Source organism: Pinus tabuliformis, chromosome 5_2, assembly GCF_031772625.1.
Source record: "Pinus tabuliformis cultivar Carrire ecotype Pingquan chromosome 5_2, CPIR1, whole genome shotgun sequence".
Lineage (NCBI taxonomy): Eukaryota > Viridiplantae > Streptophyta > Pinopsida > Pinales > Pinaceae > Pinus > Pinus tabuliformis.
In genome coordinates, this window is record NC_142306.1 from 874,965,568 (window position 1) to 875,037,656 (window position 72,089).

Here is a 72,089-nt window from a genome sequence, read left to right on the forward strand (position 1 = left end):
CTCTTCACCGTGTTGGGACCAGGACACGTCCATGAAGAATCCGAAGCACACTGCCTATCTAACCGAGCTTATCCACGGATTCCATCGTGATATTACCAGGGCCCACCACCTTTGTTCGGCATTCCGAGGATTCATCCACTTGGTTAACTTCGGAACTTGGCTCTGATACCACCTGTCAGAACTCTGGACACCATAGGTAGGTTCGCCCAACCTAATATGTATTAGTCATGGGTTAGTCATGGAAAGAATATAACACAACCCAACATATGTCGTCAAGAAAGTCCTCTTGAAAGGGGCATATGAACTTCAGGACTGGGAAGGAATTCCGCTCGCTGAGCCTAGAAATGGGCTCTATCTAAACAAGTATTATGCCTACTATTGCATTGGGCATGTGCTTTGTAATTTTATGTATTGAGAAGTTTTTCTTCCTTTTTTGGTGTGATTGGATTGTTTTGGTATTTATTGGAGTATTTGTCTCATACATCCTTCTCGCAATGCAAATGTCTTCATTACCCCTAACATATGTAGGATATGCGGATGGTGCCAGTCATCACACACGAAACATTGCATTAGCTACTTGGGTCATCTACACACCTAAGTTAGAACTGTTGAAAATGCAACAAGATGATGGAACTTAGTGGAAAGGAGTCACCTTCACTAAGTGGGCCCGCAGGCTATTTTTGGCGCAAAGTCTATTTTTAGACTATGTCTATTTTTAGACATATGGACCATGGTCTATGAGTTGCAGGATGTTGTTTATGGATGATTGGTCATGTTGGTAAAAATAGATGGACTTCTATTTTTAGACATATGGGCAGAGTCTATTTTTAGACTGCCAAATCTAAATATAGAACAGTCAAATATTATTAGCTCATAATAATATTTGGACTACAAACATTATCTTATCCTCTTGGAGCACTTCAGTTCGAGCTACGGATGTGGCACATGCAGCTGAAAAAAGGAAATACACTTTTCTTATGTGTTATTTGAGCTATTGCATGCATGACTTCAGTTAGAACTCATGTGAGTTATATGGAGTTGGATGTGGAGTTGATGGAGTTGTGTTCAGTTGAACTAGTTGTATTTAGTCTAACTAAAGAATACACTAGTGATGAGTTGTGTGAATTGATTTTTAATTAATTCACTCATTATTAACTCATAAATAAACTAAAGAATACATCAGTTAACTCAGTGCATGGACAGTTCAACAGAGACAGGTGTTAGAGTTGAGTGAAAGGGTGAGTTATGACTATCAGTTGTGCATGAGATTTGCACAATCAATGGGATTGAGTTATGCCAATGAGGATTGCGTAGTGTGGGCCAATCAAAAGTCAATTTTAGCTTGTGCTCACGTGATTTTGGATCAGCCAAGGCAAAAACGAGTTTGGTTCAGCCATTCGTCATATTCTCAGTAGGTATTGTGCAGTGGAGGCAGGCAAGCAGCAGAGGAGATTTGGAGATCAGATCTGAGCTGTATTGTGTGTAACAGGTGGAGATAGTACTGAGTACTTGTGACGAGTAGTGTACTATGTTTGTTACATGTTCTCAATCAATATAATATACAGATAGTTGGGGGTTTTAGCGAGATGCTTTCTCCGGGAAAATATTGTGTTGATATGTGTGATTGATGCTTCTATGTGCGCATGTTATTGTTTCTGCTTCTGTAAATTGATGATCAATGTAGAGGAGGTTGTGCATTATGCATGTATTCTGCAATAGTGTATAATCGGGATAATCTCTGTGAATAAGTGTCATATTATTCAAAATTTCTACATGGTATAAGAGTAGTTGATCATCAGATCTATTATTCAGAAAGTGTTTACATTTTATTTCTTCAGGCAGAGTTTGTAATTGGGCCAGGTAGCCTCTAGATTCATCCTTCTTTTGGAAGGTGAGATATCTGGTGAATGCCCATACAGTCGATCTCTGTACGAGAAATAATTTGTTCTCATCAATCTTAGATCAGAGGCGGTTGAGTTTTGAGCTGGTAAAATTTGAATTTGCAGCAGTGTTTTCTTGGTGTCAAAGTTGAAATTTCTTTCAACGGATTGCGATTGGAGTATGCCCTTGAAGGCAACTCAAACTATATTGCATGGAAGGACAAGATGGAGGCAGTGTTAGATGATAATGGGTTGAAGGAGTTCATCGATGCAGATGTCCCAAAACCTACTGATGTTGCTCAAGTCGGGGATTGGCAAAAGAAGGCAACAAAGTGTCGAAGGATTCTGTTGGAGGGCATGAGGGATCACATTGTGTCCAGCCTCCATGGAAAGGCTTCTCCATATTTGATGTGGAAAATGTTGAAAAAATTATTCCAAAGCAAGAGCGACCAGAGGAATTTGGCACTCAAGGATAAACTCAGAAACATTAGGTGTGAGAATGGAGACAGTATGCCCCAGTATCTCACGAAGTTCACCCAATGTTGGGATGATTTGGGAAGTGTGGGGGTAACTTTTGAGGATGAGGATATGGTGAGTCTAGCACTCCTTGGCCTTCCTAAGAGTTGGCATAGCTACCAGGACTCAGTGAATGGAAGGGAGAAATTTCCAGGATGGGAGATACTTTGGTCAGATCTTGTGCAAGAGGAGATTAGACGGCACACCAAAGACAGTTCTTCATCTATGCATGATGAAGAGAACTGTTCCTTAGCAAGTAAGGCAAAGAAGGGGAAGGGGAAGGTTTCTCTTTCTGAATCCAGTTCTTCCAATGATGGGAAGAAGGTTGAAAAGTCGAAGGTGAGATGCTTTCGTTGTCATGAGTTGGGCCATTATGCTACTAATTGCCCAAAGAAGAAGTCCAAGAAGGGATCCGGGAAAGGATCTGAAGGTGAGGCACTTGCTTCACAGTTTAAGTTGGATTTCACACTCTTCGCATGCATGGTTTCACCCATGATGGGAAGTGGTTGGTTTCTTGACAGTGGAGCTTCTTTCCACATGACCGGTGACAAAAATTTGTTAAGTACTTTGGAGGAGAAAGATCTCCAGATACTCATAGGGATGGGTAATGATGAGAAGTATAGTGTCTCAGGTGTAGGAACGGTTATTTTTTAGAGGGAGCATGGAGCTCGCCTTACCTTGACTAATGTCAAGTATGTACTAGGGCTGAAGAGAAACTTGGTGTCGATCGCGATGCTGGAAGACAGAGGCTATGATGTAGTCTTCAGTAAGGGAAAGGTTTTCCTTAGACACATCATCACTAGACAGGTGAAACAGATTGGTTCACGGGTCAAGAACCTGTATGCTCTTGAGGTTCAAGATGCATGCAAAGCCTTGAGCAGTGAGGCAACTGATGGAGACTTGGTGGTTGAGAGGGAGCATATATTACCTCTCAACATGCAGAACCAGAAGAAGTCTCAGACGATTGTGGAGGAGCCACGATTGGTGCAGCAGCTTTAGGAGGTTGTGGAGAAGCCACAACAAGGGAAGCTAAGAGGAAATCGAGTAGAGACATCTACTCATGCAGAGACCTCCAGTAGGGGGAAACTTCAAGCCAGGTGGGCTGAGGGATCGCATGCAGCCATACCTCCAGGTAGGAGGTGGGGTGATGTGGATTGATTGTCCCAAGGAGGAGGGGTAGGATCCTTGAGGTACCCAACCTCTTGGATGAAACCTTGCTACGGGAGCCCCGATGTGGAGTAGCAGGAACTGACTGATTGGGTAGACACAAATGCGGATGGAGCAGCAGAGAGAGCGACAGTGTAGGGAATCCCATGACAACGCATAGTTAGCAGGCTGCAGCAATGTGAGAAGAACAAGTTTTTTGCACAGTGCTAGGTGGCACAGAGAGGTGTACAATGGTGCAAGATGCATGGAGATGTTGCAGTAGCACAGGTTTTAGAGAGGGAGAACTTGTCAGCAACAGGTAGAGCTTCAGCATCAGAGTATGTTCCTAGCCCAATAGAGTGGTCAGTTGGGGGTGTTTTTGTTCCAAGTGTTGTTGGAGCAAGTGGACTAGGTAGATGTGTTGCATGCAGAACATTCCAGAGTTGCAGGATAGGGGTTGTAGAGAATCCATATCTTGTTGAGAGGGAGTGTTGAAAATGCAACAAGATGATGGAGCTTAGTGGAAAGGAGTCGCCTTCACTAAGTGGGCCTGCAAGCTATTTTTGGCGCAGAGTCTATTTTTAGACTATGTCTATTTTTAGACATATGGATCATGGTCTATGAGTTGCAGGACGCTGTTTATGGATGATTGGTCATGTTGGTAAAATAGATGGACTTCTATTTTTAGACATATGGGCAGAGTCTATTTTTAGACTGCCAAGTCTAAATATAGAACAGTTGAATATTATTAGCTCATAATAATATTTCGACTACAAACATTACCTTATCCTCTTGGAGCACTTCAGTTCAAGCTACGGATGTGGAACATGCAGCTGACAGAAGGAAATACACTTTTCTTATGTGTTAGTTGAGCTATTGCATGCATGACTTCAGTTAGAACTCATGTGAGTTCTGTGGAGTTGGATGTGGAGTTCATGGAGTTGTGTTCAGTTGAACTAGTTGTATTTAGTCTAACTAAACAATACACTAGTGATGAGTTGTGTGAATTGATTATTAATTAATTCACTAATTATTAACTCATAAAGAAACTAAATAATACATCAGTTAACTCAGTTCATGGACAGTTCAACGGAGACAAGTGTTAGAGGTGAGTGAAAGGGTGCGTTGTGACTATCAATTGTGCATGAGATTTGCACAATCAATGGGATTGAGTTATGCCAATGAGGATTGCGCAGTGTGGGCCAATCACAAGTCAATTGTAGCTTGTTCTCATGTGATTTTTCATCAACCAAGGTAAAAACGAGTTTGGTTCAGCCATTCATCATCATTCTCAGCAGGTATTGTGCAGTGGAGGCAGGCAAGCAGCGGAGGAGATTTGGAGATCAGATCTGAGCTATATTGTGTGTAAAAGGTGGAGATAGTACTGAGTACTTGTGAGGAGTATTGTACTATGTTTTTTACATGTTATCAATCAATATAATATACAGATAGTTGGGGTTTTTAGCAAGATGCTTTCCCCGGGAAAATATTGTGTTGATATGTGTGATCGATGCTTCTATGTGCGCATGTTATTGTTTCTGCTTCTGTAAATTGATGATCAACGTAGAAGAAGTTATGTATTATGCATGTATTCCACAATAGTGTATAATCGGGATAATCTCTGTGAATAAGTGTCATACTATTCAAAATTTCTACAGGAATTGTTTTGTTCTGGAGGAGTCTTTCTTGGTACTACCACCAACAATATTGTTGAGTACATGTCTATAATTTCACTTCTCACTGAAGCGTCATCAAGGGACATCTCCAATCTGGTGGTCAAGTTAGACTCTCAGCTAGTTGCTATGCAATTAACAAATCGTTATCACATTCCTAATCCAGCCTTGTTAGATCATTATTTAAGGGTACAAATCTTGGAACGTCAATTTGAAGTTATCACATATGAACACATTCCTATAGAATTTAATATAGTCACTGATTCATTGGCAAACTATGTGTTAGACTGGCATCTGTCTCATTCACTATAGAAGCATACATGAAAGGTAAAAATTTGCAGAGTTAATTTTGTTTTACAAAAATATTTACGCCATCAAAATACCAAAATGTCTGTATATATATATATATATATATATATATATATATATATATATATATATATATATATATATATATATATATATATATATATATATATATATATATATATATATCTATATCTATATATATATATATATATATATATATATATATAGGTAGGTAGGTAGGTAGAATCCATTCATTTACATCGAAATATTCCAAAACTTGGATGTTTTAAGTACAAAATGGATACTAATCCTAGCTACAAACACCCATTGGCTATGCCAAAACACCTTCTAAAAAGAGCTTGCTACTCCTGAAAAGCTAAAACTACTCTAGCTATCCTCCGAAGAGGAACCAGAAACCGGACAGGTACACCGACTATATGCCACTGCATATGAGCAGGAATCTCCCTCATAGGAAGGGGGGGCACACCCATGCTCAGGCCCTCCAGGTTCCTCATAACCTCACGTAGACTGTCAGCATCACCCTCCCTAGCAGGTAGTTGGCCTCCTCGTCTCATATGGCGGGGTTCGCCTGCAGGTTGTAATGGCACCACATCTGTGTTAAACATAAAGCATCATGTCAGTACTTGTTCACCCTTAATAAAAATCACATAAAAATTCAAAAGCTAAAAAATACTTGAAGTACTCTAAAAAATCATTCTCACCTTGAGGACCCCAATTGGTCCCGGGCAGCAACATCAAGTCAGGGTCGCTGGTGAAGTCCATGCCCTCATAGGCACAATCATCAATCATCATGATCTGGCCATGAAGCCAGTGGAATAAATCATCCTCGAAGAAATGTTGAATCGATCCTCCTCCTATATGAGGATCGAGTGATGACCATCGCCTCTGTCTCGGCTCCCTCGGATCAAAGGGACCTTAGCTCATCCTTGGGCACATAATAGGTACCCTCTCAAGAAGGAATGAGACTATGAGAGTACCATACCCAAAATTTTGTTGGGTTCGAGTCTTGCATGTAGTTAACTCTTCCTTCAACTGGCAAAGCACTACTTCACACCAATTGAACATCTGCGGCTGGACACAGTCAACTACAAGAAATAGTTGGGCCTTTGCTGCAATGTGGGGACTATTTGACCCCGCCAACCGCACAATCAACCATAAAATGGCCTTCATAGACCTGGACCTAATCCTCTCTATGGGGAATCTGTTGTTAACAAGTCCACTCTCAGGGATGCAGTAGGATTGCACTAGCTCTAGGGTAGGTCGAGGATCAGGCCTACGCCCGGTGAGGTTTTCTTGTGCTCCACAACATAACAAATTAGTTAACAAGTATATGTCATCACGGTCAATGGCCAGCTCATGATCTACAACCTGAAAACCTGCTCATGTTCATCCCAGCGCTAGATAATCCATCTCAATAAATCCTCCTGCCCTTTCATCAGCTCGAACTTTTCATACTTTAGTAAATCACAGCGGCGCAATGCAAGTATTCATGCTGGATCATTTCACATCAGTAATTCCTAGCTATCATGGACTCGTTCTCTCAATAGGCTAGTCATTATGGCGTGAAACCTGTGTAAAAAAACCCAAAAATCAGTGAAAATGGGGCCATACAACTTCAAGAATCACTGCATGGGCTTTTAAACTACACCCTCAAGCTCTAACGCTCCCCCCAGTGGTACACAAGGAGGATGAATGCCCTCCAGCAGGTTCTATAGGGCGTCTAATGCTCCTTATAGGCCAGCTAGAGGGCGATATTGTGTAATCACTGCTTTAGGGGTCCCTAAATCTACAAGAATCCACCCCTGAAACTGATAAGAGAAAGTTTTTGGCCTTTACCTAGGACTAACAGCATGTTGAATGGTTGCTCGGATCTCCTGCAATGGTCCACAGAAAATCTGCTCCTCTTTGACTCCAAAGTGCTCTCACAATTCTCAAATAGTGAAAATGGTGAATGTGAAATCTCAAAGAACTTCATTATATTTATTTTTGTAGACATTATTTTTTGAAATCATTAACGAGGAAGTAGTCCATTCCCCATGATTTTTTATCATGCATGAACCCATATGGATACGAATTGTTGCTATTTTATACTTTTTCCGCTTTTTGATGAAAGTATTTTTAGGAATTCCCACGGGGCTTTGGATTGACGATGAATGGGTGCATTGTTAAGGCACTCCTTGCAATCGGCCGCTGGTTCAAATCCCCCATGGGTGCTTACCTACCAAAAAAAAAGTACTTTTAGGAATGAAAAGCAGTAATCACTGCATGCAATTCTCAAATGAGTGCTTTCTTTTACGGGAAGTTTTCTCGCTCTAAAACTGAAAATACCCGAGTTTTTCATCATTGGGCTCGTTAAACACATACGCCAATGGTCCCAACAACTCTTTTTCGCTCTTTTTCTAGCTCATTAAACTAAAAAATATTATAAGAGCATTCTTTTTAGGTGCTTTTTTCTCGCTCATAAAACTGAAAAATCTTGAGTTTTTTCTTTAAGCTCATTAAAAATTTATAAAGATGACTGGAGCATTCTTTTAGGTACTTTTCTTGCTCATTAAACTAAAAAATCCTAAACTTTTTTCACTAGGCTCGTTAAAAATATATGGCAGCAACCAAAGGACTTGATGTTTTGGGACCATTTCTTGCTCTTAAATCGAAAAAATCCCCAAGTTTTTCCCCTTCTTCGGGCTCGTTAAATCTACAAAGAAGGAATGAGTAGTTTTTTTACCTCTTTTTCCTTGCTCAATAAACTGAAAAAGATACCTAGAGTTTTCTTCATTTGACTCGTTAAAATTTGATGAAGGTATTGAGTTTGTCATCGCGTGACTCATTAAAAATTCACGATGAAAATCGAGTTTAGTCTGTCTCCTTGTACTCTTAACAAAATAAGGTCAAATTCTATTGAGCATAGGTTTCTCTTTATCCGGACTCAATAGATTAACTCACATAAAAGTAATCAATCAAGGTATACTATTAAACTTTTGTCGCACCCGATTAAAAATTATGACAAAGGGAACACCCTTGAGTTGTTCTTTACGATCTTTTCAGACTCTCTAAATATCAAAAGACCACCGAGTTGTCTCATCTGGACTCATTAAATTAAACAGACGAGGTATAGAGTCACTCTTTTTACGATCCCTTTTCAAATTCTTAAAACATGAAAAAATCGACGAGTTTGCATGTCTTGACTCATTAAACTAATCAAATACGACATAGGGTCGCTCTTTTTGTGGTCCTTTTCAAACTCTTAAAATATGAAAAGATCGATGAGTTTACCCGTCTGGACTCACTAAACTAATTAGACTGGGAAAGTAGACAATACAACTACATTTAGTATTAGAAAGCATGGTTTGGTAGTAGTTGTTCCCTTGAACATGGCACTCCCTTAGATAAACCTTCCTTGTGACGGCCTCTCAATATGAATCCTACCATCCTATGAGTTTAGCCTAAATACCCCGATGTTCTTGCATCTTGTTATCCTAACACTCTTTGGTGTTCATGAGTCTAGTTCTGTGTGGTTAAAACCATTGTCGTGCCTTCTATTGTTCAAGGGTTAACCTTTTGTTTCCTCCTTCAACCCATCAAGCATATCCTTTCATCATGCCCTCTATCGTTTGAACCCAGTGCCCAAAGATTTCTCAAAAAACAAATCATTCTTGCCCCGTTTCATGTCGATTGGTTTAGGAAACATTATTACCTACCTTTCAACAGGTATCTTCCTATCGACTTCAACACTCTATCTAGGAAGACAACCCAGAAACACATTCAGTGCCTTGGTACTTGTAGACATTAGTGTCAAGTCACCTTATGGTTGATCAGGGGTTCCCATTATTGGCTCATGGTTAAGCGATTCTATGAGTGTTCGACGAAAAAAACATCTTTCACACTCTCTATATTGTATTGTGCATCTTGGAGACCATCACCATTATTGGTGGCCTCCCTCGCATCTGTTAATGGTCTCCATTATTGACTGGTAATCAAACGATTTCATGCATGTTCGACATCATCACATATATTCACATGCATAGATCTATGTTGTTCGGTGAACTGGAAATAAAGACCTTGGGTAGAGGCTTGCATCACTCAGCCTTGTTTTCTCTCCCAAGTTTTGTATATTATTTTTTGGAAACATCTTATCAGAATGATCCTATTATGAAACTAGATCTGCATTGTGCTTATCGGTGGCCAGCATCATCATACTCTTTTATGAGGAATCACTCTGACATAGCTATTGAGCATGGGAATGCCCAACTCAAGACAATATTTTAGTTATTTTATATATATGTGTTGTATCAGGTTTCCCGTACCGCCCGAAGCTCTGATCCTCTCTCTTTTTGTCGAAGAAGGAAAATAATAGTTAAGTAAAGTATTTCGGCCATTGTCGCAACCTTTGATCTCACACTTTAGGGGGCATCTGTTATATATAAAAATGACCCCCTCATTAGCTCAGGGGGGAAGACATGATAACCGAAGAAAAGACCAAAATCACAAGCCTTGTTTCCACACTAATGATGGCTATCCACTGACAACACGCTTTATAAAGCTTCTATGTAAACCTAAGGGAGCGTTAGTGACCCCACTAACTCTACTTTTTGGTTCGAGGATAGCGTTAGTGAAACCTAATGAAGATCTAGAGGCCAAAGGAGTGAATTAACTCATAAATATCTCTATATTCTCTCCTAAATCTACTCAGAAAAGCAAGGAAACATCTAGAGTTCAACCTATTTGAGGGATTTCTAATCCTAGTGAAGGATACAAATGGGAAAGATCTCAAAAGCATGGCAACGTCATTGCTTTTACCTAAAGAAACTCATGGAAGAACTTTGCAACCGTAACTCGAATGCTACATAAGCAGAGCTAGGGCTATGGTGATAGAGATCAAATCATTTGAAAGGACAACTTACTTGATTGTCGAGCATAGTCTCAAATCTAAGCATAAGAAGTTTGTAAGAAGGGAGAGAGAGAGAGGAGCCGGAAGGGTAAGGGAAAGCTGATGCAATAGATGGTTGTAATCACTCTTCTGACATTAATATAGAACTGCAATTGTATTGTCTACTCCATGGTGTTGGTACTATCATTCATTTAGTTGTTTGTCCAATATCTTTTAGCATGAGTAGCTTAGTTATGTGTAACTAGATGTCTTTTATCTATTCATGTATTAATTATCAAGGTTATATGCTGTGATTATGCTTGTCTCTTCTATGTGCAAGACTTGATCAGGAGCTGGCTCAGGGGACTTCCACCTAGCTGCATTGTGCTCTCCGGCAAATTTACACAAAGTCTTGAGGTAATGAATCTGTTTTGTTTTGATGGTTATTCATTAAATATGGACATGCATGTAGCTTTGTGACAGCTGTAGATAATCTTACAATCTTCCAAGGGTCACAGGAAGAGCCTTGAGGGTTTCTTCATTCTCCATACACCGTGCATTTTATCCTATAACATCCTAAGTTTTAGTGTGCAGGAGAAGTTATGAAAATGAAGGGATGTTCACAAGCTTACTTGGTTATCTTCCCCTCATTTCATTTCACCCCCCACTACATATTTACTTATTTCCCCATTATCCCATCATTTTTTATGAAAGTACCCTTTTCCCTTCATTTTGACCCTTGCCCATTGGTTTCACACATTTCCCTAGTAAATTACCCTCCAAAGGTCACCCCCCTACCCAAAACCCCTTTCCCCTAGTGTGAAACCCATTTCCCATTAAAAAAATCACCTTCCCCCTTATTAATTTCCCTATTTTACCTAAAAACCCATGAAAACCTCTTATCCTAATTTTTTACCCCCCCCCTGACATTATTTAAATAACTTCTCGATTTATTTTTCCCCGACATAAACTTTTTAACCCACCAACCCAGGTGCAGTTAAGAAAACCCCACCACAATAAACCCTTGTCCCACTCCATAAACCCGCTCATTATATTTAATCCTCACCTTATTCATTAATTAATTACAAATTATTTGTAATTAATCCCCCAGGCCCCGAAAATCTTCACCCCTGTTCCCTCCGTGCATCTCAGCCACGTGACAGTCATCTGATCTTCCACCCTGAGATCCAACAATGCATAGTTATATCACGCGGATTCATCGTCCGACTGTTAACGGCCCGAGAGCATGCAAGATTCGTGGTTTTGGATGAGCGCAATTTGGTTACGTGGAGGCACTAGGTTATATCGTGTTCTTTTGAGAAATACTACCCAGCAGCCAAAAGTGGTGCGATAAAAATCGCTTACCACTCCTTGCATCATATAAAACCATCCTCCATTTGAATTCAATTCTGCACCCTGTTAAAACACCAAACCACTGATGGCCCAGTGATAAACCGTTTACCTATTGACTCCATGCTATGTTAAACCATCATGCCACTTTCTCACTCTACACTATGCGGTAAAACAATGCCAAAAACCCGAGATTATGCGTTAAAATCCAGCACTATGCGAAAATCAACATTATTTCAAAACTCTATAAATTAGTCATTTCTGCGAAATTGTGAAATGAAACCAAAGAGCCATTGCCAACAGAATTGAACATCCACTGCCAGAACTTGTCCCATAGTTCTTCCCAATTAAATACAGCCTTTGATCACCTCCTCACAGACCTAAATTTTATTAACAAAATGTTTAGTTTTGCAAGTTATTAGCAGAAGGAGAATTTGGATAAACAACTTAATACTAAGTTAAACCTGTTTACTCGAAGAACTCATAAAGAAATGAATTCAAATGATTTTCCTTAACAAAAGATTCCAGGCAACAGAGCAGAAAGAAGTCATTTACGTAGAGAGAGACAAATTTGCATAGTAAAAGGTTAAAATAGAGATGAAATCATTTTCACCAGAAAACAGTGAAAGATTCATACTAGCAACTCTCAAGGACATATTTTACTCCTTGTTACTTATCTCTTATTGTAAAAGGTAAAAGTGAAAATATAACAAAGAAATAAGGTGGAAGAATTCACGTTGAGTGTTTAAACAGAAATAAATTAGCAACAACATATTCACATTTTTACATGAAGTCAAACGGGTCTTTAGTAAAATTCACTTTTACTAAAGACAATAAAAGTAGGATAAGAATAAAAGAAACCAGATGATGTGATTTACTGTGATGGGTAAAAGTAAAAGCAAGTGACAGAGAATTCATGGTAAAAGACTAAACAAAGGAGGCAGATAAATAAATACAGTTGAAAGTATATCAATTGAGAGGTCAAAGTACAAAGAATAGCCAACTTGAAGACCAACAACAAGGCAGAGAATAAACAACAAAATATCATAGCATAAAGACATCACAACCTTATAAACAGGGACAACATACAACAGTTTAATAGCTGTCTCTATCTTCTTGCATGAAGATATTTCTTTCTCCTAGATTAATTCACAAGATAGTTTGGGATATTTTGTAAATTATTTTTGTATAAATACTTCATAGTTCGAAGTATTGAGTGTGGATTGCTATACATTTGTAGTGTTATTTTGATCTTAAACCTAAGGGTTACTATACCAATTTTCAAGTCAACAGACTGGAGCAAGTAATAAAATGATTGCACTATAGGATTCATGAGATGAGCTATTTTAGTGAAGTATCTTCTTTTCCTGATTTTGTTACTTTCTTATGTGTTTCATAAACTTAAATGTTATCTAAATTTGAATGAATTAACTAGAAATTTAACTCATAATTTGTTTAAGTACACTTTGTTTTGCACAGTTAATCATTTATATGTTTTCCTATGATATCTGGATTTGAGAACCCTTAATTTCTCTCCCATCCCATTTGACCTCTTGCATTTCTCTTCATAATCCGGCCTAGAGAACCCTTAATTGCTCCCTAGATCCAGTTGCAAACCATTTCACCTTCAAGACTTTGAGATCTGTAGTAACTCCTATATCTTGCCCTTCAGACACTGCTTTTAGAACTTAATCCAGTCCTGTTTGTCTGACATTTGACCCCATAGCCCAATTGTTAAAGACAACCCTTTTTCATCTAAGTAAGTAATCCCACCACCCAAATTCAAATAGAAAACCCCAACACAATCATAACTAGCCTAAAATCAATTAACTAAAACAAAGTTAAATCATAAAGAGAGAGTCCTCTCCGAGATTAGGAAGGCTAGATCCTAATATCAAAATTAGGTTTGTGGTTACCTCAGTGTTATAACACCATTTACCACCGTTGGTATTTGTGATGCTTGGTTTATGGCCTAGGGCAACCCCTCCTTCCAGACTTGGTCCAAATATTTTAAAAACAGTGTTTTATTCATTGTACGCTACTTTGCCCTGAGATAAAAGTGTGTACATGCAGGTCAGTCAATACCCAACCCGCATAAATGTGTTAAAACACTTAATTTTTTTTTTTCCTTAACTATGGGTAGAGTTCACGGGTTTTACCTGTTGATTACCTCCTAGTGCCCATGGCCCAACTATTTCCCAACTGTTTCCCAACTAAAAAACTAATTGGGATAGGTATAAACATACCTCTAAGGGAAGGCCTTAAGGGAGAAGAGATAGAGTTATTATACTAAGATTATCCCTGACTGAGTCTAAAGTATCCCTATGCTTCATGCACTTCCCCAACTTTCAGGAAACCCTTGTTTCCTTGATTATAGATATTCTCCCTCTCTCTTGAGGTATCATGGTGTTGGTTATGGAAGGAGGTTGTTGAAGATTGGGATAGGATGAATCCAGAGGACAGTTCCGCTTGGAGCCAGAAGAAGAAGACTCAAGTGAATTCTCTCCATGTTATTTATAGCTTACTGCAATAAAAAGAAATGATGTCTTGTTTCCAAGATTAACTTTGTTTATGCATCAAATATCGTTGTAATTCATATATGAATGTTATTTTGATGTATGAACAATCATTTTCTTATATGATATAAGGTAAATTTCATGAATATGGTTTACCTCTATATTGCTATGTATGTTCGGATTGAATGATTTTCAGGTTTGAAGAACATCGAGAGTTGCAAAGGGTTTAAACCATGTGGGACCTACTCGAACGAAGTACATCCAGGTACAATCACTCTTACACAGTTTGATTATATAAGCATTTTTCCTAAGTTGTATGAGTGTTTCTTACTATAGTTTGCTCCCGTTGTGTTGGGGTTCCAACCCAAAGCCCTAGGGTACTTATTCTCGTAACAGAATTAGCTACTCTGCTGGGGATAAAAATCTTGTTATTCCTAGTTTGGGTTGTTCAGCGTCAATTAGGGCTCAGTCTTTGGTTTTCTTACTTTTACAATCTTATTTTGTCTACTAGAGTCTCAGACCTTCAATCTTATTTTTTGGATCTGGATTTGTTTTTTATTTTTCTTGCAAAACATAGTATATGTTGTTTACTCTATTTACAGTAGCATACACATGCTCATTTCTGTGTAGTGAACCCACATACACATGATTTTCTTGTATCAGAAGCACATGTACACGCCTCTATGTTTGAACACAGCCGCATATACCAATTTTTGCATTGTCTTTTCAAATATCTCTGCCCAGATAGATTTGTTGCCTGATCTTTTTAGTCTCTGTGTAGTCAAATTATGTCTGAAGGATTTAATTACTCTGCAAGCTTGCCATTCCGAGCTCTCTTTCTCATTGAAAATATTTGTCCTAGGTTTGTTTTTTGAGCGATTTTTTAGTTTTTGTTTTGGCACGAAATACTTCCTCTAGAATTTCTTGATTGTTTTGGCCCTCCACAATAGTAAATTGTTTCCAGTTTTAGCGTCAAGCTCAAATTTCGCATCTACTTGATTTACTTTCCTTCGTTTTGTGGCCTTATAGCTTTTCTTTCTTTTTGAAAGTTTTTTTTGACAAATTTGAAAGTGTTTCTTTCCTAGCTTCTTGGTCAGTTTATTTAACTTTTGCTACTATTTGGGTCGTTTGGTACAAGTTGAAGTGTTTTTTTTTGCTCAAGTTTTCATTCACTTTCAAATTTGTAACTTGCAAATACTTCTTGTGCTCTCTTTCGATCTTTTGAGTATAGTAGCATTTCTAGCGATTTCAAAAAGTTGTTTTAGTTGTTTATTTAAAAAGGAAATATCTCAAAAAACATTGTTTTTGTTTTCTTTTGCCAAGTTTGATTTTGGTTTCTTTATGTTTTTTGAAAGTGAATTGTGATATTGCACAATTTGTCCTTCTTGTTTGAAGAGAATTTCTTGTTCAAAATGTGTGTCCTCTTCAGTACTTAAGTTGGCTCGTTGATTGGTTATAAACAATTGCTTTCGCTTTTTGAGTAATTTAGGATCTTGCATCCTCATTATATCTTGCATTAGGGTAGTTTGCATTGTTAAAAGCATTCATAGTCTTTTAGTTTTTGGGTGTGTGAAGTGTGTTTTGAGAAAAGAAAAGAAAAATTATTTTTCTTTATAGAAGTCTCGTAGAACCCATTTAGAGATCTCTTTTCATTGAATAAGAAATGATTGCATTCATGTAGTTAGTTTTTCATCGATTTCTTTTACGTCTAACAAACACCATTGGTTTTATTTCCATCAATACCCCTGACTTAAAAGAACAACCATTAAAATCAAGCGCTAATTAAAATAAACTAGAACTTTTGTATCATCATTAGAATACACCAACAAGATTAGGTTTATTAGGCCCTTGGATTAGGTGAGCGGAGAGTTAACTCTCTAAGGCCGCTCTAAATTGAAAAACATAGAAGTCTAATTAAAGAGCGAAATCCAATAACGTTAGGAAGACCAGGAAAGCCCCATAACTGGGAGTAAAGCACGAGGGCGAGTGAAGATAAGGACGAGAGATACCCCCTCTCTTACCTATCAGATCCTACCTCACAACTGTTCTGCCTGACTTCTAACATGAGTTGGTAACCATAGTTGCCTATCATAGGAATCACATAGGTGGTTGCGGAGGGTAATCCCGTGGCACCTGTTATCACTTAAGAATTCTAGTTTCAAAACCGCTCACATTAGTTTGATGGTAAAAAATTCAGTGCTAGTCTAGTTTTGAGTTTTTGTTTGCCTTAGAGTCTAAGTCTAAGGAGTCCACTATGCATTCTCATTCATTACCGGTCACATAACCATGTGTCAGTTTGTTCAAAGGTTACTATGTCTCACAAAGCTCTTTAGGTGATTTCATAGCACCTGTAATCATTTTGCACTGGCTGCGCTATGAAATCGGGGATTTTTCCGAATCCATAGCCAATATTACACAGTTGTCATATCCATCAAAATCCATTATCAGTGATCAGCTTATACCCTTTGCCTGTCAATTCGACCACTTATCCTTATCATTAGGTCACTAGGTGTCGTCGTAAGCTCAGATTGCAAGTTTCAAAAGAAGATATAGAATCTCGAAGCCTCAAAGGTCATGTAGCTGTAAGTTCATGCTCACACTTTGGTGGTCACAAATATGTTGGAAACCTTATAATATACGGTTCAAATGCTGATGGTGAAGTTACTGGTCACTGGTGTTTGCAGAGATCTAAGGGATAGGTGTAGGAGAAATTACCTGTGGGAGCCTCGTTTGAAAGCAAAATGGGGGAAGGTTATTGGTCCTGCAGCCTACCGTGAATGGAAATGGATTGTTACAATGAGTAATGAGACAGGGGTGTTAGATGGCTACAAAGTTAATACCTGGTTGAGGTCCCTGTCTTGCATTTGGCAATTTTTGTGGTTGAGATTACGGCCAAAGATTAATAAAGGAGGCAAAAGTAGCTCACCCAGTGATTCAGTGATGGCGTGGTATCTGGCACTTGAAAGTGGTAAATTTTGGTTTCCAGCTCAGGTATACAATCGCGAGTGTGGACATGTTGGGTTTATGCTATCTTGTTATGACGCAGAGCTTAGTTATGATAGCAAAACCGATACTTTCTGTTAACACCCAGGTTGTTCCCTATGACTCCCAAGGGAATACGGCCGGGGTAACCACTAACCAATCTTTGGATCACAGTTTCTAGCCAAACTGTAATCAAAGAGGGCTCTCTCTTTATGATTTGTCTCTGTTATGATGGTGTTTTAGGCTAGCTATTATGCTCAGGTTTTGGTTTATGTTTTGGTTGAAGGATTTCTTTCAAGTCTTATGATATAGTGTTTAGATAGTGAAATACCATTGGGCAATGGAGTCTGGAGTTGTGAAATGACTTGATATGCATTATTGGTGGTGTTCAAACTGCAGGGCCTATTGTGTATTTTAGACAAACAAAATTAGCTTAAATGGTGATGTATGTCAACCAATAGAAAGCAATTAAGAATTTTCTATTAAGTTGGTGAGCTGAAGGTGAACACACTGCACAGGAGCATAACTTGAATTCCTGTGACAAAGGCCACTGTGAAAGGTGTATTCTGAAAGTGCAGCAATTAAGAATTACACTTATCTAGATTACAGCTGAAGAAAAAATTCATAAACAACACAGATTGAACTCAGGGTACTCAGTGAATAAATCCTGAAAGTTATTCTTTTTCCTTGTTGCTTAGTATTGAAAATCAGATAACATATATGGATTTTAACAAAACAACTAATTAACAGAGAGAGTTACAGAGACTTATTGTATGGTGAAATACACAGGAATCCAGCAGTTATCAACAGACACCAGAACGCATTCAATACTTTAGAAATCTGAGAAATTCCATCACTTTCTTTATTAGACTTCAGAAAGGATTACAGCATAAGAATTTCTTTAGGAGAAACCAACAACAACCCTTGCAAGCTCATGCGAAGGGGACTTTATAGCAATGCTTATACAAAATATCTCAGGTATTGAGTCATCTGAGAGAGAAAATATCTTCATAAATGCGTACAGAAAGTAGGAAAAGAAGTTATTGCGACTTTGAATGCAGCATAAATGCTCTTTATGTCTGTCAGAGGGTAATTTGACCTTTGGAGGTCATTGAGTCGGTTGAGCCGTTTTGCTTTAACGCTAGATAATGCGTCTTTATTTCTTGCTGCGTTGTATTTTCTCGGCCCTGCCACCTGTAGTTTTCTATTTCTGCTTTGTTGGCCGATACATCTGCTGAGTTGGCTCAGCTTTAATCCATAATGCATGCTTGATTTTGTTGAACTGTGCTCTGCATGACAACTGATATTCTTTAAGAAACAAAATTGTTAAGTGGCTCCCTGTTTACAAAATCTTCTGTATTGCATTTGTCCACCATTCTTGCGTAGGGAGTTGATGCCTGAGAATAGCATCCATTGTCTCCTTTGCCTCTGTGTATTTGAAGAAATTGGGAGCCACCCCAAACAGGTGATTGATCTCATTCATTATGAAAAACAGATTCTCGACTTTGTTGTAAAGAGACTGTCCTGTGGCTGGCCCTGTTTCCTCTGAGGTGCTGGGCTTATCATTGATCTGGCTAGTGGCAAATGTATTGACCCTTTTAGCATACTGGTCATGTGTGAACAATCTCCCTGCGCTGTTCAGTAAGCCAGGGAGTCCTCTGCTTTCTAACACTTGAAACTTTTCTAAAAACTTGTTCACCTCAGTCTGCATATCCTGGGTTCTTCTCTCCAATGTCTGCACTAAGTTTCTCAGTGTGAGAACCCTTTTGACCATTTGGATAGTCTCAGTTCTGTTTGTAATTCCCATGGTAGCTAACTGAGAACTTGTTCTATGGTTAAGTACATTGATCATTCTAGTGGCCACTTCAGGCATATTGCTCAATTGGGCTCTTGATCTGTGAATCTCCCTCTGTGCCTTTGGGATGAGCTCTAGTTGCTCATGGATAGTTTCAATATATGGCCACTGCTCATTGATAGATTGACCAATGTTAGCCCATAGCACTATTTTCAGTTCGGCCACCACTTTATCTAACTTGAGCTCATTCTCTAGCTCTTTTATTTTGTTTTTGAGGGCTTTCACCTCCCTGTCCTTCTCTGCCACAGTTTGTTTGGATTTATCATATCTATCATTGATTTTAGCCAAAGATTCTTTGGCTGAATTGAGCTCCAACATTTGAGCTTCCACGACTTGGATTTCGTTCTTCAGCTTTTGCATATCTAGGCTTTGGGCCTGCTCTGTAGTTGTTGGCGCTGTTGAAGTAGATGTTGCTGTTTGTTCGGTCTGTTGAGGAGGAGGGGCAGTGATAGGAGCAGTTTCCTCAAGATTGATGATCTGAGGAGGAGGCTGAGAAGTCTGCCCTTCTTCTCTTTGTTTCAGAGATGCCTATAATGCTGCCTTTGCAGCCTCTGATTCTCCCAACTTCTCTTGTGCTTGAACCAGCTGTTTATAAATGGAGATCAACAAATCTGTGGTGTCCTTCTCATGCCTTTGTTGGGCTACCTCATCTGTCTGAGGGTGAATGGTAGCTGGGATCTTGATTTTCTTTCTCATGGCAGCCATGTCAGCATCCCTCAACTTCAAGATTTCCTGTATCCCTGAAATATCTTTGGGATCATGCCCAATTTCAATGATTATGTCTTCCAGGGACCTTATTCTGTTGTCCTTTGCCTGGGATGATGCCTTCTCCAATTCCAGTTGAGAGGCTGTGGCATTGAGGCTGCTCTTTAGCTTATAATTTTCCAATGTTTCATCTGCTAAGGAGGCATACACCATCTCACCAGTTTGTTTGTGCAGTTCAATTTTGTCCATTGGGTGTATGTCTTTGGCCATGACCTCCAGGTTGGTCCTGAGGTAATCTGAGGCAGATTGGGGCTGCAGTGCTGTGGGCATAAAATGACTCATGATCATTTTTCCTTCACCTACATCAAAGGCAGACATAAGTCTCTGCTGATTAGTAGGAGCCATGTTTAGCAGATGATTGTACAGCTGTATTTTGATAGGCTCATTCCTCCTTTTGATGTCTATAAATTGTTGTTTGATGCTTACTTGTCCTTCTTTTTGCTGGCTGGAGGAGCTGACCTCCCCTCCCATAGTCCTGTCCTGTTCCTGCTGGAAGGAACTTGCTAAAGCTTCTCTGCTGGGTGGGCCCATGCCCAATGCCTGTCTTATTGCTATGTCCTCCTCTGAAAAATCATTTAATCTTTGTCTTTTTTCTCCCTGGTTGATAGATGAAGTGAGGGGAGTTTCTCTATCCCTTTTTCTGCTTAAGTCCTACTTTTGAGGAGTTTGGAGGACCGAGGCATCGGTGGTGACTTCTGGCCTAGGAGGCACTATGTTCTGAGCCTGTTGCTCAGTGGAAGTTGGAGTATCAATTACTCTCTCCTGCTGTAAGGGCTGCTGTCTGTCATGTTGCCCTTCTTCTTGCTGCAAATCTTGTTGCTGTTGTTGCTCTGCCTGCTGCTGCCTTTCTTTATGTGTCTGCTCTTGAGTCACTGGAGGTGACTGCTCCTTCTCTTGATGTGTCTGCTCTGTCTCCATTTCCTTTTCTTTGCCTCTGCTGGATATATTCTCAGTGGCCTTGGTAGTTTGCTGCTTGGTAGTTGAGGAGGATTCAGCTGCTCCCGTTTGTGTGCTTGGAAGTGTGAATACCTGTGAACAAAGTTCAAGGTCAGCGATCTTCTTTAGATTCCTTAGTGCCCTCTTGTTCAGCTCTTCTTGTGACAAGGGCTCTTCTAAGGTCCCTCTCCTCCATTTGTCTTGGTTTGCATATTTTTCAATGTGAGGGATGCTATGGTGATCATAGGCAGATAACTTATATTTGAGCCTCCTCATAGATATGAAATGATTAGGGTCATAGGGTACCCATATGAAACTGGTTTGCAGGCCAAGGGCCTCAAGCATTCTCTCTGCTTCCCTCCATCCTTGCTCCCTCTCGTTATAGATAAAATGGCCAAGTTGGCTTTTGACCTTCAACTGTGCTTTTTTACCTTTTCCTGAAAAGTGAAGCACATCAACTCTGCCAAATTGCCTAAAGTATTCTAGGGCAAATAGCCTCATAGGCACATACTTAGGTAGTTTGAAAGGAGGTAGATCACACCCATATATCCTGATGACAGTGTGGTTTTGGTAGAAGTACCAATCCCCAATGCTGTAAGCTTTGGACAGCTGAAGAATCCTCTGCATGTCATCAGTGAGTCTTGGAGGAGGTGAGCTCATCAGCATTGCCATAGCTGGATGGATGAACAGATCCATGAATTCACAGTAAGTGTATGGAGACTCGGGTCTAATGTGGAAGACAGAAGACCAATAGACCACTGATCTAGGATTGCCTTGGGCATCCATTCTTTTGATTGAGAAATGAAACTTCTCATGTTGATGGTACAAGATCAAATGGTAGATGTAGGAGGTGTATCTGAACATCCTATCTCTCCTCAAATTCATCATTTTCTCATGAATCTTGTCTGATATGTAGGTGGCATAGTCATAGCAGATTGGTGACTTGCCAGGAGCAAACATAAGCATCATTACCAGCACAGTTGCATCAATATGCTCAATTGAACTATATCCCAAGATGGGAGAAATCATATCTGCAAGGTCTCTGCCCAGCTCATTGAGATATACATGAAGAATTGGAGGGTACATCACAATGTTAGTTTTGATGTATAATTGATTAAATTGGACAATTTGAGCATCTGTGAGTTTATCCCCTTGTTTTATCAGGTTTACCAGTGACAAAGGAACCAACTTCTTCTGAGGGTTGAAGCAAAGCATGTCTCTGATAGCTTGGGGGGTAACATAGAAAAGTATTGAACCAGATGGGTCAAAAACAGCCCTCTGAGAAACATCATATTGTTCAGCACAGAGGTGGATTAGTTCAGGGAACTGGTTGACCTGAGGGAGCTTGAAAGTAGGGAGGAAAGAATCCCATAAGCCCAATATATCTGTCCCATTTTCATGCTTGGCTTTCAACTCTTTCAATAGATGAATGTGGAATTTGCTGCTCATAAGCTTCTCTTCTATAATTTGGTAATCCATATCTGCCAAGGTTTGCCATTTCAAGTTCTTTTGAGGGGCATTCAGAGGTTGAACATTTAGTACTACAGGTGTCTCCATTGCACAGGAGGATTTTGAATCAAGTGCAAAGTGATTTTGATTGAGCAGGACAGTACAGAGGAATGCCTCTGTACGAGGGAGGTGAAATTAACCGGAACAGAGAGTGGTTCTAGGAAATAGCAATTGAAATACTATTTATAGTGCAACTAGGACCAATGTTTGGCCTCTCTTTGTCTCTCTCAGTAGTTAAATTTGGTTTTGAATGAGTCTGTCGCGATTGCGCAGTCAGAGCTTAGTTTTTTTAATGAAAATGGAGGTAAAACAAGGCTCGGCTGGTAGTTTTCGAGTCCACAACTGTCAAAGGGGCAGGTGCAGGGATTTCTGCCGGTGAATTCAAGCGTTTTCTCTGTTCTAAGCTCTTTTGAGGGACAAAACAGATAAAGCAGGTACGTGAAGGATTTATGGCAGAAAATACCTGGTGAGGAGTAGGCAATGGTCACGGATGACTGTGGAAATGGTGCTCCTCCGGTCTCCTGGTCGGGTTGTGCAGGTTGGTGGACTTTGGACGTGAAAGTCGCATGCAGGAGCAACAATGTATTTTGTGAGAAAAATGTGAAAAAACGCGAAATTTCACCATATTATTGGCTTTTTAGACTTTTGGCGCGTTTTTCTGCTGACGTCAGCATGACGTCGTAGGTGGGGTCAGGGCCGGCTGACATCATAGGTGAGGTGGCGGGCTCTGATTGGTCCACGGGGATGGTGAAGTGGCAGGACAGGTCGGCCGATGGTCGGGCGCAAGGGTTGACGTGACGGCATGGTGGCAGTGACGTGGGATGACGCGGAGGTGACGTAGCATAGGCGGAAAAGCCGAAACCGGAAACAGCCAGCGGTTTCATACCGCACCGCTTATGGTACGGGGGGGAATCTGTCAGATGTACCTCCGATGAGCTGTGGCGAGGACGCGTGGCTGCCGAGTGATGTAACCATTTTACGGATATCGGACGATATCCGTCAGACGTGAGACCCGCTCCGATATTGATGCTGATCGTCGGATCTGGAGGGCTCGATCCAACGGCTATCGGGGGAGTAACGTGACCGGGATATACGGCGGGTAAACGGCGGACATTGGAGCCGCTCCGATGTGATAAGAGCCGTTGGATGCTCTACATCAGATCGGGCGGCTGTCGGGGCGATGACGTGATAGGTGGATAAGGCAGCGGGCGGAGGAATAAATACATATTTTTTTTTAATGCTTTTTCAATATATTTCGAAAATCGAATATATGCGCAAACTTTGGTTAGGCAACGTAAAGTGGGTTTTTTCGGGATTTTTGGTAGTTTCAAAGGGTTTTCATGGGTAAAAGGGGTTTTGTAAGGTTTTTCTTGGCAGATAACAGTTTAGTGAGTGGAATGACTTGAGGAAAGGAGGGTAGATGAGGCGTAGGTTCATCCAAGTGGCCAGATGTCACTTTGATCCCTGACATAGGACTTATTGGCTATAATGCCAAGGGGAGGGGTATTTATACAAAATTTGGGGTTTATACACCATGGTGTTTAATACTAGTAGGGGAAAGGTGATATAGGGATTTACATAGTAAAGTTAAAGTTAATATGGATGGGGGGTGAACAAAGGGAGAAAACACTAAGTCTGTTTGTGAAACACTTGGTTTAAAGAGTAGATCAAAATGAAAAGATTTTTACACAAGAAATGTGGCTTTTGAATGAACAAGAACCACCATGAAACCATGATCTTCTTCCATGAATCTCAACTGATGAGGGGATGTTAGTAATGAAATGGAAGGGGGGAAGAGGGAGGTTAGTCATGCTCCTTGCTGTAACTTGATGAAGGTGAACACCTTGTCAATTGATAGACTTTGCCTTGGTAAACACAGTTAACACATCTGCAATGGTAAAGATAACCTTTCTGCAACCCCCAACTACTTACCCAACTATTTGCCTAACATTTTTATTCCTTCTTGGAGGGTGCACTTGGACTTGCAGACCCTTACTTGCCTTTTCTTTTCTTTGTCTTTTTCTTTGTTATTTCTATCTACCTATACCCTTATTTCTTCCAAGGTCCCAGATGAAGCTGTTGGGAGCCTTTTCTTCTCTACCTGAACTACTTGTCTGCCAAGATTAAACAGTTTGGACAGACTTTCTTCTCTATTCTACAACTGCAAATTTAAACCATGGAACGATCCAGATTAGACTGTTGGACCATCCATCAAAATCTTAAGTCCATACCAAGCTATATACATAGATTGGATTCTCTTGGAAATATGTGATCTTTGAGTTATCAAAGCAGAGCATATTTGGTCCTTTCATAGCCAATTATGAAATATGAAACCTATTGGTATAGGTAGCTAACAGTGGCTCCACATGGGGATGGTTTTTCATTTGAAATACCAGGAACAGCAGGTTAGAATGCCTTGGCCTTTTACTCTTATCCATCTTACAGTTTTGCTGCCTTGAGATGCCAAAATTGTGTACTTCTCCTCTTGGCAAACCTCTGATTCTTTTCACCTTTTGCTGACAACTAATAACACTTGAGAAACTGCATTTTACAATTTTAAACAGAAAGTAATATATACATTTGGGTATGTACAATGGAAGCTCATGCTGCACTTAGGGGTGGTATTCAAAATAGTGCTTCAGCATCCTGCCATTCACAGGACCTTCATCCCAGTCAGTTTCACTAAGACTTTTGAGGAAGTAAGTATTGTTTCCTTGCACTGCTTGGACAACAAATGGTCCTCTCCATAAGGAATCAAACTTTCCATGTTTTCCTTTGTCTTCTCTCCTTGCATCCCACTTGAGGAATCTGTCACCAACATCAAAATCTTCTGCTTTAGTTCTTCTATCAAAGGCCTTCTTTAGTTTTTCTTGTAATACCTGAACTCTGCTGAAAGCTTGATCTCTGGTTTGCTGCAGACATATGATTTGATTTATCCTTCTTTGCATATCATTTGGTTCAGCTTGGCTTTCTTGAAGAAGCTTCATAACAGGCACTCCTAGTGAAGAGGGGAATTTGGCCTCTAATCCATAAACCAACTCATATGGGCTGGTCCCAATTGATCTCTTGGTTGTTAGTCTATCTGCCCATAAGGCATTGACTAGTTTCTTGTGCCAGTTCTTTTTGTTCTCTTCAAGTACCTTCTTTATAATGTTTACAAGGCTTTTGTTTGATGATTCAGCAAGGCCATTTCCTTGGGGATAGTATGCAGTAGAATGGCCCAAAGTAATATGAAATTTGTGACATAAATTCACCATTTTCTTGGATCTGAAAGTAGCAGCATTGTCTGTAATAATTTTATCAGGGCAGCCAAATCTAGCTAGTATGTTGTTCTCCAAGAACTGAATGATTACTGAATCATTTGCTTGTCTACATGGGGCAGCTTCAATCCACTTAGTGAAGTAGTCTGTTGCTGCTAAGATCCATCTATGTTGGCCTGAAGATGAGGGATGAATTTCCCCAATGAAGTCCAATCCCCACTGTTGAAAAGGTCTCTCTGTGGCAATAGGTTTTAAAGGAAGTGGCAGCAGTTGTCTTTTTCCCTGAAACACCTGGCATTTGTGACATGATGTGATAAATTTCTTGACATCAGAGAACATGGTGGGCCAGTAGTATCCAGCCCTTAGTATTTTATCCACAGTGGACTTCCAGTACAAGTGTCCACCACAGTCTCTTGCATGAAACTCTTACATGATATTGTTAATCTCATTTTCAATTAAACAGTTCAGCAATATACCTTCATGGTTTTTCCAAAGCAAATTGCCATCCATCACACAAAATCTTGATGTTTTTATTTTTAAGAACCTACACTTAGTTTTGGACAGTCCTGGGGGAGCACAGAGGTTTTGTAACACATAACAGATATCAGAGTACCAAGGGGATTGTTCAAAGGCTACATTGATCTTTGGAGTCGCCAGCTCTGTTTCACTGTCCAGCTGATTGATGTCTAAGGCTTGAAAATTTGTTTATGTCATTAATTTGGCTAAGCCTTGCCCTTTTATTAGTTTTGTAGGTTTTATCTCAATGTCAAATTCCAAGATGCTGGCAATCCATTTTCCTCTTCTGCCTTCTAAATTCTCTTGGGTGAGAATGTCTTTGACAATAGGACTTGGCACATATGCTTTGACATGGGAATAAAGGATATAAATCCTAAAGTCTTTAATTGCTTTGACTAAAGCGTAAGCTTGTTTTTCCATGATTTGATACTTCAAAGGTGCATCTCTAAGAGCCTTGCTAAAGAAAGCAATTGGCTTTTCATTTCCTTGGTCATCTTTTTGCAACAGAACAGTAGCAATAGTATGTTGGGAAGCAAAAGAGAAAATGATAAATTCTCTGTCAAACTGAGGATTGGTCAAGACTGGGGTCTAGGTAAGGGCCAATTTTATACCTTCAAATGCTTGATTGGCTTCAACAGTCCACTTCACTTTTGAATCCTTTTTTAGCATGTTATTTAATAATCTGGTTAGCTCTGCTAGGTTTGGGATAAACCTTCTCAAGAAATTGATCTTTCCCAAGAATCCTTGTAATTCTTTGACATTCCTTGGGTGAGGCATTTGCAGGATAGCTTGTATCCTATCTGGGTCAATTCTAATGCCATCTTTTGAGATGATGTGTCCTAAGAGATTGCCTTCTTCTAAACCAAAGAGGGATTTCTTAGGGTTCAAGGAGATTCCATATTTTCTGCATTTTAGGAAGATCTGTCTTAGATGTTTTATATGTTCTTGGTCTAATTTTGAAAAAGGTGTTAGGTCATCTAGATAAATGACTAAAAAGTCATGAATCTCCTTTGCAAAAGCAATGTCCATCGCTCTTTGAAATGTTGCCCCTGCATTTTTCAAGCCAAAAGGCATCTTTACATATTTGAAAGTTCCCCATGGGGTTGTAAATGCTGTTTTGTCCTGATCATCAGGGTGAACTAAGATCTGGTTAAAACCTGAAAATCCATCCAGTAATGAGATCCTTGAGGCCCCCACCACCCTTTGAAGAATGTGATCCATCTTGGGTAAGGGGTAGTTGTCTTTTAAGGATACTTGGTTTAGATTCCTTAAGTCCACACACAGCCTGATCTCACCTGTCTTCTTTCTTGTAGGGACTAAGTTTGAGATCCATTCCGAGAATCTGATTGGTGCTATGATGCCTGCTTTGAACATTTTATGTACCCCTTGTTCCATTGCTGGGAGAAGCATAGGATTGATTCTCCTCAGTTTTTTTTTAAAGGGCTTTTGATCAGGTTTGAGAGGGATAGTGTGTTGGATTACATAGGTGTCATAGGACTTTAGGTCCTCATAGCTCCATGCAAAAACATCCTGGAACTCTTTGAAGAGGTCAATGTATTTTGGCTTTTGGTCAGGAGGTAAGGAAGCAGATAATTTAATTATCTTGGGTTTGTCAATTGTACCTATGTTGCACTCTTCAATGGCTGCATTTAGGGGCTGCATTTTTGGTTTTCTGGAAATATCATTTGAATCAAAGATGTCCTCTAGTGGGGTTAGGCCTGTTGGTAGAAAATTGTCCTTTAGCTCAATGATTTCAGTTTCAGCATTGGACACTCCCTCTTCCCAGTCAACTTGTTGAATTTTCTGGATGTTTTCTATATTGAAAATAGTTGGATTCAACATTTGTTTTGTAGTTCTAGGTGATATTGGTTGAGCGGTCTGTTGAAACTGTATTTGTGATGGACTTGCTCCATCAAGTATTCGTGATTGACTTGCTGACTCAAGTATTTGTGATTGACTTGCTGTCTCATTGTCAATATTTAATCTTGCAAATTCCTGCTGTAGAGTTAAAAAATGGTTTATTTGCTTGTCATCCTCAAATACTTGCCAATCATTGATGTTGTTTGGTATGGAGGGTCTGTGTTTTACCTCAGCTGTAAAACAATGGTGGGGCTCAAAGGGCAACTTGCAGGTACTTGCAAAGGTGGCTAAACTGTGAGCATGTAGATTTTGGGTTCTGGGAATTTTAGTAATTTGGAATTCAGAGAAAAAGTTTAGTACCTCAGCAACAACAGACCTATAAGTCCTTAGTCTTTTGTCATTGGTGACAAAGTTTCCTTTCACTTGTTGGATAACTAAATCTGAATCTCCCATGATTGAAACCTTGGCAGCTTGTAAGAATTTTGCCAACTTGAGTCCTAGTAAAAGGGCTTCATATTCTGCCATGTTGTTAGTACATCTGAAATTCAATCTATAAGCTCTGCCTTCGCATGACTATTTTGTTTATTGTGTACCCAAACTCCGGCTCCTGCCCCTAATTTGTTGACTGAGCCATCAAATTCAAGGAACCATAGAATATCTTGTTGGGGAGGAGGCTTTATGATTTGTTCATGGGCTGGTAATGTAAGTAGCAATTGTGGTTTTTTCTCTAGCTTGTCTTTTAGGACAGTCTCATCATTTAATTGGATGTTCTTGACAACTAAGGCAGCAACACTATCAAATGTTTGATTGACTGTTGTTTCATGAGTGATACTACTCTCATTTGCATCTTCCTCCTGTATAAATATCTTGGTTTCAACTTCACCTTTTGAGGGAGTAGTTGTATCATTGAAGAGAATGTATTAGTCTATGTCTGAATGGACAGCATATATGGGAAAATTTTGAGGTTTCTCTTCACTGCTGACCATGTACTTCATTAGTGTTTCTCTGTACAGTCTTTTTGGTTGCCCAAACACAGAGATGGTGGCATATGACATGTCTAATTGTAGGGAACCTTGGAGTTTGGCTCCCCATGATCTTGATAACAACATTCCATACTTAGGTGGGATATCAGCAACTACCACATCCATTAGGATTGTCTTGTTTGGGTATTGAACTAGAGACACACATAAGTCTTTTATGAGACCTAGACACTTGACTTGGCTGGAGTCAAAGGAAAACAGATCCTTGTATGGTCTTGTTATGTCTAAATTCAATCTCTCCATGACTGCTTTTGGCATAAGATTGTGAGAGGCACCTGAGTCAAACATTGCATTATGTAGTATTTTGTCATGAATATGTAAACTGACATAGAAAGGCAGTACCCCTGTGACTATTGTTTTTCCATCCACTTCTGGGCCAAAGAGGAGTTCTGGGGTGTCATCCAGTATATTGACATCATCTTTGTTGCTAGTGAGTTGAAGGGACCTTTTGATTTGCAATTTATAGCTGTCATGCTTGGCTAATTCCAAGAGAGGAATAACTATTTTTATTTTGCCAATTTCAGTTTCTAAGTCAAAGGGTTTTTCAAATTGGGCCTTGTGGTTGTAGGTGACAGTCCTTTCCTTGTTCATTAAGTCTCCTTCTAGATTTTTATCTTGACTTTGAGATTTATCCTTTTTACTCATCTCTTGAGGAGTAACATTTAAATTAGGATGAGAAGATGAAGTGTCCAGAGACTGCTGTCTTAAGGACAGTGGCTCAGTGATTTCTTCAACAATCACTTCTTCTGTAGGTGAATTTAGTTTGTCACTAGGTTGTGTGACTATAACTCTTTCAGGCTGCTGATTATCCTTTTTCTTTTCAGGCTGGTTGACATTCACAGTTCTGCTCCTTAGCTTGTACTGTTTATGGACTTCATAAACAGCAGTGTCATAGCCTTGTTTAAAGTCAAAGGATTCACTTGATTTAGTTTGGAACAGTTTGATTTCCTCATCCTCATGATCTTCTTGTGTTAGGAAAACATGACTTTCACCATCCAGCCCTATTAAATTGATCTCAGGATCTTCATTGGGCTCTGCTGAAGTGGAGGTTTCAGCATAATTTTCTTGGAAAGGGGGTCTGATTTCTGGATCAGGGTTTGCCCTGCCAACGTTCGGGTTTGGATTTCTCCTAAAATTTGGATTCCTAGGAGGATTGTTTTGTGGTGCTTCCCATGATGCTTTTCTTTCAACTGATTCCACCCTGTCACCCAATCTTTTCATGCTGTTGAGTATGGCATCAAGCTTTTGATCAAAGGCTGTGGGTTCTTCTTTGTATATGCTTCTCTTTTCTAACCTTGCCCTGTTTCTTTTGGCAATCAGGTTTGCTTCTACTGTGACAGCAGCCTTCTGGGCGTCTTCAAGGGTTTCAGGTTCTCTTTCCTTCAACTGATATGCCATGTCAGAATCAAATCCATCAGGGAACTTGTACAAGGCCAAGTCAGGAGGAGGTCTTAGGTTTTGTGGTATTGCATTGTACACATTGTTGAATCTAGCACAATATTCCAGAACAGTCTCTTGAGGACCTCTCTTGATTGTTTCATATTCACCAAGTATGTGCAGGGGATCTTTCTTCTTCTCCCATCTGGTAGTAAAGGCCTGATAAAGCTCATCAGGGGTCGTGATAGTATTTGCAGCAATCGACCTGAACCAGGTTCTAACATCACCTGTCAGGCTTTGGACAAAAATTCTCATCCTCACACTGTCATCATCTATTTCATAGTTTTCAAAGTGGTCTTGCATCCTCTTAGCATGTTGAATAGCAGAGTAAGGGCCAGTGGAGTCAAAATATGAGATTTTGGTTTGGTAATCCTGGGGTAGAGCTGCAGGATTAGCAGGTAGCTGCAAGGGTGCGTATCTATTTGCCATATTTGGAGGGTTGGGTGGATTAATAGGGGCTGCTGGGATAATAGGAACAGTGGGTACCACAGGGGTAACAAGTGAAGCTGAACCTAAAGTGTGGTTCAAGGGGATATGGCTGATCCTGCCTTTGTTGCTTCCTGATGTTTCTAGGGATGGTATTTGGATTATCAACAATGATGGGTGGATTTGGGTCAGGATTAGCCCTAGTATGCCGAGGATTTTTCTTAGGAGCCAGTTTCTAACTGTTTTTTAGGATTTTGTGGGAAATTTTTATATCTGAAGGGACTGGATGAGGATTTTGGAATGGTTATATATTCTCAGAGCTAAGATGAAGATTCCCAAAACAAGCTCCTCCTTAAAACTGTTAATGTAATACAAAAACAGCTTAAAGGCCTCTTGACTTATTTCAGGCTTGATAGCAGCTTAAGGAAGATATATAGTAAAAAATCTCAAGCACTCCCCAGTGGAGTCGCCAATTAGGCTAACACCCAGGTTGTTCCCTATGATTCCCAAGGGAATACGGCCGGGGTAACCACTAACCAATCTTTGGATCACAGTTTCTAGCCAAACTGTAATCAGAGAGGGCTCTCTCTTTATGATTTGTCTCTGTTATGATGGTGTTTTAGGCTAGCTATTATGCTCAGGTTTTGGTTTATGTTTTGGTTGAAGGATTTCTTTCAGCTCTTATGATATAGTGTTTAGATAGTGAAATACCATTGGGCAATGGAGTCTGGAGTTGTGAAATGACTTGATATGCAGGATTGGTGGTGTTCAAACTGCAGGGCCTATTGTGTATTTTAGACAAACAAAATTAGCTTAAATGGTGATGTATGTCAACCAATAGAAAGCAATTAAGAATTTTCTATTAAGTTGGTGAGCTGAAGGTGAACACACTGCACAGGAGCATAACTTGAATTCCTGTGACAAAGGCCACTGTGAAAGGTGTATTCTGAAAGCGCAGCAATTAAGAATTACACTTATCTAGATTACAGCTGAAGAAAACATTCGTAAACAACACAGATTGAACTCAGGGTACTCAGTGAATAAATCCTGAAAGTTATTCTTTTTCCTTGTTGCTTAGTATTGAAAATCAGATAACATATATGGATTTTAACAAAACAACTAATTAACAGAGAGAGTTACAGAGACTTATTGTATGGTGAAATACACAGGAATCCAGCAGTTATCAACAGACACCAGAACGCATTCAATACTTCAGAAATCTGAGAAATTCCATCACTTTCTTTATTAGACTTCAGAAAGGATTACAGCATAAGAATTTCTTTAGGAGAAACCAACAACAACCCTTGCAAGCTCATGCGAAGGGGACTTTATAGCAATGCTTATACAAAATATCTCAGGTATTGAGTCATCTGAGAGAGAAAATATCTTCATAAATGCGTACAGAAAGTAGGAAAAGAAGTTATTGCAACTTTGAATGCAGCATAAATGCTCTTTATGTCTGTCAGAGGGTAATTTGACCTTTGCAGGTCATTGAGTCGGTTGAGCCGTTTTGCTTTAACGCTAGATAATGCGTCTTTATTTCTTGCTGCGCTGTATTTTCTCGGCCCTGCCACCTGTAGTTTTCTATTTTTGCTTTGTTGGCCGATACATCTGCTGAGTTGGATCAGCTTTAATCCATAATGCATGCTTGATTTTGTTGAACTGTGCTCTGCATGACAACTGATATTCTTTAAGAAACAAAATTGTTAAGTGGCTCCCTGTTTACAAAATCTTCTGTATTGCATTTGTCCACCATTCTTGTGTAGGGAGTTGATGCCTGAGAATAGCATCCATTGTCTCCTCTGCCTCTGTGTATTTGAAGAAATTGGGAGCCACCCCAAACAGGTGATTGATCTCATTCATTATGAAAAACAGATTCTCGACTCTGTTGTAAAGAGACTGTCCTGTGGCTGGCTGTTATAGCTCCAAATCTCACTCTTATGGTTTGTGATGCTGCACTTATGGCCTAGGGCAACCCCTCCTTCCAGACCTGGTCCAAAAATTTAAAAAACAGTGTTTTATTCCCTGTACGCGACTTTGCCCTGTGTTAAACGCGTGTACACGCGGGTCTGTCATACCCAACCCGCGTGTATCTATTAAAACACTTAAAAAAAAATATAATTTCCTCTTTTTCGGGCGGTGATCGCGGGTTTACCTGCTGGATCACCTGTTAGTGCCCGTGGCCCAACTGTTCCCAACCAACTCCTAACTAAAAAACTACTTTGGAGAGGGTATAAAAAGACATCAAAGGGAAGGCCAAGGGGAGAGAGAAAGGAGAGCAAGATTATTATGCTGAGATTTTTCCCTTAGACCAGGTCTGAAGTCCTTGGTGCATCCTGCACTTCCCCCATTTTGCATAGGAAACCCTTGTTTCCATGTGTATTGGTGATCATTCATCCTTGACATCATCATTGAGTAAGACTTGGAAGGAGCTCTTGTTGAAGGCTGGAGGCTGGAACGAATCCGGGAGGAAGCTTGCTTGGAGCCTGCTGAAGGTGTTCAGGTGATATCTTTCCGATATATGTACTTTATTTGCCTTTATATATAAAGAAACACGTCTTTGTTCCCGAATAATCTTTCTTTATGCTTATGAGATTCTTGTGTTGAATTCTTATGAAAGTAGTTACTTAAAGATTATTTATAACTAACTTTATAGCATAAAGATGATTTATACATAAACTTCTATACATGTACTGTTGTGTTCTTTGATTTGTTTGTCTTACAGGTCAGAGAAAGAAGAAGGGAACTCCAAGAAGGGTTTGCACCCTAACGGTCTTCTCGGACGTAGGACCTTAGGTATGTACCCTAAACATTAGAATTTGCTTAAAAGTAAAAAAGATGGCTGTGTGTGTGTGTTTCTTTGTATAAGCAATTTTCAGTCTGGTAGAGTCTCAGCCCAAAGGACTCTAGGGGTACTTTCCCTTCAACCAGAATTGGCGACTCCGCTGGGGACAACATTCTTGTTGTTCCTAGTTTGGGTAGTCCTCAAGCCAATCTAGGCTCAGTCCCTCTGTTTGTTGGTTCTGACTGTTTGATGTTTTCTTGAACTCCAAGCTGTTCCAGTTTTTCAGTTTGTGTTTTTTATTTTTCTTGAAACACTTCATATACGCACTTTTTCTGGATTACAGAAGCGTATATACGCAAGTTGCACTAAGTAAACCCGCGTATACGCAGGTTTCCTTAGTTACAGTCGCGTGTACACGCATTCTGCAAATAATTGCAGGCGCGTATATCACATAATTTTCAAGATTTATAATTTTTCTTTTGGCTGAATGTCTGTCTGGTGGTTTGGGTCAGTTTAAAGCAGTCAATTCCCAGTGACAGTTCTCTGTTTAACAGGGGGCATCTTGTTTCGAACTCTCTCTAGGAGTGCTAGTCTTGTTTTTCGTTGATTGCAAGCGTCATTGATTTTTGACACACAAGGTTTCTGTTTAAGAATCTTGATTGCTCTGTTTCGGCAGAGTGGGAAGATTGTCTTAAAATCTTTGTGTCCATTTTGTTTTCATGACATTTGTGTTTGCTTAACGAAATCATTTTTATGACCATTTGCTCCTTCGTTTCGGGAAAGTTGTTTGTTACCATTTCCTTGAAACTCGTCTTTTGATTTCTTGGACTTTCATTGCTGCTTTTGATTGTCAAAAGCGACTTCGAACACATTTTATTTTTGTTGAGTTCTCATCATTTCATTGGTGTCAATTCACAAAAGTGTTTGGTTGCTTGTTTATCAATCATTGGTGTCAGTATTTTTGAGAGTTTTTCCTTTGAAAAAGACTTTTTGGTTTGATTGAAAGAAAATCTTTTGAAAGTTTTTGAGTTTCGCTTTCTTAAACTTGCTTCTCATCTGATTTCCTTTTTTGCGAAGTGAAAGTGCTTTGTTTTTTATCTTAAAACTTGTTTTTATTGTTTGGACGAAATGATTAGTAACAAATCATCTTCTATCTAAGCATTTCAGTGGCAAGACAAAATTTGGTAAAGCAGCAACTTTCCTTCTTTGTTTTTAGAGTAGTCTTTGAATTGTGCATCCACATTTAGTTCTTGCATTAGGGAAAGATTTGCATCTCTTTTTAGGCATATTTAGTTTTGTTAGTTTTTGTGAGTGTGGAGTCTGAAAAGAAAAAGGAAAATTTTTGTTTATATTACAAGTGCCTTCTGAACCTCATAGAAATTGCTATTCATCGAAAACAAAAGTGCATGTGCATGTAGCTAGGTTTTATTAATTTCTTTTGCGTCCATAAAACACCACAAGTTTCACCTCCATTACCTTTGACTTAAAGAACAGCCTAATAAAATCAAGCGCTTAATTAAAATCCACTAGAACTTTTTGTTTTAGTTATTACACCAACAAGTTTAGGATTTTTAGGGCCTTGGATTAGGCGAGTGGAGAGTTAACTCTCCAAGGCCACACAAAACGTCAAACATAAGAGTCTGATTAAAGAGAGTAAATCCAATAGCGTTAGGGAGACCAGGAAGACTCCGGATCTGGGAGTTAAGCACGAGGGTCTGTGAAGACAGGGAAGAGAGATACCCCCTCTCCTACTTGTCCGAACTTACCTCACGACTGTTCCGCCTGGCTTCTGCGACGAGTTGGTACCCATAGTTGCCTCTCCTAGGGATCTGCATAGGTGGCTGCGGAGGGGAATCCCGTGGCACCTGAGGTCGACGTTGTATCACTCTCGACAGTACTTCCGGAGGGCACCCTTGCGAAGCTTGGGGGCTTGCACCGGCACAGACTGTTGTTAGGAGGTCAGCGTAACTTCCTCTGATACCTTCGCTGATAGGACTGGGCCCTCATCATCCCAGACTATCCTCGGAAGGCCCTTTGATTCACTTTCTCGTATTTTGGTGTCCGGTCTCAATCACCCGGAGCGGAAATACTTGAAAGTTGTTTGACTGGCTGTATCTTTAGGAACTTTTTAGTGTGTGCTCTGTGCTCCTAGTTGGCCTAGCTTTTAATTTTTTGAGTCTTTAGATAAGATCATAACAAAAAATTCAAAGTGGCTGACCGGTCTCCAAGACGGTCTCGAAGACTTCGTGGTCTCTCGCCACCTAGTTTAGAGCCTTCTCCTAGAAGGCGCAGAGGGAATACTACCGGTGGGGTCCGTCCCACGCCGGCTGACGCATCGGGGATTGATCCTCCTCTCGGGGATATTAGCGACCAAGCAAGGCCTGGTACTTTTGAACAAGAGAGGGACGCTCCAGTCTTTTCTCAAGTTCGCTTTCAAGCGGAGGATAACGTAGAGGTAGAAGAACTTTCAGAATCATTAGTGATTCCAAATTCTCCACTACCATCTAGTTACCCAGACGTATTGCAATACGTTGGGCCTCCATTATATAGACCAGCGAGTCCAGGTTACGCTACGCGCTTACCATTTATGATCACTACTGGAAGCATGGCTTCCACGAGTGCTGCGACTATGCAAACCCCAACATCGGTGCAAGGGGGAGGAACCATTTCCATCCCCTCCGCTTCCTTGTTCGGATCGTTTGCTAGCACATCTTTGGTTGGGTCTACCTCCATTCCGTCCACGAGTGGAAATGCCCAAACCAATGCTTTTAGTACTGGTTCCTTCCTTTTTGGCACCCAATCACAGGGTATTCCGTCAGTTCCGTTCAATGCCGCTACGTCCATGATGGGCGGATCGGCTTCATTTCAGGGTTTTCCTTTTGGAAGTGGTCATATTCCACATTCCAACCCAACGGTAGGATCCATGCCTTTTTCTTCAATAGGACAAAGCAGCAATCCTTTCCAAGGTTGGAATAACCCTGGGGTTAGTAACGCAGGAACTGCGAATCCATTCATCGGTCAACAAGGAAGTAGGCCGTATTCCACGGTTAGCATGTTTCAAAGTATTCCTCCCCTCGCTTCGGCTTGGAACCCATATCAGGGGTTATCGACTCCTTACAATTCTATAGGAGGAAACTTTGCAAGCTATGGAGCTTATACGGCAGGAGTTGGTCAAACTCCGAATTTTGCTGGACCACAAGGCTTGCCCTTTGGTTCAGCTGGTTCTACTGGTCACTTGGGGCAGCCTGGTGCCTCTCAAATCCCAGGACAATCTTTTCAGAACTTGGGGAGTTCTGCCCAGTCTGGGTGGAATCCCCTAGGTCCTCCTAGGCTTCCATTTCTGGCAACGTTAAACTTGCCAGATCTCACTAAGCTAACGAACGACCCTATCAGATACAATCCAGCCTGGCCTCCGGTCCCAACCAAACTCCCTTCGGACATCCCAAAATTCGAAGGGAAGAGTGGTGAAGATCCGGGCGATCATGTAACCACATTCCATTTGTGGTGCTCATCTAACTCCCTCATCGAAGATTCGGTTAGGTTGAGACTTTTTCAGCGCACCTTGACTGGTAATGCGGCTAAATGGTACATAGAGTTGCCAGGGGGCAGCTTTACATCGTTCGCAGACTTAGCTAATATCTTCTTGAATCACTTTCAGTTGCCTGTCCGCTATGATGCCGGAACTGAACTTCTGGCTACCTTTCGTCAGGATAAGGCAACCCACATTTCTGATCACATACAGGAATGGAGACGGAGAAAAAGGCTCATTAAAGCTGAAATCCCTCCGGAGTACCGTCTAGAGTGGTTTTTGAAGTCTTTGCAACCTGAGATCTCCAAGGATGTCTCCATGTCTGGGGTCTATTCTGAGGAGCAAGCCATTTTCAGGGCCCAGCAGTTAGAACTGATCTACTCTCAGTCTGGGATCCTCCAAAAGTACTTGCCAGATGCTCCTGGATCTAAGGTTGATTTAGCTAAGCCAAAGCCAGGTCCGCATGCGGATGGTATCGTGGGGTCTGTAGACTCAACTACAGTGAACTTGCTGAATCAATTGCAGCAGTTGTCATTACAAACTGCTCCTAACAACCAAGTCACAATGTCTAATCCTCCTGCTTCCCAAAATTCTTCCATTAACGCCGTCCAATCCAATAACCCCAAAGGAAATCAAAATTCCGATGGGAAAAAGAAAGGACGTGGTAAAAAGAAGAACTCGGATGGGAAGCCCGATGCAAATAAATCCGGCAACAACGCTGGTGGTGGTGGAAATGAGTCGAGAAAGAAAGTTAAGTTTCCTTGCAAGTTATGCAAAGGAGACCATCTAACTCATCTCTGCCCTAGAATTGAAGACGCTCAGCGCTTGTTAGGACAGCAAGGGACTTCTAGTTCGCAAGCTGTGTTAACTAACCCGTTTCCCCAAGGGCAGCAACTTCTTGCTGGCGCAAGTTCGAACCCTGGTACCTCCACAGGGGGCAACCAGGAAGGGGACAAGTCATCAAATGTTTTCATGATGGGTGCTCACGCTAATGTGGCCACACGGTCACGCGATTATGGTGAAGGTGAAAATTCTAAGGGTAAATCAGTTCCCGAAACTAACAACCCACTTCATATTGAGCGACCTTCTGTTGAGACTATACCTCGGGTGCCGAAAGGTTCAGCTAAACGCGCGACTATCAACCCTAATATTAGGGCAGCCCAGAATTACTCCATTGTCGAGGATCTGGCTCAGAGTCCATGTGCTATGTCCGCGTTAGAGGTTCTCCAGACATGTCCTACTCAACGAAGTGCCTTGCTATTGGCAATGGGGGCAGTAGATCCAAGTAATTCCTTAGCTCTCTCTTTTGATATGAGTAATGTCAAAAAGAGACTTCCTCATCACATGGCTTTCCAGATAAAGTCTACCTACCAGAAAACGAATATTTTCCGGACGGTTGTAGATGAGGGAGCTTCCACGTGTGTCATGTCTATGTCATGTTGGAAGGCCATTGGATCACCGACGGTTGTTCCTTCACCCACCCTATTGACGGCATTTGATGGTCACTCTCATAGACCGTACGGGATTATCCCGGCTTTTCCTATATGTGTTGGAGGAAAGGTCGTTAATATTGAAGTAGAAGTCATAGACGCTAACCTAGATTATAATCTCCTATTAGGAAGGAACTGGGTATACGAGATGGAAGCCGTTGTTTCGACTCTATTTCGTGTCATTTGCTTTCCTTATGAGGGGAAAATCGTTAAGGTTGACCAATTGGACTATTGTCCAGCTGATCCTCAAGCAAACTCTGACTCTACCATTCCTTTAGTGGGTAACCCCCGTCCGCCTATTGAGAGTCTAGGAGTCGGGATGCATTCTTCATTGATGGGTACGTTTAACCTTCCCCCTCCTACAGTTGGTATAGATACAATTTCATCCTCCAGGGATCCTTTACGGAGAGAGTTTGTCCAAACTCTTTATTCTTCGAATCCTGGAACCTTAGCTTCATCTGTGACCACATCAGGTGACGACAAGGTGGGTGAAATAGAATCTCTTATGTCTGCAGCAGAACCTAGATGTGAATCTATCGATAACTCTGTAGATAACCATTCTACTATCTCCTCTGGGAAAGAAATAGATGGTGATGTGGCTCATTTTCGGACCCCTGATTCCACCTCTGCATCGGATTGCTCGGATATTGTTTTTCCATCGGATGAAGCGATATTCGAAGCAATGACGGCCGTAGATCGACCTTTGGAAGATTTACATCGTCGGTTATACTTTCATTCCCCTGTGCATGAAGTAGAATCTCGGTCCTCCAGTTCGACTAGTGATGTTTGTACGGTCCCTTTGGCTCCGACACATTTATTTGCCGAAGAGAGTATATTGATTGGTTCGATCGTCGTACCTATAAACATCCCTAGGTGTCAGTTGGCGGAGCCCCCTGACGGGCTCTACCTCAGGAAGTATTTTGCTTAGTTTTACCAGGCAATGGCTTCTTTGTATTTTATGTATATTTGTACATATCTTGTCGAGCGTTTTTCTGATATCAGCACTTTTTGTCTGCTTTGGCAGGTGTTGATGGATGATTTGGTTTATTTTGGATTCGCCGATGGTGCTAGTCGGCACACTCGGAATCTTGCTTCCGCAGCTTGGGTACTTTATTACCCATCTGGTCAGTTGATGACATCGAGAGGCGTGTGTATCGGTCCTGCTTCAAACAATATGGCCGAGTATACAGCTGTTATCAATTTATTATCCGAGGCAATCTCTTACGGGATCGACTCGTTGGTAGTGTATCTTGATTCTCAATTGATAGTGTCTCAGTTAAATAACATTTATCGGGTTAGAGATCCATCATTATATCGCCAATATTTAAGGGTGAGGTTGTTGCAAAGATCATTTATTTACATTAATTATTTGCACATTCCAAGATCTCAAAATTGGTTAGCTGATTCTATCGCTAATCAAGCATTAGACTGGCATATCAATCATTCATCATCATAAAATCATGCATCAAAAAGTCAAACTGTATATATATATATATCGCAAAGCGTCTCGAGTGTACATATGTGTGTCCAAAAATATACAAAATTGGGACTCAAATGCCCATAATCATGTCAGGCATATCTAATGCCTCGGCTCTGGATGAGCAGCTAAATAACTAACTATAGCATTGGCCACGCGCCGAAAAACGCGAACCCAGTCACGTGGCATCCCAACCACATGACGCTGCATATCTGGAGGAAGGTCCTCTATCTCGGCCATCGGCACTTGATAGCTCAATCTCGCCAAGTGTCGCTGGACGTTGGCGAGGGTCCTTTCCCCATCCGCAGCCGCCTCTTCGGCTCCTCGGCCACGCCGTCCATGCCGTGGGAATCCATCTGGTCGCACAGGCCCAATGTTTGAAACATGATCATCATATCAGTCATTTGAATCTCATCAAAAAAAATATATTTTTCAAAGTTCATCATTATGCTTGAAAAATCCTAAAAATCATAAAATCATAAAAATCAAAAAAAATCTTACCGATCTCGCCCCATGCTGCATCTGGTGGCAGCACTAGGTCAGGATCTCCTCGGAAATCCAGTCCAGCATAGGGGTAGTCGTCTATGGCGATGATCTGTTGCTCCCACCAAGCAAAAAAGTCGTCGTCGAATGCATTCCTGGGCACTTCCCCACCCCCCAGACGTTTCATCAAGTCAGCCCACCGGCCCATACGTGGATCACGTGGACTACTGATGGGAACTGCTACCCTGGGGCGGAGTGCAGGAACCTTCTCGAAGAAAAATGTGCATAAAATGGTTCCGTACCCAAAGTTCTTGGTCTGTCCCTTCCTGATAGAAGCAAGCTGCTCCTTCATGTTGGCAAGTAGAGGAGTACACCAGTCAAACACCGTGGTGAGACAGTCCACTGCTACGCTCATGTTTACTCGTGATGCCTGATGTAGCGAAGATGACCCGTTCACTCGAGCTATGGTGAACAGGATTATCCGCAGTGACAAACTCGCCACGTGTGGGATCGAGATCTGACTCCCGACCTTCCGATGACCTGGGCAGTAAAGTTGTACATAGTCGTCTACGCTGAGACTATTCCGGGTCCTGCCCCGGGAGTGGACTACCTCTCCCCTTCGGGAAAGGCCCGTGATGAAATATATATCTTCCACTTCTATCCTGAGTGGCATTTGATCAATCATAAAGGCTTCTTCCTCGACATCCCAGTAATCAATAAGTCTCTCGAGCAGACGCACATTTGCTTTCATATTCGGCAACTTAAAGAATTTTAACAATCCGCATCCCCGTAAGGCATCTAATGCCTCATCATTCTCCATAACTTCATTATCTACAGCTGAGTGCTCTCTTTCACGCCACGTGAGAGTCATCCTGGAAGAAAAAATCAATTTCATCCATTAGTTTTTTATATAAAAATTTTTCGCTTCGCACACGCGGTTTACCCTATACACAGTCGCGTGTAGGGCCGTCGTATACGCGATTTATATACATCCAACCCGCGTGTACGCCGCAGAGCAATTTTTTGCAAAAATCTAACGGTGAAACATTAATTAAACTTCCTAAAAACTATCACAATTGATTGCAAGACAAGTTTAGTGCTTACCTGGAAGTTTTCGGCAAGTTTGAACGGTTGAATAAGTCACGGGGAAAGTTTGCTCCTTTTGCTCCACAATTTTCTCTCCAAGTCAAACGGTGAAAATGGTAAGTCCAAAATTTCTTTTTATAAGTTTTGAAAATGCAAAATTTTTTCAAAATTTTATTTTGTTTGGTTTCATGTCACTTTTAACTTGGGAGCTTGGAATGTCGAGATTGAGTTGTTTTTCAGGACATTTTGGACATTTTTCGACGGTTCGAGACGGTTCCATGACTGCTGACCCGTCATGGCAGGTATCGTGTTCTCACTGGCATATAGGTTACGGACACCATTTTTCCGTTGCATTATGCATACTAGCCTCCATTTGACCGATACATCTGCCGTAGGGTCGACCCCATCATGTTATGGTTCGCAAGCCATTTTCACTCGCCGATTCTTTAAATCATGACATGATGGTAGAGCCATCCTTTTACATGGGCATCCTAGTTAGCACCTCACTGACATTTGTTGCCCATGCTGCTTCGTTTTGAGTAGGCTCGGGAGTCCTCTGTAGTCCCGCCATGACTTATGCGTTGAAGACTCATTCTTCTTTGCTTCTTCGCTTCGTTCTGGCCTTATACCCTAGAGGCTCCTATGTGTGTTGAGTTGTACTTCTGCATTGCATGTTGACCATTTGCACCTTTTGGCCTATAGCCGGCTTCACTTGGACTCGTGTTTAAGCCCACTTTTGACCATGACGTCTGCAAAAAGTCAACCTTGCATACCCTTGACCTCTGCAGCTTGACATACCCAGATCCGTGGAAGGGACATACCTCTGAGTGTCACTGACCAGTTTTTCACCTCCCTGCATTGAGCATAGGAACGTTCCTTTCCCAGGAACTAGAGCATCTGTTTCACCGACACTCGTTCTTTCCACTGTACCATAGCATTCTTTTATTCTTTTTCCGGCTTATCAGAAAAAGACAAAAAAAATTAAATATTCCAAAAAGAGCGGGAACAGGGACATTATTTCCATTTATTGTTGGCAGCTAGAGTCAGTCGTGTCACCCTTGAACAAAGCACTCAAAACAAAGTCTCCTCCGCATGGGTGGGATTTAGTTGGACTTAGGTAAGCCATAACCTTGTTATCGAGTCAGTTCTCCCCCGATTGGTTATCTCTTCCAATCATATGGAGGGTTCGTTCGTGCCTCCTGCATGACGAACTTATACAGATTCATTATATGCTGCCACATAGTCACATTGAGTCGTGCTTTTGTTCAAGGGAAGTTAGCCTGAGTCGGCCTTTCTGCGGTGTCTCTTGACTCATTTTTCAGTCGGCCATCCCTGGTTGTCAGTGTCATGTCTATCATCACATCAGTTATATTGGTCCTTCACTCGTGCCGGTTTGAGAAGGTCCCCATTGACTTCTTGCTGGCGGGTCTTGTCCTTATCGACGACGACACATTGCTCTGAGGGCAGACCTAGAGACCGCACCCTGGCCCTATTTTCATTATTGATAGGTCACCTTGTGCTCAGCATCGATCAGTATCATGGGTCTTTGACTGAGTGGTTTCCCTTGTGTTCGACATCAGCATACATTATCACACATTGGGATTCGTGCAGTACCTTGGTTTCCATTTGACCCTATTGGTGGATACCTCGCCTCTGTGTCAGCTTTCATTATTGGTTGGTTCAGAGGGTTTCTGCCGTGCGCTAGCCACATCTTGTGTACGCCCGAATAATCTTTCTTTATGCTTATGAGATTCTTGTGTTGAATTCTTATGAAAGTAGTTACTTAAAGATTATTTATAACTAACTTTATAGCATAAAGATGATTTATACATAAACTTCTATACATGTACTGTTGTGTTCTTTGATTTGTTTGTCTTACAGGTCAGAGAAAGAAGAAGGGAACTCCAAGAAGGGTTTGCACCCTAACGGTCTTCTCGGACGTAGGACCTTAGGTATGTACCCTAAACATTAGAATTTGCTTAAAAGTAAAAAAGATGGCTGTGTGTGTGTGTTTCTTTGTATAAGCAATTTTCAGTCTGGAAGAGTCTCAGCCCAAAGGACTCTAGGGGTACTTTCCCTTCAACCACTGGCCCTGTTTCCTCTGAGGTGCTGGGCTTATCATTGATCTGGCTAGTGGCAAATGTATTGACCCTTTTAGCATACTGGTCATGCGTGAACAATCTCCCTGCGCTGTTCAGTAAGCCAGGGAGTCCTCTGCTTTCTAACACTTGAAACTTTTCTAAAAAACTTGTTCACCTCAGTCTGCATATCCTGGGTTCTTCTCTCCAATGTCTGCACTAAGTTTCTCAGTGTGAGAACCCTTTTGACCATTTGGATAGTCTCAGTTCTGTTTGTAATTCCCATGGTAGCTAATTGAGAACTTGTTCTATGGTTAAGTACATTGATCATTCTAGTGGCCACTTCAGGCATATTGCTCAATTGGGCTCTTGATCTGTGAATCTCCCTCTGTGCCTTTGGGATGAGCTCTAGTTTCTCATGGATAGTTTCAATATATGGCCACTGCTCATTGATAGATTGACCAATGTTAGCCCATAGCACTATTTTCAGTTTGGCCACCACTTTATCTAACTTGAGCTCATTCTCTAGCTCTTTTATTTTGTTTTTGAGGGCTTTCACCTCCCTGTCCTTCTCTGCCACAGTTTGTTTGGATTTATCATATCTATCATTGATTTTAGCCAAAGATTCTTTGGCTGAATTGAGCTCCAACATTTGAGCTTCCGGGACTTAGATTTCGTTCTTCAGCTTTTGCATATCTAGGCTTTGGGCCTGCTCTGTAGTTGTTGGCGCTGCTGAAGTAGATGTTGCTGTATGTTCGGTCTGTTGAGGAGGAGGGGCAGTGATAGGAGCAGTTTCCTCAAGATTGATGATCTGAGGAGGAGGCTGAGAAGTCTGCCCTTCTTCTCTTTGTTTCAGAGATGCCGGTAATGCTGCCTTTGCAGCCTCTGATTCTCCCAACTTCTCTTGTGCTTGAACCAGCTGTTTATAAATGGAGATCAACAAATCTGTGGTGTCCTTCTCATGCCTTTGTTGGGCTACCTCATCTGTCTGAGGGTGAATGGTAGCTGGGATCTTGATTTTCTTTCTCATGGCAGCCATGTCAGCATCCCTCAACTTCAAGATTTCCTGTATCCCTGAAATATCTTTGGGATCATGCCCAATTTCAATGATTATGTCTTCCAGGGACCTTATTCTGTTGTCCTTTGCCTGGGATGATGCCTTCTCCAATTCCAGTTGAGAGGCTGTGGCATTGAGGCTGCTCTTTAGCTTATAATTTTCCAATGTTTCATCTGCTAAGGAGGCATACACCATCTCACCAGTTTGTTTGTGCAGTTCAATTTTGTCCATTGGGTGTATGTCTTTGGCCATGACCTCCAGGTTGGTCCTGAGGTAATCTGAGGCAGATTGGGGCTGCAGTGCTGTGGGCATAAAATGAATCAAATCATTTTGCCTTCACCTACATCAAAGGCAGACATAAGTCTCTGCTGATTAGTAGGAGCCATGTTTAGCAGATGATTGTACAGTTGTATTTTGATAGGCTCATTCCTCCTTTTGATGTCTATAATTTGCTGTTTGATGCTTACTTGTCCTTCTTTTTGCTGGCTGGAGGAGCTGACCTCCCCTCCCATAGTCCTGTCCTGTTCCTGCTGGAAGGAACTTGCTGAAGCTTCTCTGCTGGGTGGGCCCATGCCCAATGCCTGTCTTATTGCTATGTCCTCCTCTGAAAAATCATTTAATCTTTGTCTTTTTTCTCCCTGATTGATAGATGAAGTGAGGGGAGTTTCTCTATCCCTTTTTCTGCTTAAGTCCTCCTGTTGAGGAGTTTGGAGGACCGAGGCATCGGTGGTGACTTCTGGCCTAGGAGGCACTATGTTCTGAGCCTGTGTCTCAGTGGAAGTTGGAGTATCAATTACTCTCTCCTGCTGTAAGGGCTGCTGTCTGTCATGTTGCCCTTCTTCTTGCTGCAAATCTTGTTGCTGTTGTTGCTCTGCCTGCTGCTGCCTTTCTTTATGTGTCTGCTCTTGAGTCACTGGAGGTGACTGCTCCTTCTCTTGATGTGTCTGCTCTGTCTCCATTTCCTTTTCTTTGCCTCTGCTGGATATATTCTCAGTGGCCTTGGTAGTTTGCTGCTTGGCAGTTGAGGAGGATTCAGCTGCTCCCGTTTGTGTGCTTGGAAGTGTGAATACCTGTGAACAAAGTTCAAGGTCAGCCATCTTCTTTAGATTCCTTAGTGCCCTCTTGTTCAGCTCTTCTTGTGACAAGGGCTCTTCTAAGGTCCCTCTCCTCCATTTGTCTTGGTTTGCATATTTTTCAATGTGAGGGATGCTATGGTGATCATAGGCAGATAACTTATATTTGAGCCTCCTCATAGATATGAAATGATTAGGGTCATAGGGTACCCATATGAAACTGGTTTGCAGGCCAAGGGCCTCAAGCATTCTCTCTGCTTCCCTCCATCCTTGCTCCCTCTCGTTATAGATAAAATGGCCAAGTTGGCTTTTGACCTTCAACTGTGCTTTTTTACCTTTTCCTGAAAAGTGAAGCACATCAACTCTACCAGATTGCCTAAAGTATTCTAGGGCAAATAGCCTCATTGGCACATACTTAGGTAGTTTGAAAGGAGGTAGATCACACCCATATATCCTGATGACAGTGTGGTTTTGGTAGAAGTACCAATCCCCAATGCTGTAAGCTTTGGACAGCTGAAGAATCCTCTGCATGTCATCAGTGAGTCTTGGAGGAGGTGATCTCATCAGCATTTCCATAGCTGGATGGATGAACAGATCCATGAATTCACAGTAAGTGTATGGAGACTCAGGTCTAATGTGGAAGACAGAAGACCAATAGACCACTGATCTAGGATTGCCTTGGGCATCCATTCTTTTGATTGAGAAATGAAACTTCTCATGTTGATGGTACAAGATCAAATGGTAGATGTAGGAGGTGTATCTGAACATCCTATCTCTCCTCAAATTCATCAATTGCTCATGAATCTTGTCTGATATGTAGGTGGCATAGTCATAGCAGATTGGTGACTTGCCAGGAGCAAACATAAGCATCATTACCAGCACAGTTGCATCAATATGCTCAATTGAACTATATCCCAAGATGGGAGAAATCATATATGCAAGGTCTCTGCCCAGCTCATTGAGATATACATGAAGAATTGGAGGGTACATCACAATGTTAGTTTTGATGTATAATTGATTAAATTGGACAATTTGAGCATCTGTGAGTTTATCCCCTTGTTTTATCAGGTTTACCAGTGATAAAGGAACCAAATTCTTCTGAGGGTTGAAGCAAAGCATGTCTCTGATAGCTTGGGGGGTAACATAGAAAAGTACTGAACCAGATGGGTCAACAACAGCCCTCTGAGAAACATCATATTGTTCAGCACAGAGGTGGATTAGTTCAGGGAACTAGTTGACCTGAGGGAGCTTGAAAGTAGGGAGGAAAGAATCCCATAAGCCCAATATATCTGTCCCATTTTCATGCTTGGCTTTCAACTCTTTCAATAGATGAATGTGGAATTTGCTGCTCATAAGCTTCTCTTCTGTAATTTGGTAATCCATATCTGCCAAGGTTTGCCATTTCAAGTTCTTTTGAGGGGCATTCAGAGGTTGAACATTTAGTACTACAGGTGTCTCCATTGCACAGGAGGATTTTGAATCAAGTGCAAAGTGATTTTGATTGAGCAAGACAGTACAGAGGAATGCCTCTGTACCAAGGAGGTGAAATTATCCGGAACAGAGAGTGGTTCTAGGAAATAGCAATTGAAATACTATTTATAGTGCAACTAGGACCAATGTTTGGCCTCTCTTTGTCTCTCTCAGTAGTTAAATTTGGTTTTGAATGAGTCTGCCGCGATTGCGCAGTCAGAGCTTAGTTTTTTTAATGAAAATGCAGGTAAAACAAGGCTCGGCTGGTAGTTTTTGAGTCCACAACTGTCAAAGGGGCAGGTGCAGGGATTTTTGCCGGTGAATTCAAGCGTTTTCTCTGTTCTAAGCTCTTTTGAGGGACAAAACAGATAAAGCAGGTACGTGAAGGATTTATGGCGGAAAATACCTGGTGAGGAGTAGGCAATGGTCACGGATGACTGTGGAAATGGCGCTCCTCCGGTCTCCTGGTCGGGTTCTGCAGGTTGGTGGACTTTGGACGTGAAAGTCGCATGCAGGAGCAACAATGTATTTTGTGAGAAAAATGTGAAAAAATGCGAAATTTCACCATATTATTGGCTTTTTAGACTTTTGGTGCGTTTTTCTGCTGACGTCAGCATGACGTCGTAGGTGGGGTCAGGGACGGCTGACGTCATAGGTGAGGTGGCGGGCTCTGATTGGTCCACGGGGATGGTGAAGTGGCAGGACAGGTCGACCGATGGTCGGGCGCAAGGGTTGACGTGACGGCATGGTGGAAGTGACGTGGGATGACGCGGAGGTGACGTAGCATAGGCGGAAAAGCCGAAACCGGAAACAACCAGCGGTTTCATATCGCACCGCTTATGGTACGGGGGGGAATCTGTCAGACGTACCTCCGACGAGCTATGGCGAGGACGTGTGGCTGCCGAGTGACGTAACCATTTTACGGATATCGGACGATATCCGTCGGACGTGAGACCCGCTCCGATATTGATGCTGACCGTCGGATCTGGAGGGCTCGATCCAACGGCTACCGGGGGAGTGACGTGACCGGGATATACGGCAGGTAAACGGCGGACGTCGGAGCCGCTCCGATGTGATAAGAGCTGTTGGATGCTCTACATCAGATCGGACGGCTGTCGGGGCGATGACATGATAGGTGGATAAGGCAGCGGGCGGAGGAATAAATACATATTTTTTTTTTAATGCTTTTTCAATATATTTCGAAAATCGAATATATGCGCAAACTTTGGTTAGGCAACGTAAAGTGGGTTTTTTCGGGATTTTTGGTAGTTTCAAAGGGTTTTCATGGGTAAAAGGGGTTTTGTAAGGTTTTTCTTGGCAGATAACAGTTTAGTGAGTGGAATGACTTGAGGAAAGGGGGGTAGATGAGGCGTAGGTTCATCCAAGTGGCCAGATGTCACTTTGATCCCTGACATAGGACTTATTGGCTATAATGCCAAGGGGAGGGGTATTTATACAAAATTTGGGGTTTATACACCATGGTGTTTAATACTAGTAGGGGAAAGGTGATATAGGGATTTACATAGTAAAGTTAAAGCTAATATGGATGGGGGGTGAACAAAGGGAGAAAACACTGAGTCTGTTTGTGAAACACTTGGTTTAAAGAGTAGATCAAAATGAAAAGATTTTTACACAAGAAATGTGGCTTTTGAATGAACAAGAACCACCATGAAACCATGATCTTCTTCCATGAATCTCAGCTGATGAGGGGATGTTAGTAATGAAATGGAAGGGGGAAAGAGGGAGGTTAGTCATGCTCCTTGCTGTAACTTGATGAAGGTGAACACCTTGTCAATTGATAGACTTTGCCTTGGTAAACACAGTTAACACATCTGCAATGGTAAAGATAACCTTTCTGCAACCCCCAACTACTTACCCAACTATTTGCCTAACATTTTTATTCCTTCTTGGAGGGTGCACTTGGACTTGCAGACCCTTACTTGCCTTTTCTTTTCTTTGGCTTTTTCTTTGTTATTTCTATCTACCTCTACCCTTATTTCTTCCAAGGTCCCAGATTAAGCTGTTGGGAGCCTTTTCTTCTCTACATGAACTACTTGTCTGCCAAGATTAAATAGTTTGGACAGACTTTCTTCTCTATTCTACAACTGCAAATTTAAACCATGGAACGATCCAGATTAGACTGTTGGACCATCCATCAAAATCTTAAGTTCATACCAAGCTATATACATAGATTGGATTCTCTTGGAAATATGTGATCTTTGAGTTATCAAAGCAGAGCATATTTGGTCCTTTCATAGCCAATCATGAAATATGAAACCTATTGGTATAGGTAGCTAACACTTTCAAGGCCAGGTATCCACCACATGGTCATCGAAAAATTGTTGTTGAGGAAGGGGTACAGTGGGACAGGCTACGAGCACCTCCTGTGGACACACCTGCCCATGATCTTCACCAATTTGTTTGTTTGAATGATTCTATGTCCTGGAGATCATGTTGAGATACAGTAGAGAAGGAACAAGGAATTCCCATATGAATGGTGGTACGGGGTTGTGAGTCATTCAGATTATTGTGACAGAGATAGTCGCCACTGAAAATGTCATTTAGATGATACTGTGATTCTAAGTTCAATCAATATACACCTGGATCACGATGGCGGCGTGCAGCAATTAATAGAAAGGATCATCATGAAGAACACAGGAATAATATATGCTAATGAATTGAAAAACTCAAGACTTAAATCTTTGTCTGCAAATATTCATCAAATGGGTGTGACAAACAGCATAATCGGCAACTATGATGGCAAAGAGCTGCCAAAGGTGTTGGGTCTGAATTCACTTGATAGGGTGTTGTTAGATGCACCCTGCAGTGGCACTGATATATTTTGGATAATCAAAGATGAAGTAGCAGTGGAAAGGATGCCTGGTGCATTACTCTCAGCATTTGATAATCGGTTTTGGATTCCCGTATCAAACATTCTTCTGCGGCTTTGTAAAGGTTCTGGATTCAATCCATCATAAATGAAATAAAATAGGGCTATAGGGAAGATAATGGGCTTTACCTTGAGAGTGATGCAGATGAGCAGCTACTGATCTGTATACCATTTACTCAAGTTATCAAATTACATTCTTTGGTAATTGAAGGTCTTACCGAGGAAGTCGAAAGACAGTGAAACTATTTGCAAATAAAGAGCATATGGAGTTTAGCAATGTAAATGACTTTCCTCCAAGTGATACCGTGGTTTTATCACCAGATAATCTTGAGGGAAAACCAGTTGTCTTGAAGTGTGTAAAATTCCAGAATGTTCGCAGTTTGAGCATCTTTATAGAGGACAATCAGGGCGGTGCCGACGTCACACAAATTCAGAAGCTTGTCCTATATGGGAGCACTGTGGAAACAAAAAAATATGAAGGAGTTGAAGAAAATTAATGAGGATCAGTAGATGCCAAGAAAACCCACATGCATGTGGCATATATGTATGTTTGGTGTGGAACATCAAAACATGGAGAATCTTGGTCAAATATCTTTCAGGATTTACTGTGGAAAAAATCCTAATTGGATGAAAAGCTGTTTGCGTCTTTCCTTAATCGCTTGTTTAACACCCTGAGTTGCACTATTATTGAGTTTTTTGTTTCACTTAAGGAGATGGGAGAACATTACCAGTTCCCAGAGTTGCAATTAAGGAAATGCATCAGCTCCTCAACCTTTTGACACTGGCGACAGAGGTTTTTCTTTTTGAAACTTCAAGTTCAGGGGAATTTAAAGTGGTTATAGAATGGATTCAAGAAGGTGCTGCAACAAACAAATTACAACAATCTGCCTCGATTGAGGTGATACATAACATCGCAGCAAAGAATTTAAAAAGCTTGTCTCACAAAAATACAAATTCTTTAGTGAAATTAATGGCAGAGGGAAATGTTTCCTCCTCCATTGAAGATAGTAAAAAGAACAGCTACACTAAAGCGGTAGCAGAAGGTTACCCTTCTGAGCATAGTAAAAAGGGTGGAAGTCTGCATAGCAAAACATCACCAAATAATAATCTTGTTTAGGAGGCTAAGAAGAGTGGCAATTCAGAGAACTTTTTTTCTTTAAAACTGTCTTCATGAAATCATACATCAGTAGTGGGAACTACAAGGTGCTATAAATGTAAATAATTGGGTCATTCTGCTCAGTCTTGTACAAAACATAGTCCTGCAGAAGCTGAGAGTAACCGTTCCCGTGTTTCTACTCGTATATCTCCTACAAGAAGCTTAAAAGAGTTTTTGCCATTACACATAAAGGAGGTGGACAGCAAATCAAGGACGTGGCCATCTGTTGCATTTTGGGTAATTAAAAGATAAAGGATATACTTCGTTGGATCCGGACATGTTAAGGCAAACTAAAGACCGGTACACAGGGGCAGTTTCCTATGTTTCAGGGTATTGGAAAACATGTGACATTGAAGACAAACATGGAGCCTTGAAGGCCCATCACAGCCAAACTAGAAGGGGACCAGATGTCAAAGAACGAAGATGATTGTAGACCAAGACTGTCACGGTGTTAGAATCCTACTTGATTTAGATCTCTAAAAACTCCAGTCAACACTTTGTTGTATTTATTAAGTAGTTAGAGTTTAAGAGTGGTCAGTATTAGAAGTAGTTTTCGAATTCCCCTCATGCTGGAGGAGGAATCTCGATCAGTTAGAATAAGAGCTCTATATATAGCTGAAACAACAATGTAATCAGGGTTGGAAAATTTTATGATACAGCTTGTATTTGGCTTATGTAAAGACTCATTTTCAGTAATATAATTTTGACTTTACTTCTCAGGATTCATGAAGGATTTCTTATGTTCAGAATATGTGATCTTGTCCTTTCCATAATTTTTATAGTGGTATAGATGTATAATCACTCAGAATTCACTGAATGTGCTCTGATTTCCTGTATGCATTTATAAACTGTGGTCCCATATGAGTTATGTTCTGAATGTCTAAATGCTGAGTGCCCTGACTTTTATGTAAGGTTGAGTTCACTGTTATATTAAGGTGTTGTTGACTCCATAAGCCCAATGGATAGTTGTTTAATGTATTTCCAGCATTCATATTTTTTACAGTTGTTCTATAAGAGTTAGCCATCTTATCTTTAATCAAAATCATTAATCCTTTAAGAGAGAGCCCTCTCAGGTTGAGGAGGCTAAGCCTCAGCCTAAAGTAGGTCTGAAATAGTTACTTAGAGTCAACCTGAGCAGCAGCCTATCAGGATCTGATTTTGAGATAATAGCACCTAAGGTTAACGTTGCATCACATTCAACAGCACTTTTGGAGGGTACCCTTGCGAAGCTTGGGTTCACTGGCAAAGGCTGTTGTCTGGAGGTCAACGTAACTAACTCTAGTACCTTCGCTAGTAGACCTGGGGCGTAATTACCCCAATCTATTTTAGGAAGGCCCTTGTTATTAACTTTCTTGTATTTTGGTGTCTGGTCCTAATCACCCAGAGTGGAAATACTTGAGAGTTGTTTGATTGTTGATATCTTTAAGGACTTTTTAATGAGTGTTCTTTGCTCCTAGTTAGCCTAGCTTTATAATTTTTTGAGTCTTTAAGTAGATATTTTAAATAATTCAAAGTGGTTGATCGACCATCTCAACGGTCTAGGAGACTTTGTGGGCTATCACCTACGAGTATTGAGCCTTCTCCTAGAATGCGTAGGAGCGATTCTGCCAGTGGTTATCAACCAATGGCAAAATGCACATCAGAGATTGATCCTCCGCTTGGGGGCATTAGTTCACATGATAGACCTGGCACCAGTATAGAGCTAGAGAGGAACACACCAATTCTTTCTCAAGTACTCTTTCAGTTAGAAGATAATATCGAAGTTGAAGAGCTTTCAGAGTTAGTTTCGGCTCTGAATTCTCCTCTTCCTCCTGATCATCGAGACTTTTTACTATACGTGTTGGGTTGTGTTATATTCTTTCCATGACTAGCCCACGTAGTTAACCCGGAGGTTAGAGGGGGGAAGAGCCCCCCTTCGTTGCGCTGATTGTGTAGTGGGGGGGGGGTCACAGGGGGTTTGAGTTATACTTGTAACCCCACTTTATGGGGTCCGGGGTAGCACCCCAGAAAATTTTGGTTCTGGACCCTATGTTAGGTTGGGCGGACCCACCTATGGTTTTGTGCATGATTTTCAAACATGTTTTTTGGATGCGATGGTTTTCAGTCCATGGTATTGGATGCTTTGGCATGTATAACATTGAAAGGAATATAATGAAAAATAAAGCTAGTAGTCCCGATTTTGGGATACAGGGGAAAATCTCTGTGTACATGTGTTTTATGTGTTATGCTCTCGCATTGTTTATTTTTTGTGTTTCAGAATTTGTATGCAGGTAATTTTTGTATGGGGTTAAAACCTACATTTGGTATCAGAGCTATTTTGGCTTCAAGGGGATGCCTTTGTTGCTGAGGGGTTTCACTCAGGCTTGTGGTAGACCCTATTCAGTGGGAGATCTACGAGATCGATTCTGGTGATGGAAGAAGATGGCGAGCAGTGGAAAGATAGAGATAGAGAAATTTAATGGTCAGAGTTTTGAGTTGTGGAAACTCAAGATGGAGGATCTATTGGTGGATAAAGATCAGTGGATCGTGGTAGATTCGGGTACTAAACCAACGGGAGTGTCCGATGAAGAATGGAAGAAGTTGGATCAGAAGACAAAGAGCACAATACGATTGTGTGTCTCAGATTTAGTATTTTTGAATGTATTAGGGGAAGCTACGATGAAGGCTTTGTAGGACAAGTTAGGGACTTTGTACCAATCTAAGTCTTTGGTGAATAAACTATTCCTGCAGAAAAAACTGTATAACCTGAGGATGAAAGATGGAGACTCTGTGACAGAGCATCTGAATGCATTTAATACTGTGGTAAGTCAGTTAGCATTTATTGATATTAAAATTAATATGAAGATAAGTGCATCAGTTTGTTGTGTTCTCTACCAGATTCATGGGATAGTCTGGTTATTGCAATAGGTAGCAATGCAACTGCCTTGCAATTTGATGAAATAGTCTCATCCTTGCTGACGGAGGAGATGAGATGGAAAAATATGGAGAGCCAAAATGGTGATAACTTGTCTGTACGAGGATGGTCCTAGAACAAAAACAAAAATAAGTCATCAAGTGGGAGATCTAAATCTAGAGGGAGATCTAAATCTCCAGGAAAACCTGTAAAGGTGGTGTGCTAGAAATGCGGAAAGGAAGGGCACTAAAAAAGGGACTATAAATCTAAAGCTCCTAATAAAGAAAAGGGATCTGATGATGCTCCTTCTACAGAGGTGAAAACCACCTCAGATGAAGGTGGGGATGTGTACTTGGCTTCTTCAAGTACACATGTAGATCATGAGGCATGGTTGATTAACTCAGGTGCATTCTATCACTTCACTCCCCATAGAGAGTGGTTCTGCGAGTATGAGAAATACGATGGTGGTGATGTCTTCTTAGGGGATGATAGGAAGGCTAGAATTATTGGTCGCAGAAAAGTAAAGTTGAAGTTGCAAGGTGGATGGGTTAGAACACTTCTGGGTGCTCTGCATATTCCTGCATTGGCCAGAAATCTGATTTCCGTAAAAAAGTTGGATGATACAGGTGTAAAAATAGTATTCGAGAAGGATACCTGCAAAATGGTTCAGGGAGCACTAGTATTGATGTAGGGAGTTCGAATTGGAACTCTATACAAGCTGCAATGTAGCACCGTTATTGATGGGTGCAACAATTTTGTGGTTCCTAAAAGTGGAGCAGAAAATCTAGTGGTCTCTTTAGAGAAGACCATGTGGTGGCATCAAAGGCTTGGACATATTGGAGAGAAGGGCCTTCGAATACTTCATGGTAAAGGTATGGTAGAAGGTATGAGTAATAGCTCTATGGATTTTGATTTCTATGAAAATTGTGTATATGGGAATCAGAATCGGGTGAGTTTCCCCTCTGGTAGTAAGAGGGAAAAACATATATTAGAACTTGTGCACAGTGATGTGTTTGGACCTGTGAAGGTTCCATCACTGGGTAAGTTTGTGTACTATGTATCATTTATAGATGAATTCTCAAGGAATACATGGACATATTTCCTTAAGAAGAAATCTAAAGCCTTTGACAGGCTCAAAGAGTTTAAGGCTCTCGTGGAAAATCAGGCAGAGAAGAAGATAAAGGTGCTGAGGACAGATAATGGTGGAGAGTTTTGTCGCATGGAATTTGAATAATTCTATAAGAAGTGTGGTATAGCATGACAAAAGACTACTCCATATACACCTGAGAAAAATGGAGTTGCAGAAAGAATGAATAAGACGTTGATGGAAAGAGCAAGAAGCATGCTCAGTGGTGTCGCGTTAGGATAGGAATTCTGGGTAGAGACGGTGGATACTGCATGTTACCTAGTCAACAAGTCACCTTCATCAGCATTGCAGGATAAGAATCCACAAGAGGTATGGACTGGTAAAAAACCCTTTCTTTCACATCTGAGGGCATTTGGATGCGATGCATATGTACATGTTCCAAAGGAGAAACAAACCAAGTTGGATAGTAAATCTGAAAAGTGCATCTTTTTGGGTATAAGGATGGTTTAAAGGGTTATAAGCTTTGGAACCCAGTCACACAGAAGGATGTGTATAGCTGAAATGTGGTGTTCACAGAGGTAAAAGATGTTATTAAACATGAATTCCAACCAAAGGAACCTGAGAAGATAGAGTTTGAGCTTAAGGAGGAAGAATCAGACTCCACAGCAGAGGAGGAATAAGAAGATGAAGAGACACAAACTCCGGGTGTGAGAAGATCAGTTCAAGAAAGAAGGCAGCCAGAAAGGTATAGTCCATCTGCTTTCTATTCAAGTTTTTCTTTATCTATTACTGATGATGATCCTAGAACTGTGAAGGAAGCAGTAGATTCAGAGGATGGAAAACTCTAGAAAGAGGCCATGGCTGATGAAATGGCATCTTTGCACAAAAATGAGGCTTGGGATTTGGTGGAGTTGCTGGCTGGAAGGAAACCCATTGGCAGAAAATGGGTGTTCAAGAAGAAGACAAATGTAGAAGGAAAGGTGGAGAAATACAAAGCTCGGTTGGTAGCAAAAGGTTATTCCCAGGTGCTGGGAATTGCTTTTGGTGATATTTTTTCTCCTGTTGCCAAGGTAACTCCTATTAGACTACTTTTATCTGTTGTTGCTACCTTTGATTTTGAGGCAGAACAGATGGATGTGAAGACAACATTTCCTCGAAAGAGGAAATATACATGAAGCAACCTGAAGGCTTTGTGGTGAAGGGTAAGAAAGAACTGGTATGCAAGTCAAAGAAGTCTATGTATGAGTTAAAACAGTCACCAAGGATGTGATATCAGAAATTTGATACATTTATATGGGGACTTGGCTTCACCAAAAGCAAAGCAAATCACCGTGTGTATTTTAAATTAATTGGTGATTGTGTTATTTATCTGGTCTTATATGTGGATGATATGTTGCTGGCTGGAAATAACAAAGAAATTATCCAAGATTTGAAGACCCAATTTTCCTCCAAATTTGACATGAAAGATCTTGGTGCTGCAAACTATATTTTGGGCATGGAAATTAAAAGAGATCAGGCAAAGAGGAAGCTCTAGTTAAACCAAAGGAAGTATGTTGAGAAAATACTGCAGAGGTTTAATACAGAGGATAGTAAAACGATGAGGGTTCCTATTCCTGTAGGTGTGAGGTTATCTGCTGAATAGTGTCCCGAGACACAAGAAGAGGAAGAGGGCATGTCTCGTGTTCCATATGCAAGTGCAGTCGGTAGCTTGATGTATGCAATGGTCTATAGTAGACCAGAAATTGCACATGTAGTGGGAGTATTGAGCAGGTTTATGTCAAAACCAGGGAAGGAGCATTGAACAATAGTGAAGATGGTTTTCAAGTATTTACGTGGCACTAGTGATTATGGTTTGTGCTACAAATGAAGATTAGGATTGGATAGAATGTTGCATATTCATGGCTTTGTTGATGCAGACTGGGATAGAGATCTAGATCAGAGAAGATCTACAAGTGGGTATGTGTTTAACCTATCTGGAGGTGCAGTCAATTGGATGAGTAAGAAAGAATATGTAGTGGCACTATCAACTACAGAGGCAGAATACATGGTAGCCACTCATGCAAGCAACGAAGCAACTTCATTGCAAAGATTGTGTTTAAGTATGCGGTTAGTACAGGGAGATATAAGGATAGAATGTGACAGCCAAAGTGCAATTTTCTTGGTAAAAAACCCCGTATATCATTCAAAGACAAAGCACATTGATGTTCAGTATCACTTTGTGAGGGATATGACAGAAGACAAAAAGGTGTTGTTGGTAAAGGTGGACACTTTGAAGAATATTGCAGATGCATTGAAAAAATTTGTGAGCTATGAGAAGTTCTCTTGGTGTAGAGAGACAATGGGTGTTCCAGGGCTGGAAAAATGACTAAGTTCTCTTGTGGCCCCCTGTGGAAAGAAAACAACAAGTGGGAGAATGGTGGGTTGTGTTATATTATTTCCATGACTAGTCCACATAGTTAACCGGGGGATTAGAGGGGGGGCAGAGCCCCCCTTCATTGCGCCAATTGTGTAGCGGGGGGGGGGGGGATGATAGGGAGTTTGAGGTGTACTTGTAACTCCACTTTAGGGGGTCCAGGGCAGCGCCCCAGAAAATTTTGGTTTCAGACCCTATGTTAGGTTGGGCGGACCCACCTATGGTTTTGTGCCTGATTTTCGCACATGTTTTTTGGACGCGATGGTTTTCGGTCCATGGTATTGGATGCTTTGGCATGTATAGATATGTATTATAGCATTGAAATGAACATAATGAAAAATCAAGCTCTTAGTCCTGATTTTGGGATCTAGGGGAAATCTTTGTGTATATGTGTTTTATGTGTTATGCTCTCGCATTGTTTATTTTCTGTGTTTTAGAATTTCTATGCAAGTAATTTCTATACACGGTTAAAACCTACAATACGTTGAAACTCCAACTCATAGGCCTTCAAGCCTAGGTTTACATACATCTATACCTTCGATGACCATTGTTAGAAGCATGGCATCTATGACAAGTGCTGCGAGCATGCAGACTCCCATATCTGTACAAGGGGGAGGAACCATTTCCATCCCTTCTGTTACTCCCAGCACAAATATATTTATGTCTACTTCCATTCCGTCAATGAGTGGAAGTTCTCAAGCTATTGCATCCAGTTTTGGATTCATCCCTTTTGGAGTACCGTCTTACCGGATTCCTTCAGTTCCTTTGAACATACCATCGACCGCCTCTACATCCATGATGAGTGGATTAGCTTATTTTCAGGGTTTTCCATTTGGAAGTGGTCATATACCACATTCCAATCCAACAGTAGGGTCCATGCATTTTTCTTTTACAGGTCAAGGTAATAACGCTTTCCAGAGTTGGACAAACCCTGTGGTTAGTGGGATAGGAGCTGGGAATCAATTTTTCGGCCAACAAGGGAATGTGTCGTATTCTTCAGTTAATTCGTTTTAGAATTTTCCACCCTTTGCTAACGCATGGAATCCTTATCAGGGGCTGTCAGCTCCTTTCAATACTTTGTTAGGGGGTAGCTTCACTGGTTACAAAGGATTTTCGGTAGGAGTTGGTCAAACTCTGAATTTTGCTGGACCACAAGGTTCACCTTTTGGTTCAATAGGCTCTACAAGTTACTTTGGGCAACATGGTGCCTTTCAAAATATAGGTAATTCTTTTCAGACCTTTGGGAACCCTGCTCGCTCTCAATGTAATTCCCAAGGTCCACCACGACTTCCTTTTCTGGCCATGCTAAACTTGCCAGACATAACTAAATTGATGAACAATATGATTAGGTACAGTTCGGCCTAGCCTCCGATCCCAACTAAACTTCCATCGGACATCCCAAAGTTCGAAGGGAAGAGTGGTGAATATCCAGGGGACCATGTGATCACATTTCACCTATGGTGCTCATCCAACTCCCTGATAGATGATTCGATCAGGTTGAGGTTATTTCAGTGCGCCCTAACCGGGAATGCATCCAAATGGTATATAGAGTTTCCAGGGGGCACCTATACTTCTTTCTGTGATTTGGCTAATATCTTCTTGAACCATTTTCGGTTGCATGTCCAATATGAAGCCGAAATTGAACTTCTGGCTAAATTTTAGCAAGACACCGCAACTCACATTTCGGATCACATCCAGGAATGGAGAAGGAGAAAGAGGCTTATCAATGTTGAAATCCCACCAGCTTTTCTTCTCGAATGGTTTCTCAAATCTTTAAACCCTGAGATCTCAAAGGATGTATCTCTTTCTGGTGTTTATTCAGAAGAGCAAACCATTTTCCGAGCCCAGCAGTTGGAACTGATATATTCTCAGTGTGGGACTCTCTAGAAAATTCTACCTGATGCTCCTAGACCTAAGGTAGATTTAGCCAAACGAAAACCAGGTCCTCACACTGATGGTATAGTCGGATCAATTGATATTAATGTGGTGAACTTGTTAAACCAATTGCAGTAGTTGTCTCCACAATTTGCTTCTTCTATCCAGGTAGCACCATTGCACCTCCACCATCCCAACCTACCTCTATAAACACCATCCAAAACTCTAACCCCAAATGAAATCAACAATCTGATGGGAAGAAGAAAGGACGAGGTAAGAGAGGGGGGTGACAGGGGGTTTGAGGTGTACCTGTAACTCTACTTTATGGGGTTCGGGGCAGTGCCCTGGAAAATTTTGGTTTTAGACCCTATGTTAGGTTGGGCAGACCCACCTATGGTTTTGTGCATGATTTTCGCACATGTTTTTTGGACACGATGGTTTTCGGTCCATGGCATTGGATGCTTTGGCATGTATAAATATGTATTATAACATTGAAAGGAACATAATGAAAAATCAAGCTGGTAGTCCTGGTTTTGTGATCCAAGGGAAAATCTCTGTGTATATGTGTTTTATGTGTTATGCTCTCACATTGTTAATTTTTTGTGTTTTATAATTTCTATGCAGGTAATTTCTATACGGGGTTAAAACCTACAATACGTTGGAACTCTGACTCATAGGCCTTCAAGCCCAGGTTTACATACATCTATACCTTCGATGACCATTGTTAGAAGCATGGCATCTATGACAAGTGCTGCGAGCATGTAGACTCCCATATCTGTACAAGGGGGAGGAACTATTTCCATCCCTTTTATCACTCCCATCACGACTATATTTATGTCTACTTCCATTCTGTCAACAAGTGGAAGTTCTCAAGCTACTGCGTCCAGTTTTGGATTCATCCCTTTTGGAGTACCGTCTTATCGGATTCCTTCAGTTCCTTTCAACATACCATCGACTGCCTCTACATCCATGATGAGTGGATTAGCTTCTTTTCAAGGTTTCCCATTTGGAAGTGGTCATATACCACATTCCAATCCAACAGTAGGGTCCATGCATTTTTCTTTTATAGGTCAAGGTAATAACCCTTTCTAGAGTTGGACAAACCTTGTGGTTAGTGGGATAGGAGCTGGGAATCAATTTTTCGGCCAACAATGGAATGTGTTGTAATCTTCAGTTAATTCGTTTCAGAATTTTCCACCCTTTGCCAACGCATGGAATCCTTATCAAGGGCTCTCAGCTCCTTTCAATACTTCATTAGGGGTAGCTTCACTAGTTACGAAGGAGTTTAGGTAGGAGTTGGTCAAAATCTTAATTTCTTGGACCACAAGGTTCACCTTTTGGTTCAATAGGCTCTACAAGTTACTTCGGGAAACTTGGTGCTTTTCAATATCTAGGTCATTCTTTTCAGACCTTTGGGAACCCTGCTCACTCTGGATGCAATTCCCAAGGTCCACAACTACTTCCTTTTCTGGCCACGCTAAACTTGCCAGACATAATTAAATTGACGAACAATCCAATTAGGTACATGTTGTGGGGAAAAGTATCCAACACGGAATGACCCTATCCCACTCTAAGGGTGATAGTTCCTTAGCAACAGCTGAAGCAAAGCTATCTAAAGTTACTTCTTTATGACATGCAAGAGATGAAAGGAAGAGATCCACTTACCGATGTCTTGCGCAAATGGTCGATCCAATCTCCTCTATTTGCCGCTCGCTCCCAGCTCCAAGTCTTCTCACGGTCCCAGCTACACGAGATCCTGCGAACAAGACAAGAAAAAGAGACTACAAGAAGCATGCATTCATAATTGATTCAAGGATTAGCATAAATCAAATACGCAAGTAAGACAATACACCATTGAAACACATGCGGATAGAAGAACCTCAAATGCTTTATTAATATAAGGAAGTAAGGTTCAGGCGGTGATACAACCGTGAGAGGTCCAATCCAGCATCACCTTCCCGACGGAAAGAAATCTCCTCTTCACCTCCCTCAAGCAATCACCTAATACTCTCAACTGTAAACCAACAGCAATTCTTTGCACCAAATTCCGCCCTCTAGATCCCATGGGATGAGATCCTTATATAGAGTTTTGGAGTGAAGATAAGTCAGCTCGATGTGTGACTTGTTGTCCTCTTCAACTCCAGTTGTTCTTCAGTCCTTGAGTCCACTCGGAGTTTCTACCTTCCACTTGGAGTTTTAGAAGCTCTTAACTCATCATTAGGCGAATATTTTGATCCAAGTGTCATTTTGGAAGCTTCCTGGGCACTGGCACATTGAGAAAAGATTCCTCCACATGTCAAAGTACGCCCAGCGCAGGTACCCTTTGTTGCACTTGCTATGCAGCGCAGGTACACCATAGAGATTTTGACATTCAGCGCAGATGCTTAGTGGAGCAGCTGCTTTGATCCAAAATTGACCTGTTTTTGAGTGTTTTTCAGTGGAGAACTGATCTGAAGTGCTGTGGTTTGCTGACCTTGTTCCTCTAGGGGTAGGAACAACATGCTTAGGGACTTTGGATCCCTTAGATTATTTACATTTCATGCTCTATGCTGTAAGGCACAAAAATGTCTATAACAGTTGCCCCCTAAAGTATGAGGTCGTTTATTGGGTGAAATGCTTTATTAGGAGGATCCGAAGTTCATTCAATCGTCGGGAGGTGACCTGTAACAAAATACAATACAATACATTATCTTTTCATACTTTCTTTTCATGATCTAGCTTATGCGGGCATTTCCCATGCTCAGCTTTTATAAATACATTTGTTGTACATAAACAGACGATCGTCTGATAATAGACTGATAATTCTCTGCTTTTAATTATCATCCTTTTAATAGGATGATCATCTGCTGCACATGTCTATGTTTTTATCTCCTGAATATATATCGCAGCCCGGATGGATGAAACTAGATCCGGGGTCTTCAAACTTGTCCGATCTTCACTCTAGTACAAGTTGATCCATGTGAGAATTTCTTGAAGTCGAACATGGAAAGACATCGCTTGATTACCAGTCAATAATGTAAACTGTTAACAAGCGCGAGAGGAATCACCGATAATGATGATGACCCTCAAGGTACTGCAGCACAATTCATGTGGCGTGAATATAGGATCTGACGTCGAACACCACGCAAAGTCTCCTGGTCGAAGGTCATTAATGTATACCTATCGCCGGAAGTGAGAAACTTGCCATTGAGGCATGCAAGCTTCAAAGTACTGAGGGGGTGTTCTTAGATCAACTTCTTGGATAATGAGCTGATGTCGACAAGAAGTGATCCGTCAAAGGAGGGCCTTAATGAATCCCACATCAGTGACACGGAACGGAGCTAGTGATGATGGTGAAAACGATCTGTGAAATATGATTCAGGGTGGCGGTCATGGAAGGATGAAAGATGATGTATGGTAGTGGATGGGACCCGGTTGACACTTTCTGAATGACATATCTTGAACATATAACGACACTGATGTGATGGATTGGTAGCATTACCCCATGTATGGATGGTATGGCGAGACCATGGTGAAGGGACCGGTGAATGATAATAACCCAACCCGATATTTACGGAGGCAAAAGTGTCATGTGCAAGAGCGACTTGCTACCATTAAGCTTTGAGGTTCTCCCAATTTTTCCCCAGTCATTTCTGACCAATACCTCTTTATTTTTGTCAAGCTTGAGGAGGATAACATATGCTTGTTCTATAACCTGCCCTTCGGGCAAGCCCATCGCTATGTTTTAATGAGCCTAGCGATAGGGAAACTCGTTCTCGTCTAAAGACAAGTTTGTCGCTATTTAATGTTTTTAACGAGTCTAGCGACAAAGACAACTCGATCCTTTTCATTTTTAGAGAGTATAAAAAGGTACATAAAGTTAACTCCAAAGGAACTTTTTCGTCATCTAATCCCTTAAGTCCGAAAAAGTATAAAACAATACAGAAGGGATGAATGTTCGATAGCTTTATCGAGACGAACTAGACAAGCGCTCGATCTTTTTGTGCAATAATCCCTCAGGTCCAAAAAGATTAAAATCTAGAGGAGGGATAGCTCTATTGGTCTTTTTAACGAGCTGGAAGGCCAAAACTCGGCAAACTTTTCATATTTTACGAGTCAGTGAAAAGAGCTCAAAGAAGACTCGTATTTTGAGGAACGAGTGATAAACAGGGATAGCAGCAGATTCCAGGTACCGGTTGGAATTTTCCAATCACGGCAGTATTACAAGGATGGCTAGGTGGGATCACTCTTCGCAGCTGTTCCTCAAAATAGGTAAACAATCAAGTGGATGTGAATGATCGGCCAAATGAAAAGTGGAGGTGACGGTGCACAAACACGACCATGGCTTTTATGGCTGATGAATTTACGGTCTCAAATGGTTATTTACCAGTTCATTTTTTCTGGATGAGCTTGAACTCTGGGGGGAAGCTTGCTCACATGCTTATGTTTATTTTTTAACGAGCATGAAGTCCGCGTTAAAACTGATCGGTTTTGCGTTTATTTTTTAACGAGCATGAACTATGCCAAAACTGCTCGTTTGATGAGGTCAAATTCATATTTTACCATGACTAGTTTTTCTTTTCCAGAGATAGTATTGTTTTCATCAATTGCTACAACAAACTTGTTAGAAACGGATAACATGAAGTAAAAATACTAATATTTCACTTTGAACTACGTAAAAAGCAATTTAAAAGATGTTTTTACCTCTCATTTTACCATTTCATGTGCATTTGGTTTGTTGGAGCTTTGGAGGTGCCTCTTCCCCTCGATTTTTTACCAGCTGATTTCGGGAGATTCAGTGGATGATTTTTAGTGCCGTTTCCACCAGGTAGGAGCTAAACCCTAGCTCCATCTTTTCATGGTCTTATTTCTCAGTTTTATGCTTGTTTTCCTGCCCCCATGAGCCCCTGGGGTTTCTCTAGGGTGCTCTGCCATCAGCGCAGGTGCCCTATATCGAAACCTGCATTGGGGGTTTTCATTTTCTAAGGCAGTTTGTCTCCCAACGCAGGTGATACCCTTCCCCACCTGCGTTGGGCGCAGAAAACTTTTTGGTTGCATATTTTTTCATGAGAATTTTGCCATTTTCTTTAACGAGTCAGGGATCTTACTCCTCCTCTTGTTTGTTTTGCAGAGTTTATTGGAGCAGAATGACTCTTACGTGGCGAGAACGAGAGCATGAAGAGGAGGACATGATTGCCCTCCATGATCCTGTTACCGTGAGCGCGTTGCGGAACTGTGGCTTGCTAAAATTCTTCCGTATATCTAGCATGAGGGCACAGATACGTTTACTGCAGTTCCTGCTTGATGCTTGGGATCCTGTTAACCAAGTGTTCCAGATTAGGGGCAAGTCCATCCCTTTGACCATAGTGGACATTTACTTCTTGACTGGGTTGTCAAGGCGGGGTGCCCCCATTTCCTTGTCCGGTTCGGCCCGAGGGAGTGATTCCGTGAAAGATTATATCCATCAGTATTGTAGGGAGGGATCCCAGCCGAGCAGAGACGGCAAGGTTTCTATCCGTGATATCACTGACAGGTCTCTCAGGTATATTCTGTACACGATTTGTAGGATGGCCGGCAGCGCATCCCCTCATGTTGCCAACAGGTCATATGTGCAGCACACCCTGGAGTGTCTTCAGCCGAAAGTTTTTAACTGGTGTGATGCAGTACTGGTTCAGATGAAAAACCAGTTGACCAAAGTAAAGGACGGGAAACTGAAGAATTTTGGCTTCGGTTCAATTTTGACTGCCTTCGCTTTGGAGAAGATACCCCTGATGCAACCTCAGTACATTGTTCTCGACTTGCCATCTCCTACTGAGCCACGCAAGCAGAGGTGGGTCGACCACATTGCTAGACATGCAGGTCAATCTCAGATTACTTTTACTGATGCCTTCTTTAGGTGGTTCGAGCGGCAGGATATGGCTTTTTCCGAGTATCCATACATTGGCATGGATTTCCGAGGTGATCCGGATTTGGTACTACCGGATGGCGAGCAGTGGGGTGATCTTGGTAAATATTTTGACCTTATCACTGTTTACTGTTTTTTTTATTTATAATGTCCTTGTGCTTTACTCTATCAAGACTCTAATCAAACTCATGTGTGCATGCAGATGTTGGTCCTGTCCGTCCAGCAGTTCGTCCGAGAGCTCCGGCCGATGCCCCAGCAGGGGAGGCTCCAGGGAGAGCTATTCTCCGTGACCTTGACTTGGCCGAGACTCTTGTAGCTGTGCAGGAACAGGTCGAGGGTCTTACCTTCGGGATTCCAGATGTACGGATTGACGAGTTGCCTCTGCGATTGCAGCGACATACTGCTGGTGTTCCTAGACGATGGTCTCGTCTTCTGCGCATGATCGCACAGGCCGTGGCATGTTATCATGAGCATCACTAGGCTAGGGTGCCCCCCAGCCATTTTTGAGTTTTGGGGTCGTATGACCGATTTTGTCTTGGTTACAGAACATTATATGTAAACCGTAAACAGTTATATATATTTTTGATTTTCGGGGTTTATCCAAGTTTTTATGTGATCCATGTATGAAACATCGATGATGCTTCTCTTTTTATCAATTTTGCAAATGTCTATCTAACACATAGTTTGCTAATGAGTCAGTTAATGTGTTTAAGTTTCTGGAAATGTGTTGATATTGGATAAAATCAAACTGTCTTTCCAAGATTTTAACTCTTAGGAACTTGCGATAAATAGCTGGATTTTGAACAGAGTAGGTACCATTGAGCTGTAGTACCACGAGCTGTGAGTCTAGCCTGACGACTAGCCGATGTATGCCATGGGTGATGGCATCAGAGAGGAGCTCTATCAACACGCTATACTCAGCGATATTATTTGTTGATTGACCAATACATACCCCCCTGAAACTCATTAACTCGCCGCTTGGGTTAAAAATGGCCCATGCTGCTGAGGATAGGTTCCTCGAACTACGACTCGCTCTGTCAGCATATCCAACCCATGGTTCCAATGGATTTGACATCTGCAATAAGTGTAAAAAGTGGATTACTTAAACCGGAACAAACGCTTTAGCGAAAACAAAAATGTAACAAAAGCATACAGGTTACTATTAGGCATAGTAACGCTTAAGGTACAACCCGTTGCGGGGTTGCGCCAGTGGAATTCCGTCATAATCTACCAACTCGTAGGCACCTTTTGCTAACACATTTTTAACAATATAAGGGCCCATCCATAAGGACTTGAATTTCCCAGCTCCCAATTTATCGGATTCTTGGTCATAAAGCAAGACCAAATCACCTTCCGAGAAGACACGGGGTTTGACATTTTTGTCGAACTGCACTTTGACTCGTTTCTTATGGGCTTCGTTGGCCAAGGCGGCATCACGACGGGTTTCATCCAACTGGATTAACTCCAAGAAACGAGCTTCTTCTTCTGAGGTTCCGGGGAGGAGATCAATTGCGAGTTTAAGGGACGAATTTTCACACTGGATCGGTAGGATTGCTTCTAGGCCATATACCAGTTGGAACGGTGTGAACCCAATGGCATTCCTTACCGACGTTCGGTAGGCCCACAAAGCCGAGTACAGGATCAAATGCCATCTTCTTTTGTGAACCCCCACCATCCTTTGCAGCATGCGCTTCAGGACCTTGTTGATTTCTTCAACTTGTCTGTTAGCTTGCGGATAGTACGGAGTAGAGCTGTCGTGAGACAATCCTAGTTTGGCAGTTAATTCAACCATCATGTGATTGCGAAAATGCGATCCATGATCTGTTACTATGGCCTGTGGTATGCCGAATCTAGCGACCACATGATTAAAAAAGAATAGGGTTGCTGTTTCACCAGTGTTATCCAATGTAGGCATCACCTCGGCCCATTTGGTAAAATAGTCAACTGCGACTATAATATACCCATGCCCCCCGGTCGAGGTGGGGTTACATTGCATGAAATCAATGCCCCACTTGGCAAAAGGCCCCACAGCTATTATTGGCTGTAAAGGAGCGGGGGGTCTTCTGGTTTTGCTATCAAAAATCTGACATGCATGGCAACTTCTAACTGCGGTTATGCAATCTTTGAACATGGTTGGCCAGAAGTATCCTGCTCGTAAGATTCTTTGTGCTGTAGCATATCTAGATTGATGCCCCCCACAGGTACCTGAATGACATTCATTCAGGGCTTTTTCGGCCTCCTCATGGGTTAGACACCTTCTCAGCACTGTGTCGACACCGTGACGGTAAAGTGTATCACCGACGATCATGTAGTCTTTTGCTTGGTATCGAATGCGTTTTTGTTCTGAGTAAGAGGTGTCTGGCCGAAATTTTTGGGTTTGGAGATAAACTATTATATCTCCATACCACTCATCACTTGCTGATATCAGAAACAAACTCTCGTCCACGATCGATTCTTTGGACGTTTCATCGTTGGACAATGATGGGAGATCGCATAACAATTCTGCGAAAACTAAAGCTTTCTTTGATTTGGATTTCACAAATTCCAGATCAAACTCTTGAAGGATAGCTATCCACTTTGAATATTTGCCCCCAAGCAACTGTCGCGACAGTATATAAGTCATGGGGTTGCAATCTAACAATACGGTGGTCTTCCGGAAGAGGACATAATGCCGAAACCTTTGTATCGCTTGAACAGCAGCAAGTGCTAGCTTTTCAACATGAGAATATTTACTTTCTGTATCATTTAAGTTTTTACTTAAATAATATATAGGGTGCTCAATTCCGTCGACTTCTTGAACTAAAACCATTGCAATGGTCATATCTACTGCAGCCAGATACAGGTTAAAGTCTCTTTGATAGTCCGGGGCATACATTAATGATGCTTTTACTAGCGCTTCTTTCAGAGTATCAAAGGAAGCTTGCGCAACCTGGTCCCAGACGAAAGGTACATCCTTTTTCGAGAGACGGGTATAACCTTTAGCAAGTTCTGCGTAATTCGGAATGAACCTCCTCAGAAAGTTTGCTTTCCCTTGGAGTTTCTGAATCTGAAGCAAGTTCGAAGGTGGAGGCAAATTAATGATTGCCTGCACCTTGCAAGGGTCGAGACGAATCCCATCCTTGGAGACTATAAAGCCAAGTAAACGACCAGAACCGACGCAAAACACACATTTGTGCGGATTGAGTCTTATCTTGTAGTGTCGGCAACGTAGAAATATCGCTCTTAAATGATGCGGATGATCAGTCCGCTTTTGTGAATAAGCCGGAAGATCATCGAGATAAGGTTGAACGATGTTCTTGATGTCATGGAAAGCATAATTCATTGCTCTCTGAAACATCGCCCCTGCGTTCTTTAAACCAAAGGGTAATTTTCGATAAGCGAAGGTGCCCCACGGACAAATAAATGCAGTCTTTGACTGGTCCTGTGGGCGGATATTATTTTGATTATACCCAGAAAATCCGTCCATAAACGAAAAGATTTCACATCCGGCGCATTCATCAATTATCTGGTCGATGAAGGGTGTAGGGTAGTTGTCCTTTGGACAAGCTTTATTTACATCCCTATAATCGACGCACACTCGTATTGTTCCTTGTTTTTTCATAACATGGACAATATTCGATACCCAGTCGGTTAGAGGAACCGGGTAGACGAAACCAGCATGGAGGAGTTTTTCAACTTCTGCCTTAATGGCAGCGGCTTTCTTGGGGTGCACCTGCCGAAGCCGTTGTCTTACTGGTTTGACATCAGGATACATCTTAATTTCATGTTCAACGATACTCGAGTCGATGCCTGGCATTTCATCATATGACCAAGCAAAGACATCTCTAAATTCGTGGAAAAGAGCTTTATATATTTCTTGTTCTGAAGGGGAACAACCTTTGCCGATATAAATATTCTCTACAATGTCTGTTTTGGTCGAGATATTTATGGCTATAGTCTCTTCTATATTGGATAGGTTTCTCTCATAATCCACCGTATTTACAGTATTTGTTAGGAATTCAAATACTGAAGGGTGATATAGGTCGCCTTGAGTATCTTCCTGAGGAAGGGAACGATGGTGGTTATCATCCCATGGTGCCCCCTCAATCAACATTGACTGTAGGATCCCTTCATCACTTGCATGCACTCATGACCAAGGATCCAAAGGGGTACCACATTCTCCTGACCTGTCTACCCAAACGCTTGACGAGCATTGATTTGGGCTCGCCTCCCATGCCTGAAACATTGATTGCTACAATATTTCGATCGGGCTTGGGTGCAAAACCATTGCACGATCCATGATGACTTTGTCTTTTGCGACCTTCGTGGAAGATATCATGTTGCAGGTAGCCACCAATGGTACATTTCCTATGTACATATGATTTGGTAGCGAGAAAGTCCCCATCATCGTGGGGTCTTTCAACAAGCCTACTCCTATATCTTGAATTGAATGGTCGCTTTCATGGATCATGGGAATGCTTCCCGTAACTTGTGAACCATTAAGGAGGAAGTTCTGTTGGTCGATGACTGTAATCCCTCCTTCAAACGGGAAAGCGATCTTCCTAAAATAAGTCGACACGACAGCTGCCATGGCATAAATCCATGGTCTTCCCAGTAGGATGTTGTAATCCAGATTTCCATCTATGACTTCAACATCAATCTCTACTGTTTTTCCACCTAGTTCAACTTTCAAGTTACTTAGGATACCGAAAGGGGTATATGTTCTACCGTCGAAAGCCTTTAGTGTTGTCGAAGATCTCGACAAGGTTGGTGACCCTAGCGTTTTCCAGCAGCTCATTGACATAATACATGTCGATGCCCCCTCGTCAATAATTGTTCTGTGAACAGTTTTGTTGAGGGCCTTCACTTGAATAAGGAAAGCTAGTTGAGCTGGTAACTGAGGGTCATACCCTTTGTGATCAAAGGACACAAGATTGGAATCCTTAGGATCAACCCCCCCTATTGCCGATAACAATGCCTGCCTTTGGGATGGACAATTTTGAAGTACTTCTAGAGTCGACATAGCGGATGGTGATTGAGCCAAATCTTCTACTATGTTATAATGTTGCGTCGCTCTGGCACGAGGATTAAACGTCGACTTGTGTACTACACCCTTAGGTGGTTTTATCGTTAATTCTGGCATTATGGGTGGGACAACTTCTGTTGAAGTCGTTGTCGAACTACTAGGTTGATCTTTACCTTTTTCGTTTGACAGTTGCGGATTCCCGTAATCTTTGTTCCTTGTCGAAATAAAAGCATCATTTTGCTGCTTAGAGATCGACAACATCAGCACTTGTGACGGGGAAGCATTTCCACTATCAACCATATTTTGACCTGGGTTGGGAAACGGGTCAGTCAACACAGCTGGGTTCTTTGGACTTTTAAAGAATCTCTTGAGCTCAGCTTTGTATGGACACTCTGATGTCTTGTGATCTTCGTCACATATCATACAGGGCCATTTCTTTTTCCCTTTCTCAGGAGAGTTCGAAGAAGTTTTTTCAGGTGACGGATCATCCTGTTGCTTCTTCTTCCCTTTGTTTTGCTTCTTCTTGCTTCCTGGTTGATTGGTTTCTTTGCCTTTATCTGCTGATATGGCATTTACTTCCGAAGCAAGAATCTCTTCATGGGCATTTCGATCTGAAGTCTTACGGCCTTTCTGAGGTGAAGCCTTTTTCGACTTCGGCATGAGAGTCAATATTCGATTTAGGAGGGGGAGGAATTGAAAATTCAGGTCTGGGGGCATCAGGTATTTTGTCGTAGAGCGTGCCAGACTGAGTATATACTAAGTTTAAATATTGAGCACGAGCAATGACTTGCTCCTCTGTTACGACTCCCCCCTTGGCCACATCTTCCGTTATAGCTGGAAGTAATGACTTTATAAACCATTCGGCTAATAGCTGATCAGGAACGTATGTTTTCACCATCCTACGACGGCGACGCCACTCATGTATATGATCAGATATGTGAGTAGCTGTCGTCTGTTTGAAGTTGGTCAGTATCTCGGTTCCTGTTTCATACCTGATAGGTAATTGAAAATGGGTTAAGAAAGTCGTGGCTAAGGAGCTGAAATTGTCGAAAGAGGCTCTTGGCAATTCTATATACCATTTGGCCGCCGGACCTATCAATGTCCTCTGGAAGAGGCGAAGTCTTATCGAATCATCGTTCAGAGTGTTCGATGAACACCATAGATGAAAGGCCATGACGTGATTCGACGGGTCTTCGCCTAGATTTCCATTGAATTTAGGAATGTCGGAGGGAAGTTTGTGAGGAATCGCTGGCCACCAAGGGGCATAAGCAATCGGATCGTTCGTCAACCGATGTAAATCGGGTAACTCTAGAGTTGCCACGAATGGCAGCTGTTGACTCAGATTAGGTGAAGCGTACCCAGGATACGAAGGGATCGCCTGAGCAGTTGGTCTTTGCATACCCGCATAATGTATTTGATGCTGGTATGATTGATACGGTTGGTGGACTACCCCACTGTAAAGTGGTTGTTTTTGACCGTATTATAGGTACGGTT

The 72,089-nt window shown here is 41.4% G+C and overlaps 1 pseudogene; it reads left to right on the forward strand.

The window, feature by feature from the left end:
• The first annotated feature begins 16,930 nt into the window (after nt 1-16,930).
• On the forward strand, nt 16,931-54,140 carry LOC149162093 (F-box protein At2g32560 pseudogene; annotated as a pseudogene).
• Nucleotides 54,141-72,089: the final 17,949 nt, after the last annotated feature.